General features: G+C 55.5%; 1 protein-coding gene across 1 annotated transcript; it reads left to right on the top strand.

Annotated features, from left to right (window-relative positions):
- The first annotated feature begins 61,023 nt into the window (after positions 1 to 61,023).
- On the top strand, positions 61,024 to 70,239 carry SHH (sonic hedgehog signaling molecule). The gene is made up of 3 exons (XM_033862739.2): positions 61,024 to 61,323; positions 66,487 to 66,748; positions 69,425 to 70,239. The coding sequence occupies exons 1-3, from the start codon at positions 61,024 to 61,026 to the stop codon at positions 70,237 to 70,239; spliced, it is 1,377 nt and encodes a 458-aa protein (XP_033718630.2).
- Positions 70,240 to 70,586: the final 347 nt, after the last annotated feature.

The following is a 70,586-nucleotide window of genomic DNA, read 5'->3' as shown; positions in this document are numbered from 1 at the left end:
ATGCCGCTGGCAAACTATCTGGATGAGAATAAGTGTTAATTTTTTTCAAACTTCTGGCTGAGCAAAAAAACCAACAGGGGAAAATGTGCTCTCAGAAAACTTGCTCCACTGCAAGGTCAAAGCCCGAATGGTCATTAAAGAAAGTATTAATCTTGCTGTCGCTGCTTGGCATCTTGTGGCCCATCAGGAACGTCTGAAGCGCGATAATTGTGCAATCCAGCACTGCAAGGACAGGACGAGAAGAAGCCTCTGTGCCTGATGCCCCACGCCGATGCCGGGTGCTTTTATAGCTGACCGAATCCTGGGCGGAGGGGCTGTGCCCTCCCTCCCCGGACAGACTCTCTAGGACGGGGCCCCTGTCCACAGAGTAGGGCGCACGCACATCGGGATGCCCCCTCGAGGCTCAGACGGGGAGAGGACTGGGCCCCCAAGACCCTGGCTGCAAGGGACCGAGGTGGCCGGCGGCTGGAGCCGAAGAGCCTGGACTCCACCGACAGGTGGACCCGCCTCTCTCCCCAGCCTAGCAGTCATTGCTTGTGTGACTTGGTCATTCCTGCTGCCCTGAGGCTCTGTCACCCCGTCTGCAGGGCTGACATAAGCAAGCCCACTCCCGGCATCAGGGGAGCCGCGGTGGGCGGGCGGTGCTGAGCCGCGTTCTGCTGCGCTGAGGGTCCGGCGGGTTCGAGTTCTTACTGCCAGGTCATTGTCACCGCCCGTCGAGTCCAGGCGGGAGGAGGGCTGGCCCCATGAGCCCCACGTCGCCGAGGGCCCAGCCACACAGGTGCCCTCCCTCCAACAGCACCCCACCACTGTGTGACCCACCAATCCATCATGAGCAGCAAGGTGGTTTTGGGGGCCTCTGGTCCGTGGCCCGGCTGCCTGCCTGAGTGATGGCGCGCTCGTGGCCCCCTCCACTCAGAGCCGCGGAGGCTCCTTCACGGCCCCTGCCCCCCGCCAGCCCCGGGGGTGCCCTGGGATTCTGGCTGCTTTGGCGACGCCTACCCCACTCCCCCGTCCCACGTCCTGCCGCCTGCTTGCTTTTCCTCCACAGCAGGCATCACCATGAATAGGCCACGCGTTCTCATTTACATGGGAAAGGATTTTTATCTACTCTGTTCACTTCCTGCACCTCCGTTACCTCCCGCCATGCCTGGCACACAGATGCCCATAAATATTTCAGGCATGAATGAACGAGCCAATCGACCAATCAAAGACCCTTCACAGCCCCTTCCGCCTCACTCTGTTTGGAGCACGAGGCTTTTGGAGCGACCCCGGGGGCCCGGCTGAAGCAGTCACCTTCCTTCCTCACCTGCTACCTGCCGGCTCACCCCGGCCCAGCCAGACTCTGGTCTGCTCTGAAGAGGGTGCAGCCAGTTATGGGTCTCCCAGCTGGTCCTGTCCCCAGCCACTGCCGGTCGGTCACGAGCATCAGTCTGGCCACATCAGCCTTCAGGTGCCCCCCAGCCTGCCCGGTGCCCACCTCCCAGAGCGCTCAGTGCTTCCTCCAGGGCCTGTGAGCAGGCGCCCTCAGCACAGAGCCCCCCACAGGAGCCCTGGACTGAGCCTTGGGGCCGCTGGGGCTTCGCCCAGCCCTGCCACTAACGAGCTGTCTAGAAGGTTCCATCCTCTGGGTTCCCCTCTGGGTGGCCAGCAGGGCGATGCTGAGGGAGCAGGCGAGGTCACCGCCACTCCAGTTGGCTGACCTGTCCTACCAGCACCTCATTGCCACAGAGCGGCCACCGAGGCAACTTATGAGTGAAGCCCGCCCTTCCTGGGCTCGCTCAGGAGGCAGCGGGAGATGCAGCTGGGAAGATACCTGGGAAGGAGAGACAGCCATTCTTTCTTCTGGAGGGAAGAGAGCCCTTGCTGTCGCCCTGCTCCCCACGCCCCGGCCGCCGCCGTCCTCTAGGAGGCCAGCTGCTCCGCCTCGGCCCCACAAGGCCCCGTCTGTGTGTGTCTGGGAGCCGGGACCTGCCGCATTCTTCTCCACCGCGTGACATTCCAGCTGTCCCTCTGCGTGTCATGTCACATGGGGGTGAGACTTTACGCACTGCCTTGCCGTTTATCCACTGCAGCCAGGAGAGGTCAGACAGGCCAGATCTAAGACCCACTGGGGCTTCCAGAAACTGGGGGGAGAGCCACTGGGGGAGGGGCCTTGCTGTCCTCCACACTCTCCGACGCGTCCAGGGGGAGCCGGAGGGCGGCCCTACAGGGTCAGCAGAGCCGGAGCTCGGCCTCCAGCCCAGGCCCCACCGTGAGCCGTGGTTTGAAGGCCTGCTTGTTGCGATGCCGTCTATTTCAGACGCCTACAGGTTTTGAATGGGACAGATGGCAAAGCCGGGAACTGAGAATAGCTGGCATTCGGGGTTCCATTGTCCCGGGAGAAAGTGGGCTCCCGTGCCTGGACTTCCAAGTGGTCCTCTCCTGAAGGTCACCGACAACGTGACCACGCCGGGCAGCCATGGGGTGAGCAATTCTCGGCAAAATGAAAATCCTTTTGTTGTCCGGCCTGGAAGGTCACATGTTGCCCTTTGAGATCGCCTCAGCAGCAGGAAGTCCTCCCCCGTAAAGGTGACAGCCTCGGGGGGCAGGAGTCAGCATCGCCACGCGGCGCAAAGGCCCATTATCCCATCACAAGCAAATGCCACCGTGGCCTGGGAACGGTGGCAATAAAGAGGTGCTTGTTTGAAAGGCCACCGACTTGGCTGGGCCTGGGAGGAGAGGTGGCCGCAGGCGGGTGCCAGGCGAGGGGCTTCAGGGGAGCCCGCAAGGCCACCTGGCACCTGCACGGGGCACAACCTAGCCAGCTCTCTTATCGTGGCAGCTGTGTCCTAGACAGTCACCACAAACACTGAATTGTCGGGAACTGGACCATGGCTCCCGAGGAAACACAGGGCTGGGCTCCTGAGAGCCTCAGGCTACACGTTTTCGTCAACTGATCAGCACGTGCCCTTGTTCCGTGTGCTTCTGTTTCAGACACCACGCTGAGTACATACTGTTGGTTCATGCACAGTGAGCTCCAGCCAACAGCCCTGTAACTCGCGCCTGCGTGAACTTGACTCAGCAAGGTGCCCTCCCCGTGGTCAGTGCTGCGTCCTGCGCCCGGGAGCTCTGACCCGCACTTCACTAGGTCTAGCAGCCGTTGCAAACAAGGAAACACCAGCAAAACATGCAAAGACGTGGAGAAAGGGCACTGGACAGACCACGAGAAGGACACGTGTTTGCAGAACAGGCAGAAACAAGGGAAGCACCAACCAACGTCACCCCAGCCGTGAACGCGCATGTCAGGCACCCTGACAGGACGGTGGAAGCTCAGGAATGCTGACTTGCAGTGACGCAGAAATGTTGCGAGTAGGCGAGCTGCAAACACCAGACATGGATGGCAAGCGTCGATCATGTAAAAACCTTTGCTCAACCTGAACCTCGGTTCTCAGGGCCAGTCACCCCAACTCGCCACCGCTCAGCAAGAAGGCAAAGCTTACAGGCAGCCTCTCCTGCCCTAACATGTCTTGGGACGGTCCTGTCCGCCGACAGCCACCGCCTGAGAGCAGGCTGCCCTGCTGCCCGTCCCCGGCTCTGCTTGGGGCTGCAGCGCTGGCACCCCAGTGGCGACCGGACCAGAGCAAGCCCAGGAAGACAGCTCCCTGGAGTCTCAAACAGGGGGGCCTCACTGGCGAAACAGTATTGTTTTTCTTGTAAATGTTTCAAGGTGCATATCCTTGGTGGTGTCATCCTCTTTCTGTGACCTATTGACGTCTCAGCGTGACCTCTGCGATCCACCTCCTGCCAACTGCCAGGACCCTGTCACCTGGTTCCACAAGAAAGTCTCAACTCTGGCCTCATCCCTTTCCTTCTATCCTTATATTCCTTTTCTCCCTAATTCTCATTATATATATATTCATTGTAGCCTCCTACTTTTGGGGGACGAAGTGGAGGAGAGAGAGGCCAAAAGTTAGAGCAGCCGGTGGGTTCTCAGACACACCGGCTCCCCCTCTAGCTCTCAGAAGGTGGAGACCTGGTCAGTGCCCTACACCGGGGCGGGGAGTTGGGGGAGATCTTCCACCGGCTGCCTAAAGAAGGAAAACGCTGGAAGCCAAGTGCGTTACCTGCTACTTTATCTTCACGGTCCGTTAACACCTTTGCAGGCAACAGCGAAAACGAGACAAGGGCAAGACCCCAGGAGGCAAGGGACTCGGCAGTGGTGCTGGGTGTCGGGAAGGAGACTGGGTTCAGCAGGGAAGAAAGAAATTGGCCAAAGGCATGTTTTACGAGCTGCACACGGTTCTTAGGACAGACCAAGGTGCCCAGCATTTCAGCAGAGTTTTGTGCACCGTGGGCGGTCAACATCACCTGGAGAGTCCACTCAGAGAGGCGTCGGAAGTCACAAAACCCTAGACCCGTCCCATATGGGCAATATCTGTGCTGTTTGCCAATGAGTTTGAGGTTGATTCTCTCTGCCAACCCCAAGTATGGTTGAACTTCCTTCCTTTCTGGAGGGAAATGTGGTAGCTGTCCCAACGGAAACTCAACTCAACTGCCACCCGCCGAGAATCACGACCGTCCCTGGGTGGCAGGAACCTGCTCTTCCTCTCAGGTCTGGTAGAAGCAAAATCTCTACAAGCGCTGTTAGGGAGAAAAGGAGAAACGCAGCTGTCATCACTGACCCTGCGTGCTTTCTGGCATCTTGAGAAAATGCCGGTGCCCAAACTGAGATCCTCTCAGGAACTGAGATTTTCGACTGTTCCCGGCATGGAGGGCAGAGGGCGCTGCTAAACACATCTGTTCTGGGGGCCTCTCGGGAGAAAGCTGCAGGGCTGGGGGAGGATAAACAACCCCTAACGTTCCCCTTGGCGGCACAGGTGGCCTCTTTGCCTGTAGATGCCTCCTCAGGGAAGGGTCTGGGTCAGCTCTTTTGAAGGAACCTTCTAGAAGAACCCAGTGATGTGCCTGGCCACGCGACGCCACTCAGGCCTTGTGGGCCCTGGGCAACTCTATCCCAAGAAGCTGGTATCAGAACACACCAAAAAGCCCTATCTGGAGAGCCACCCTTTTCCAGGGGCGCTCGGGGGACCATCGGCTCCTGTACCAGCCTCTGAGCTCCCTCAGATTCTTGTACTTGTGCTCTGTGTTTGCGTCTCCTCGAGGCCTCTCTCCCTCCCCCGTCAGCTTTGTCTTAAGGGTCCTTATGAGGTCAACTTCCCACCAGCCTGCCTGCTCCCTCCGCCCCTCCCGCGGTTGTCACAGAAAACAGGCGGAAGGTAAAAGGGAAACGTCCGTTTACAGAGACGCAAATGTTGGTAAAGCAGCACTTCCACATTAAACAGCTCCCGGAGCAAATAACGCGAGGGTTTCTCCACCCAAACGCAGCTAGATGAGCAGACTCTCGGGTAGAGATGCCCTGAGGAGGGACCTCATGAGAAGGGGGGTCGAGGTGACTGAGGTCCCAACTGGGATGCCCGTGTTTCCTGCTGCGCAGGTCCCTCTGTCTCAGGGGCTCCACACGGCCACGTTATTGCGGGGCAGTGCTGTAGGAAAGCTGGGAAAATGCTCCTCGGCCCCCAAAATCAGCCAGTAGTGAGCGGCCAGGCTGCAGAAATTTTTTAGGGCATAGATTTATTTCTCTCTTTTGTCCAAAGAGGGAGGGGAGGGCGCGGGTGTGTGCAGGCAGACAGGCGCTGTGCCCCTCAGGCCTGCAGGACGCAAACCAAGAGCAGAGAACGTTAGGCCAGGAAGCGTCTGTCTACCCTCTGCTGGTTCAGCTGCCCGACGCTGAGCGATAGGTGCTGATACCGTGTGGCCAAGGGGGATGCTGCGGTCCCTCCCGTCCCCCGAGGGAGAGGCCGGCCTTATGCCCCCAGGGTCCAGATGAGTGTTGGAATTCGTGAAGGCATCGGGTCCATTCAGACCCGCTCCTGGGAAAGGGGCTAACCAGGCCGAGTGACACGGGATGTCTGGTGAAGGTGGCGGGCACTTTCCTTCCACCCTCCTCCCCGTCACCCTTGCTGGGCTCAGGGCAAGAGTGAGTCTCTGGGTGCTATCACCTGCCTCTGCCCTCACACGGGGAGCACAGGGCACGCACACACGGTGTGGCCAGGACTCGCTAGCATGCATTTAAGGCGGGCTCAGGGTCCCACCTGGACTTAGTCAGACCATTGATTCTGCACCTGGAGTCCTCTTCTGTTAAATGGAAAGGGCACTGCCTACCTCTCGTAGGATGAAAAACGTGATGACAGTTTACAAAAAGCGGTCAGCACAGAGCGGCCTCAAGGACAGAGGCTGTGTCATGAATAGGCTTCAAGCTCAGGAATTCAAGTTCAAGCCCCAACCTGTCCTTTAATGGTCTGTGTCTGGTCATCCCTGGATGGAAGGGTTTCCCTAGATACAGGACTTTCAGTGCTAAAACTGGGAACATTGGGTAAACTGGGACTAGTTTGTCACCCCAATTAACTTCCCAGCGTCCATTTCATCCCTGTAGCGTGGAGGTGATGCCACGTGGCTCAGAGCATCGAGCCTCTTTCTTGTCCACCAAGAGCTTCCCTGATGAAGAGGCTTGTTGCCCTTCTCCTGTGTGGTAAATGGGGCCTCCAGAGATGAGGCCCGCTGGCTGCCAGGGCCTTCCGCTATGAGGCCCTGGGGCAAGCAGGGCCCCACCATCACTTTTATGTGAACTTCATTCCTCCATGATCTGCTAGGAAAAGTCACCCCCATGCTGGCACTGTGGGGGCCCCAAATAGAAGAGTGACAGGATATGAGCTTGTGGGTGGTAACAAATAAGAACCAATCACCAAAAATGCAACATTGCTTATACGACGTACATGGAAACACAGTTTCACATATTTTAAAAGTTGTCCTCCAGGAGAAGCAAAATGAGCGAGCTTTATGACGAACTCCGGCAAAAGGAGAGTTCTTACACCGCCAGCTTCACTCAGTTAAGTGAATAGCAGAGCTGACTTTAAAGCAAAACTCCGCACTCCTAAGGTTGGGACACAGATCTGACCGATGGGGCCCAACCGAGGTGAGCAAGACCCGAAGTGGGGTGCACGGCCACCGGTCTGCACCCCGAACACCGTCAGGGTGTGGGAGACACGCCCAGGGCTGACATCTCCTGGGCATGGGTCACAAACTCCAGTGCATCTCCAGGACTCACAGGCAGACCCAGACTCAGGGCCCTGCGGAGAAGGCAGACGCCCACCTTCCCCCAGGTGCTTGCATCTAACAGGCGAGACAGGTCCACCTGGGCGCTGTGCCTGTCGCACCTGCCTCCCCTCCTGGCTTTCCCAGGCCAGTGCCTGGCTCAGCCCCGCCACCTCTCAGCTGTAGCCCCCCTGACCCCCGCTACCACGGGGCCCCTCAGTCTTCTTCTACACCCTTCCTTCTCGCTGCTGCTGGATCCATCAGTCATCAGACTCTGCCCCATCCCCCCGCTAAACCCCTCAGTGGCCGGCAGAGTCCAGAAACCTTCGTGGTGAGAGGGTCTTCTCTGAGCTGAACCCGCCTGGGTGTGATGAGCCCAGCCTGGCCTCACGTGTGGTCACAGCGCCTAGACATGCTATTTACTAGCTACGGGACCTTAAGAAGGTCACTCAATCTGCCCAGAGTCTGCAGACCCTCAGCCCAGTCTCCTATCCCGGCCCCCTCTGCCCTTCCAGCTCCTCGTGACAGCCCTGAACAGTGGGAACTGGTGGTTTTCATGCTGCACAAACATTCGACAACTGTATTATTATTAGACTTGCAGGCAAAGGGCGACACACATTAGGCACAGTGAGCGCTATTCATCGTCAGCAGAGGGAGACCAGACCCCCATCACTCGGTGTATCAGTGATGCACACGGATTTCTGGGGACGAGGAGGGGCACAGGCTCATGACAGCTGAGGAAGGCTGCACAGAGGTGGTGGCCCATGAGCTAGAACTTGGGGACACAGAGGGACAGAAGAGAGTGAGCTGACAGTGCTGGCAGAGAAAGAGAGCCCACCTTCCTTCAGGTGGAAGTGGGAGAATGAAAGAAAATATTCACCAACCACATATCTAATAAGGGTCTAGTAGCCAGAATTTATATAGAATTCCTGACTCCTTCCTTCCTTCCTTCAAGAATTCGATGTCTGGTATTGATATATATACACTAATATGTATAAAATAGATAACTAATAAGAACATGCTATATAAATAATAATTTAATTTAATTTTTTAAAAAAAAGAATGTGATGTGACTCCATGCACGCTACTATGTATAAACTAGATCATCATCAAGGACCTACTGTACAGCACAGGGAACCAGAACTCTACTCAACATTCTGTGATAATTATATGAGAAAAGAATCTAAAAGAAGAATGAATATATGTGTCTGTATAACTGAATCGCTGTGCTATACACCTGAAACTAACACAACATTGTAAGTCAACTGTACTCCAATAAAATAAAATAAAATAAAAGAGAATTCGATGTTACTCCTCCTCAGAGAGTCTTCGCTGCGAAACAAGATTCTTGGCACCTAAGCAGGGGAAGGAAGTTTAGCGGCCCCTCAATCTAGCCTCCTCCCCATGATCGAAAGCCCCTCACCAGTCATCCAGTTCCCACCCTAACCAGTGGCGCACCCACCCCACTTCCTCTTGGGGCCCTGCCCAGCAGGGAGCAGGGTCTGGTCGCTGACCTGAGCACCCATCTTCCTAGTTTCCACCTCTCCCACCCTGTGTGCCCTCGCCGGCCCCACTTTTTCTCTTTGGGCTCAGGGTACTTTTTCAGGGGTGTTCATAAGACAAGTCTCCCTCCTCACCTGCTTAGTCACCTCCCCCAACACCAAAGAGAAGGAAAAGTGGGGAAGAGAAAAAAAGAAGGGGGAATAGGGGAGGGGAGGGGAGGAGAGGGGAGGGGAGGGGAGGGGGGGAAGTCAAAAGGGAAACTCACAACCCAGAGTCCCCGAAGACGGACCCAGGGCGAGGCGGGGGGAATGAGCTCAGAGCTTCCGGAAGGGGAGGGCAGGGCCGTGCGGTCAGCAGTGACTCAGGCCTCTTTGTCCCCCGTCCACAGTGGTGGGACAGAGAATGGGCTCCATGCAGAACAAAGAGATTCTGTGGAGCAGTACCAAACAGAGGGCAGAGCTGGGGAGGGAACACTCAGGAAAGAAAGAAAACCCACGAAGCGTGGGCCGGCACCACCCGGAAGTGCAGACTCATCTAAGGTCTCCCAAAAGGCAAGTGCGAGACGCAGCAGACGGGGCGCAAATGAGGAGGACAGCCCTGCACCGGGGAGGGCGGGCGCTGAGCGGTGGGCCAGGTGGGAGAGGACCCGACGCCAGGCTCCCCCTCAATCCTGTGGTCAAGACTCCAGCGGAGCCTGGGCTCCGCGTCCATCCCGGCTCCCCTTTCTCTCCCAGAGCCTCGGGCGCTGCCCCCAGAACTGCCGGGCATCTCGCTAGGTTGGTGCCCCCTGTCTCTGGGATCTCTCAGGACTCGTAGAGGGGTGCAGCCTCTGACAGCTGCTCCCCCACAAGCTCAGGGAGGGCAGATGCCCATCCTGCCTCCCGGATGGTGGGTGGGCACTGGTGCCAGCCCTGCATCTACGCCACCGCAGGACACTGCAACGTCCAGCCAGGCTCCTGCACCATGACGTTTGCCCCCCCAAGAGCCAGGGTCTGACCCAGCTTCTTAAGCCCAGGTAGTTAGTGCAGGACTGAATCCATCCCAAGAGAATTCTGCCTGCTGCCAGGACCGCACCCCAGGGCCCTCTGAGCGGCCCGCTGCCCTCCCACCCGCGGCCGCCACTCAGCCCGGCGGCCTCAGCTCACTCCAGCCGTGAGCGCTCGGCACCATGAAGTGTCACTACGTCAGGACGTCTCTGTGTGAGGGTCGATTCTCTAAGTGGAAGGTTCTTTAAGGTCACTTAGAGCCCTCTCCGAACAAGCGGCATGTTTGCTACACCGTGTTGCTCCACCATAAGAAGAGGGGAGAGACTTTAAACCCAGTTTTCCTGGGACAATTTTGTTACGAATTAGGAAACTTGGGACCCAAGAGCGCTGAGCGTCTTCACCTGGAGCCCTGGAGCAGGTGAGGGCTGCACTGGGGCTCCTCTGCCCTCCATGGGGCCCAAAGGCTGCCCGTTTTGAACGTGATACCAGCGGGATGCCAGCGTTGGCTCTTCCGAATGTTGTTTCATTTGCTCAACGGAATGTTTTCAAGAATAATCTGTGTTGTTGTATGTAGTTCTAGTGTGTTCATTCTCGCTGCCAGAATGTTCTGTGGCAATAAGAAGGTGTACACTGTTGAAGGTGCCGAGCCAGGTGAGCAGGAAGGAAGGGAGCCTCTGGGGAGATAGCTGTGCTCTGCTTCTTGTGTTTACTGGGGATCATACTATTATTTACAATTATTTGCTACCCTGTCCGTTAATGACTGTGCACCTCTGCCTGTCTCACATTTCACAGTAAAAGGTTTTCATGAAAGGGGAGGCACTGTGGATAATGCGTTTGGGACCATTATACGCAAAGTGAGGTCACCGTGGGCCACGTGGAGGGCCGAGGAGCCCCAGCGCAGCCCTCACCTGCTCCAGGGCTCCACGTGAAGACGCTCAGCGCTCTTGGGTCCCAAGTTTCCTAATCGGTTACAAAATCGTCCCAGAAACACTGGGTTCTCAAGTCTCTCCTTCTTCCCGTGGTGGGTCTGATTCCTGTAAAGAGCCTTTCATGGGAGACCATCCCTGCGTGGATTTCCCACCCACCCTGTCCCCCCGGGGAGAGGTCGGGTGCCTCCTCTCCCTCCCCCACCTCCCCCACCTGCCCCACCTTGGGGAGCCATGGCTGGCCTGAAGAGCTCTGGTTTCTCATGAGCAGGCTGTCCCGGGCCGAGAAGGAAGCCACTGCCTCTGGCCTGGAGAGGGGTCCTAACGACGGTCTCCTCCAATGCCTTAACCTCACCAATGACAAATGACTCCCATTTAGTTCATGTTTCCGGAATTGCATATTACTTTGTTTACCATAACAACCACCAGGTGAGATGGGGACGGCCACGACCTTGGTCTTACAGGTGGACAGAGGGAGGCCCTGGCAGGTCAGCAAGCACACGAGGTCACGTGGCTTGGCAGCCGTAAATCCAGGACTCACACTCAGCTCCCAGAAAAGGGGGGCATAGGCCCACAGAGGTGCGGTGACCCAGCCAGGTGAAAGGTAGTGCTGACACCAGGATGTAGGTGTCGGGAACTTCTGGCATTTTCCCCCAGAAGAGCACCTTAAACTAGTTTGTATCCCCGCCTCCAGGAACCCCTGTTTGACCCCAGCCTCCCACAGTGAGTCCCCGACTCTGCCCTGAGGCCTCACTTGGTCCTAATCACCTGCAGTCCCGGTTGTCACGCCCTCACTAGTCTCCCAACCAGACCTGGAAGGAGGCGCCATAGAGACCAGGACAGCTGCTCAGAAAGGACTGCGGTGGCTCAGCCCACCTTCCAAGGCCAATCCCTGACTCCTGCTCTCTCTGATGGGTGGCCAGCACCCATGACGCAACTGGAAATGGTATCCGTCCCTTCTCCAGGATTCTGGGAGGAAAACCTTGTGATAATGACAATGCTGATTTCTTAATGTAATTGGATCTGACTTCGTATGAATCTGTAGTTCCATAAGGATGCTTTCTCGAAAGGGGAGGAGCAAGTTGTCTGCCAAGAAGAGGATTTGCAGATGCCAGCACACAGCATGCAGGGGTGTGTGGGTTTGGGGGCCCCCATAGCTGCCTTGCTGCCCCTGTAGACTTGAGCGGCACGTGGGATATTTTAGGAGAGGTCTGTCTCTTAAAATGCTCCCTGTTCTGCAGCTGAGGAGACAATGGCTCAGGTGGCCTGGAAGAGACCCACTGTCTTCCACATGTTCTGGCGGTGGGAGGTGCTCAGCCCACAGCCCAGGGGAGCCGCACTCCCGTCTAAGTGCTTGGTCGCGAAGACCTGGTGCAAAGCGTGGGTTGAGCTGAGAATTCTCCTAGTGACCCGATCGTACCCAGAGTCCACAGAAGACATTCCTTCCCACCTGGACTCCCTTCCCAGACACTGTCTCCAAGGGGCAGAAGTCAACACGCCTTCCAATGAGAGAGCAGACACACCCCCTGACGTGCGTGCGATTGTCGCTCATTCCCTGGGTGTCACTGATACCATCGCCCCCAGCTGGATGTGACCCAGGCAGGATCACCGTCCAGATCGGGGAGCTCTGAGATGCTGTAGGCAAGTGGGGGCCTAGGAAGAACCGTGTGAAGTCGCATTCTAAGGAGACCCGGCTCCTACAAAAGCCAAAGCTTAGCCCTTCAAACTGCTCTGATCTCAGACTAACCGAGCTTCTGGGGTCAGGAAGACAGCGCGGGGCTCGTGGACACCAGCGTTTAACTGAGCACTTAAATGCATGTGAGTCTTCCCTACAAAATTATGGGGATGGTTTTGGGTGGCTTTAGAACCCACCTTGTTGTTTCGCAGTCATGCTACAGGCATACGATTATAGGACGTGCAACTTTCAGGTAAAGTGTGCAGGTCAATTGTGGGAAGATCCAGGCTCTCTGCGAAGCAGCCCAGGCTTACTTAGAGGTTGACTGTTGTCTTTACAACCCAACGGATGTCTGTGGCGAGCTTGCAGAGGATGGAAAGCACCCACAGAATAGTGAGCAAATTGCTGTAGCCACAGAAACTCCCAGAGTGGTGAGTAGACGCCCTTGAGAAGCCCATAAGCAGACCTTGGTCCGGGAGGAAGCGCCCTTGGTCCAGGTAGCTGCAGCCACAAACTCACTCCCCAGGTTATATTACACCCTTTCTTCATCCTACTGTTATCAGAAGCTGAGAAATCTCACTGAAACGAGTCGGTATGGTGGATTGCTTTCAATAGCACAATTTCCAGGGTATCCACAGATGCGGCCGCCTCTCGCGATATTCCAGGAGAGCAGATCGGGCTGAGCAGCGGCGAGGGGCCCGTTTCCCGAGGAGGGAGACTCCGCGGCTCCCAGCTCCCCACCTCAGAGATGGGCTCCTGCACATCTTATGCACAGAGACATGTCAACCTGCTCAGAAAATCTGAGACTGTTACAAACCTTAAGATGCAGCCAATATTCAAATGACCGGACCAAACATTTTTTTAAAGAGTCTAGATATACAGACTTATATAACTTATATAAACTAAGATGGAATTTATCCAGCATGAATACAAAATCCTAAACTCAAGGTAAGCACGTGGTGTAAGCTGGGGAAGACATAACTTAGTACGTGTGAAAAAGACCCAGTGGATGTTAGAGCCAATGTGACAGGTCTGAAAAATACAATAAAATAGAAATAACACACGTTTGGACTGCCTCGGTAAGATTTAATATTCACACTCTAGGTGGAACCAAATCCAGCCCATTGAGTCCAGACCTGGACACTTTGGAGACCAACCCTGAAGCAAGCTAGACTATGTCCCGAGGAGAGTGCATGGAACAGACCAGAGAAGGTAGGCTTTGTGGGCCACTCCCGAATCTACCATTTGTTAGCTGTGTTACTTTGGACTGCTGTGTAACCTCTCTGAACCTCTGTTTGCTCATACGAGAAATAAGAATAATTAGACACTTTCTCTAACTGAGATAATCATGTCAATCATAATGCCCATCTCAAAGTAAGCACTCAGCAAATTCGTTAAATGATTGTTACTATCATCATTGTGCTGAAAAAGATATTCCGGCAAAATGAACATGATAGCTCCCTTCAGATACGTATCGTATGAGAGATGGGATAGGACCACTGAGCTATAGGCAGAGCTGAGGCTGGTGGTGGGAGATGAAGGGAAGGGGGCCGGGCATAAGGATGGGCACCGCTAAAGGAGAGACACCCCCGCCTCCAGTTTGATTCTGATGCAGAATTTCTGGATCCCATATTGAGAAACACTGCTTTAAAAGTGTGAAACTTCTGTTCAAAGCATACAACTGTGGAGCAAAACATTCAAGGTGTTACAGAGCAAATACCTGCACTGAAGGGAATTCAGCTCCAACCTCTCCCGACTCCAAGGTCTCTGCGGATCTATCTCACGCTTTCTGCAGCTAAATGACATAATAGGATCCCACGCCTTCCCGATACCCAAATATCCTCTAGGAAGCCTCTTGCCCTCTGGGGGAGCTAGCTAGCTCACCTGAGCCCAAGACCAGTCCACAACTAAGGCTGGGGACATGAGGAGGGGAAGGGAGGCCCCTCCCAAACCCCACACACCCCAGAAGCCCCTCTCCCACCAGGGGGGCCAGCGTTCAGTATCCCCAACACGCGACGTGAGTCAGCAGAACAGAACCTCCCCTCTCCAAGGACTCCCAACGGTGATGCCGAGAACACACCTGCAAACTGCTTCTCCCGTCAGGATGTGCTATAGGCCCAAATAACTGAACTCGTGTCAGGTACCAGGTGCCCTCTCATAGAATGTCCTTCCTCCCCTTCAGTCTGCAGAGCCCTTCTTTCAGCCTCATGATACTCCATTTTTTCCTCTGATTATAAAAGTAATACATGCTCATTGTACAAAATATGGAAGATACAGAAAGGTAGCTTTGCATCTCCCTTAATTCCACCAACTAGAGCCAAGCAATGACTATTTTAAGTACTTAATATATACAAAACATTTATTTTACAATATTGGACTTACAGGATTTCTTACAAGTAGCATCCTTTCTGTCACTTTTTATTATATGATGCAGATTTTCCAACTCATTAGGTGTTCTTCAGATTTATGTCCATAGTATCGCACTACACAGATAGGGCTTGCCGTATTGGACAACTCCCCATTTTAGCCATTTATGTTGTCTCCAATCTTTTGGTATAATTTACAACATTGAAATAAAAATTATCGTATGCAGCTTTTAAACATTTTTTTTAGGATAAATTCCTAGGAGGGGTTTATTGCTGGGTCCAATGGTTTAAGCATTAAGAATCTTGAAAAAAAGTAGTAAAAGTACCTCCAGAAAATCATACCCATTTACTCGTACGTGGATATGAGAGTTTTTGTATCACTCAGCCTTTTGCCCGTCCTGGGGTGGTGGTTAGCTCGATATTTTATCTCTGCCAATTTGATCATTAAAAGCTACTAATTCAATTGCACTATGAATTGTTTGATTCCTAGTGGGGCTGAACACTTTTCTTGCCCTCATCGGCCATTCGTCTTGCTTCGCTGAATTGTCTGTTGATGCCATTTGCTCATTTTTCTCCTTGGATGTTCAACTTCTCCTTACAGATCCTTAGAAGCATTTTTATAGTGAAGAATTTTACCTCTTTGTCTGTCATATGTGAATTTTTCCCAGTATATTTTGTTTGCATTTTAACTTGAAATACTATTTTTAATTTGCAAATATTTAAAATTTAATATCGTCAAAACATAGCAGTCTTTGCCTTTATAGGGTCCTCTCCTCTCTAAAATCAGATAAATGCTGCTCTGTTTTTTTCCCCTGATTCTCTTTTTCTCACATGGAATTATTTAATCCATGTGAGAAATTATTTGATGTCTGATGGGAAGTAGAACCCGAACTCTTCTCCAAATACCGACATAGTGTCCCAGCACCCTTCAGTGCATAACCCATGCTTTTCCCACTAATGTGAAATGTACCTTTTATTACATACTAGATTATTTTAAAGTATTACATCTGTTTCTGTTTTCTTTTTTTTTTTCTTGTTGACCTACTATTTTCCCATTGAGTTAATATTTCTTCACAATACCTTTAATCTAGGACAGCAAATATACCATTAATGTTCTTTTCTAATAATGTTTGTCTATTTCCACTTATTTGTTATTTCTTTAATTTAGAATCACTTGGTCAAGTTCCAAAAATATCCTTACATGATTTTGGTTGCGATTACGTTGTATTTTTTTATTGAAGTATGGTTGATTTATAGTATTGTGTTGTCTCAGGTGTACAGCGAAAAGTGATTCCGTTTTATACATACATATTTTTCAGATTATTTTCCATTATAGGTTATTATAAGATACTGAATATAGTTCCCTGTGCTCTACAGTAAATCTCTGTTGTTTATCTGTTCTACTCATAGTGGTTTGTTGATTCCATACTCCTAATTTATCCCTCCCCCCTTCCTTTCCTTTCTGGGAACCATAAGTCTGTTTTCTATGTCTGTGGGTCTATTTCTGTTGGAGTTACGTTATATTTTTAATTAGTTAATTATGGGAAAGCTATATCTTTATAATAATGAGTCTTTACGTTTGGGAACGTGGCGTATCTCTCCATTTTGTCAAATGAAAAAGTGTTGGCTTTTCGTTACCGGAGTTCTGCACATTTCTTAAATTTATTCCCAGTTGCCTTATATACTATAATGAATATAATCTTTTCTCCTTTAAAATTTTCCAACTAGTTGTTGCAAACAGGTAGAACACCTATTGGTTAATGTTTTTGCACTGTAACGAGCCAATTTAGTACAAACTATCTAACTAGTTCCAATAGCATTTTCAGTTTATTCTCTTGAGTTTTTTTAGGTGGACAATCAAATCATCTACAAATTGTAATCATTTTTTTCTTTATATTTTGGAGATGTATATTATTTCTCATGTTTTTCTCATCTTATCATAGTGTCTAAAGCTTGTAGATCAGCGTTAAAGTGGGAAATGAGCTCCCTTGCCTCGTTCTTAAGTTTAATAGAGATATATTAATTGTTTTACTCTGATATCTGATGTTAGGTTTTAGTTTAAAAGACAGAATACTTACCAAGTTAAGGAAGAATCATTCTATTCCTAATCTGCTAAAACTTTTTTAAAATCATGAATAGAGTCTCTTAGAAATTTATCAAGATAAACTTTTCTTTCTATCCTTAAGCCTATTGATGCCATAAATTATACCAACAGTATCCTGTATGAAGCCATCACCTCATTCCTGAAATCAAGGTGTATTATTCTTTCAACATTCTGCTGGATTTGATTAGGTAGTATTTTCTTTACAATTTAATGCATCTGTATGCATAAGTGAGACTGGTCTGTAATTTTTCACGCTATTTTGGTCAAGATTTATATAAGAATTATGATAACTTAGTAAAATTAATTGGGGAGGTTTTTATTTTGCATGTGGGTGAACAGACATGAAACAACATGAAAACTATCTATTCCAAAGCAATAGTGAGATACCACTTCACACTTACTAGAATGGCCAAAGTCCAGAACATGGACAACACAAATGCGGGCAAGGAGTGGATCAAAGGAAATTCTCATTCATTGCTGGTGGAAATGCAGGATGGTACAACCACTTTATTTGTTTGTTTGTTTCTTTTGCTGTGTCTTTAGTATTTATTTATTTTATTTTTGGCTGCATTGGGTCTTAGTTGCAGCACACAGGATTTTCACTGAGGCATGCGGGATCTTTCGTTGTGGCACGTGGGTTCTTCATTGTGGTCCGCAGGCTTCTCTCTAGTTGTGGCATGCGGGTTTTCTCTCTCTAGTTGTGGCGCAAGGGCTCCAGGGCACATGGGCTCTGTAGTTGTGGCGCGCAGGTTCCAGAGGGCGTGGGCTCTATAGTCTGCAGGCTCTAGTTGAGGTGCAGGAGCTCAGTAGTTGTGGCACGAGGGCTTAGTTGTCCTGCGGCACATGGGATCTTAGTTCCCTGCCCGGGGATCGAACCCGAGCCCCTGCATTGTAAGGAGGATTCTTTATCACTGGACTACCAGGGAAGTCCCCATACAACCATATTAGAAGACGATTTGGAAGTTGCTTACAAAACTAAACATACTCTTACCATACAATCCAGCAATCATGTTCCTTGTTATTTACCCAAAAGAGTTGAAAACATACGTCCACACAGAAACTTGCATGTGAATGTTTATAGCATCTTTATTCTCAATTGCCGAAACCTGGAGGCAGCCAAGAGGTCCTTCAGTAAGTGAGTGGATGAATAAACCGTGGTGCATCTAGGCAATGGACTGTTCCTCAGCATTAAAAAAAAATGAGCTACCAAGCCATAAAAAGACATGGAGGAACCTTAAATGTGTACGACTAAGTGACAGAAGCCGATCTGGAAAGGCTACACGCTGTATGATTCCACCTATACGACATTCTGGAAAAGGGAACACTATGGAGACAGCAAAGAGATCAGCGGTTACCAGGGGTTGGGGGGTGGAATAAATAGATGAGGCACAGAGGATTTTTAGGGCAGTGAAACTACTCCATGTGACACCATAATGTAGGCATGTCCAGACCCACGGAGTGTGCGACACCAAGAGTGAACCGTGACATAAACTGTAGACTTTGGGTGATAATGATGTGTCAGTGTAGATTCATCCTTGGTCAAAAAAAAAAAAAAAGAAAAAGAAGTATCATTCTCATTCTGCTGGGGAATGTTGATAATGGGGAAGGTTACACATGAGTGGGGCAGCGGGTATGTCGGAAAGCCCTGCATCGTCCCTTCAATTTTGCTGTGAGCTGAAACTGCTCTAAAAAATAAAGTCTATTAAAGAATTATCCCTTCCCTGAAAGTTTAAAAGAATGTGCCCTTAAAATTCCTGTGTCCTGGACTTATGTTTCTGGTTTTGAAGTAATTCTTTGGCAACGTGAACAATTTATTCCAAGGACATCAATCCATCCATGCTTTAAACATCTATTGAGCCTGTTCTGCCAATCTGTACTTTCCCAGAAAATAATCCGATGTAAGAACATCTACAAATTTACAGGCAGAGTGTTACCTTACCACCATATTCCTTCTTCTGTTTACTCCTAATAAATTCAGCTCCATGCTCAAATCTCCTTTTCCATTTCTAATATTATCGATTTGTATTTTCTCTTTTTTATTTGCCTTTTTAGATATCTTTATCATTTCTTCCCAAACAACCGGTTTATGGACTTACAACCCCTTTGGCTAGTCCTCTATTTGCTAAGGCGCTAATTCTTGCGTGTCATTTGTTTTCCCTGCTTTTCTCTCTTTGTATCTGTGCTTATGGTCTTTGCCCCTTTCTTAACTTCTTGAGTATCTAGCACATTTATTTACATTTTTCTCCTGTGTGGAATGAACTAAGCGCTGTACAGTTTCCTGACCACCGCCCTGGCTACCCCCATAGGCTTAATAAGCAGGGCCCCATCCATAGTAAGTGCCATTTTTATTGCCTCTTTACGGCGACTTATTTTATTAAGTGACTCTTAACTTTCAGAAGGTTTAGGGCTGGGGCTAGAACTTTTGGTCAAGTTAGAGGCAGCATTTCATCCCGACCTTAATGGATGAGGAAGGAGGGGAAGGCCGAGAGCACAGCACGAATGAAAAGACAGACATGAGCACGGTCAGGACAGACACACAGCCCAGGGAGCCTTAGTCTCGGCCCCCAAGGATGGAGGGCCCCATGGGGGGGTCTTGCCTCCCAGGCCAGTCCTTACCAGCATTCATGGAGAACTCTGATTAAAACCAGGTGGGTCTCCCTCTCTCTCTCTCTCTCTCTCTCTCTCTCATTCCCTCTCCCTCTCCCTGTCTCCCTCACTATATAGATCTATTGCTTCTGAAAAAAAGAAAAGTTTCTTTAAAAATGAAAAAAGCACGGTTTTAAAAATCTTCAAGCAAAGCTCTCGAATCATGGAGATTCCAAATAAGAATCTCATTGCCCTCTACACACACACGTACTTGAGGGTCTCAGAGTCGTTTTCTCCGCCCAGACAGAGACAGAGAGCACAGACTCGGTGATGGAGGGCCAGAGCTCATGGACGGCCAGGGCCTCCACGCTGCCAGCAGCTGTCCCCGCGTGTCTGCCACCACCCACGGCTGCCACGGCGGCACCGCGCACAAAAGTCATGCTAGGAAGTAAAGCCCCTTTGAAACAAAGTAAGTCTCGAAGTCTTTCTTTGGACTGCTTCTCATTCCAAATGAGCTTCCGCTGTTGACTGTGGCTTTGTGTGGCCCGGCTCTGACGTGGCAAACGCCTAGGCTCAAAGGGGAGGAAGAGGGGCATTAAAGGCATCGCCCACGAAGCAAGCACTTCCCGCATAGCTGAAGGGGAAGACGCCCCCGCACCCATGACCATGACCCACACCAGCTCTGCGGCTGGGCTCCGAGGCTGACACTTGGGTGTCCCATGACATTATGCACCCCACGTAACACCAGCCACCGATGTCCTACCCTGGGCGGTTTAATCATTTCTTGCAAACAATGCAAATGGAAAACAAAGTTATTTTGACCAGCTCAGCGGCTGAAAGGCCTTGGCTGCTTCGTGGCAGACAATAGAAGAAAGACTGCAAACAGAGGGGAAAGAAAACATGATTAAATCACAGAGGTGACATTAAATCAATAGAAGCGGTGTGAGATCGATACTCCTTCGCTCCAGGGAACAGCAGTGGGCTTGTGCATATTTTCAGATTTTTCCAAGATTGCTTCCTATTTGAACTGTACAAAGGGAGACTTTGGCGGGGTGGGGATGTGGGAGAAGATGGGGGAACTGCTCTCTTCCTAAATGTCTGATTAGGTTCTTCAAGTATGGTTCTACGTTTCTCACTTGATCCGGCAGTTCAGCCCATCAGTTCCAGCCCTGTGCACATATGAGACGCCAATACCAATAATAGCACGGGCAGCTGGGCAATTACCAGATAAAAGTTACTCTGGGTGAACCAATCGGAAAATGAAGGCGCTGCTATTCACCACTGTGATGACCAGGCTGACGGAAATCCAGGTCATGCAAACAGTTCCCTTTCGACACACGAGCTCCGCATCACTTAGCATCATGGGTGGACCAGGGTTCACAGAACAGACTCCAAAGTTGCAGAACGGCAGACTCAATGAATCCACATTTTAGCCTAGGAAGTATCAGCAAAGAGGAAATGTCAGACTGAGGAGAGGGTCCCTGGGTTCTAGCACTGATTCTGCGGCTAACTGGCCGAGGACCTTAAGCCTCTAAGCTCTCTGGGCCTTCCTTCCTTTCATCTCCAAGATGAGCTGCAGAAAAAGATCTTAACGTCTTTTTTAACCTCAAAATTCTCGTTCTCTAAAAACTGAACTAAAATTCCCGTGAGTCATTTGTGGTTGGTGATAACCAAACCAGGGGGAGGAAAAGCTACCGGGACACTTTTCAAGCGCTCTGGACAAATCATACCTGAGCCATATTAAACTCACCTGAACGAAATGTTTTATCGGTAAAGAAAAACACACACAGCAGAAGCTACACGCTGCCATCGATCTGAGCACGGAACGGCGGCAGGATATGGCCGTGGGTTTGCATTTGTTATTAATAGGAAGGCTGAATTTTCAGGACAAAAATAACATTATCCTCGGAACTAAGGAAATGCGAAGCTGTAAATAAAACATAGGCAGTTGCCCGCTGAGAGGAGAGTGCACCTGGTACTCTGCTCTTCAAAAGGTTTCGCTCCTCGGGACTCGGGGACGGTTCTGGTCAAAAAGACTCCTGGATTCCAGTCTGGGGGTGGGGAGTTATAATTCAGCAATAGGAAACCTGGGCTGATCGTCCAGAAATTCTGAAAACAGGTTCATGAAAACGGAATGCCTGTCTGTGAGGAGTGGAGGGAAAGAGCACAGGTCCCACCCGTGAGCCGCCCCTGGTAGCCCAGGAGAGGCAGCGGCCAGCAGCCAGCGCTGAGGGCGACGCGGTCTGGCCCCCCGCCTGGGTCATCCGTGCCATGAGGAAGGTCCGGATTCCACATCCAACCGTACAGGAGGTGGAGGTGGGAGGAAAGACAGGAGAGCCAGTTGCCCAGGCCCACAGCCAGAGTCCCATCATCCAAGACCTGAGGCAAGAGCTGCAGCCTCTGAGCCCATCTCCTCCCAGGTAACAGGTGTGCTCACCTGCCTCCCAGGTAACAGGTGTGCTTACCTGCTTCCCTGATTACTGGAGGCCAGAGACCCCAGAAGGGTGCTGGGAGGTCGACTCACCTCAGACAGATTTGCTTCAGGTCATTCTTGCACCCATTCTTGTCTTTTTTTTTTTTTTTAACGTTTTTGCATTTTAAGCATTCTAGACCGTGCTTGTCCATGGCACACGAGGCTCATTTTTACACTTTTAATAATTCTCCAAAATGCAGCGTTTTGTGAATGACGCGATGCTTAGCCTCCACCTGAGTGATTCTTTTAACTTATGGGCTTTAAGGATGTTTCTGCAAATAACAGCTCCAATTGCATTTTTCTTTTCAGAATTTGTTATGGGTTGAATTGTGTCCCCCTCAAATTCACACGTTGGAGTCCTAATCTCCAGGACCTCAGAAGGTGACTGCATTTGGAGATGGGGGCCTTTAAAGAGGTGATGAAGGTAAATGAGGGCATGGATGGGCCCTGATCCAGTGTGACCAGTGCCCTTGTAAGAAGAGATCAGGACACAGACAGGCACAGAGTGACGGCCGCGTGAGGACACGGGGAGAAGACATGATCTACACGGCAAGGAGAGAGGCCTCAGAGGAAGCAGCCCTGCCGACACCTTGATCTTGGACTTCCAGCCTCCAGGGACCTAACACAGAGTGAGTGAATAAACCCAAACATCCCGGGAAGAGGAAGAGCCATGAGTGACAGGACCGACAGGTGAGGTGATTGTAGGTCACCCAGCGCGTCGGAGCTAGACCTCCATGCCAGGCGGCCTCGACTGCCCGGGAAGCAAGCCCCCCAGATGCTCACTGTGCAGCCCAGCTGGGGGTGTGCTTGGCCACCCAGAAGCTCCAGGGAGAGGACCCCAGGAGGAAACAGCATTCCAGGCCGAGGGACACGTTTGCCGTGTTCAGTGGCAAACGGGAGGCGCGTTTGGGCAGAGGGCGCGCCTGGATCAGCCGTGGGGAAGGGAAGATGGTGTGAGGAAGGGGGTCAGAGGTACCACTGGAAAGCTGGGGTCTGGGCACCTCTTCGCACGAAGTGATGCTGCCTGTGCGTGAAGATTGATTAGTTCCCCTTCACCCGCGTCTGAGAAGACACGGCTGACGAATGCACATTTCTTATTAATTTTTAAAAAAATTTATGGATCCTCAAAGTTCTTTCAAGGGAAAGGAGAGTGACTGAGGCCATGCCCAGTCGGGGGAGGCTGGCATTCAGGAAGATAACCTCCGCCTCCAGACGACCTCTGGCCCATGAGCGGAGGTGAGACGGGACGGGACTGGCTGGACAACAAGACACTTGAAAGCCCACCTGCCTCCAGGACTGGCCCCCCTCCAGGTCGTAGGAGGACAGCCTGCAGCAGCTGGATGCCTGCATCCCCACCCTGCATCCTGCCCGGCCTGCCCTGTGAGCTCGCCAAACCCCAGTAAGATCACAGCCCTTGGGCTGTGCCTTCCCGCGAACTTTCCCTGCAAAGTCAGTTCATTAATTCGAAGCCAAGGGACCGAGACCGACAGTGGCCCCAGCCGTGCGTGAACAACTCCACAGAATATTTATAAACCAAGTCAGACCTGTGCTTTGAAGAGGGCTGAGGCCCTGGGGACCTCAGGGCCTCAGCCTGGTCCATTTCATGAGCTCAGGGGCCCCACGGTAGGTGAGACCCAGCCTGGGACCCATGAGGCTGCCCCGCCCAGCAAAATCTGGGCCTCTGAGAGCCTCAGAGGAAAACGGGACACACTCCACCCCCAGGGGTAATGCCCCTCTTTGGAAAAACTGAATTCAAAGTGAATTCGTGCTACTGATGCCCTGGGGACCACTTACTTTGACAACAGCAGGCAGTGGGGAATTGCAGAAAGAGCTCCGTTCTGAGTCAGAGGGGGCTTGAATGGCTAGTTCATACTTGCTGTTCCTGAGGGCAGGAAACACATCTTTCTTATCTTTGTGTCAACAAGAGCTCCAGGGTGTGTATCCTCCCATGAAGTACGTGCTCATTAAACATTGCTGGATGAATGAGTGAATGAATGAATGAACAAATCCCCGTGATGGGGACGACCGAGCAGATGCTCACCCCTAGAGAGCACGTAGGCAAACGTGTCCTGTGAAGGGCAGATGGCAAGTACTTGTCGCCAGGTATCTGTCGGGGGACTGATTCCAGGACCCCCGTGGATACCAAGATCCAAGGATGCTGCAGTCCCTTACATAAAATGGCATGGTATTTGCGTATAACCTACACACATCCTCCCATACACTTTAAATCACCTCTAGATTATTTTTAACACCTGTACAGTGTAAATGTTGTGTAAACACTTGCCAGCCTGCGGGAAATTCAAGTTTCGCTTTTTAGAACTTTCTGAAATCTTTTTCCAATAAAATTTGCGTTATGGACTGAAATTTGAATTTCATATAATTTTCATGTGTCATGGAATATTTTTCACCTTTTGATTTTTATTTTTTCAACCATTTAAAAATGGAAAAATGACTCAGCTCAACAGTCCCATGAAAACAAGTTGCCAGCCAGGTTTGCGGACCTCTGATCCGGGACGTGGTTGAACGAGATACCGCACGATCCAAGGAAACCTGCAGAGGCCAGGTCACACTTTTCAGCCACAGAGCTCATCTCAGGAACACAGATCCTAAACCCAGGTGAAAGTTGCCCCTGAAGCCAAAGCCACGGCCAGGGCTGCCCCTCCATCTGCTACCACCCCCTGCAATGAACACGAGCCGAAAATAACTTTCATTTAAAGTTACATGCCTGACATTTTTGACCCTGTTTGTTATACAGCATAACCTTGTCTGTCCTGATTGATACAGCCTCTACACTGTCAAGGTTTCCGCTTTGGAAACTATGTGTTTGTGGCACAGTAAGAAAAGTGAGGGTCGTCTCACTCACACTGCTTCTCACGACCCCCCCCAAACAATACGGTAGCTATGTTTTTAGTTTTAGTTCTCCTCTCGCTCACACTGATAAATTTAGATGATACACGTTATTTCTTCCACCAACTTTAAAGGTATTTCTTGATTTTCTACTCTACAAATCAGGGGGAAGCAAATAAAACTCGCCCCTCCCTCCCCTCCACTGTCTCTGCCACTTTTACCAATTACAATTGTATTTTTACACTGTCAGGAATACTAACATTGGCGTTCGCTCTTGAAGCCATAATTAAGTCTTCTGGGCTTTATTCCTAGCCTGATTACCAAAGAGAAGTAAAAGTTTTTAAACAGTTAAGTTCATTTATATGATGATGACTGTGTAAAGATTGTTCCCTGCAGAAAAGGGTTTTATTCTCTGTGTATCCAATGTCAGGGTCCTCTGCTGACCCAGGGAGGCTGTTCCTAGCATCGAGGTTACACGCCAGAGTGAAAGCGGCCATATTCTGAGTTTCTGTGGGAAGTCTCCCGGTGGATCGTAAAGGGCCCTGTTCTTAGAAGCCTGCTGCTGGGGCTCTGCTCTGGATGGGAGGGAGATGCACAGAGCACAGTATTAGGAGTCTTCCCAGGACAGACTGGGAAATAACTCACACATAGGGAACATCAGACACAGATGTTTCATGTCATCTTTCGGGTGACATAAAACACAGAGAGCACAGCCTGGCAGACTGTCTGGACTGGCGTGAGTTTCCGGATGTGACGACTCTCATGTGCGGGGCGTGTAGGACACCTTCGGCGGTGGGTGAGCTCCCCTGGCCGCCCGACTCCCTCCCTCCCCATGAGCTGGACGGCTCCACGCTCGGCTTGGCCCTCCTCAAGTTCCTGCTCGGCTTCTCCGGCTCTTCTGCCTGAAGATGAGGGGACATGACAGTCCCAGAGGTGGCCCCCTCCCGCCCGGGGAAGCCGGCTGTGGGCAAGTCCGCACCGAGGCCGAGGGGCAACTCCAGGGTCACTGTTGCCCCAGCAACCGCTGCTGTGAGGGCTCCTGGCCTCCCCGGACACGGGTGCCCCAGCCCTCACTCACGTCTCACTCCTGGGCCCACCTCCCAGGTGGGAACTTCCCCCACAACCTGACCCAGGCTCCGCTCTCCACGGCACTCACGCCAGCACGGGGAGTACCAGGCCCGCCCCCCGAGGGGCGGTTTTCTTTTCATGTTTATGGCAAGGCGCTGACATTTTCCGACGGTGGGGACGTGGATGTGGATGACCTCGCGAGCTGCGTCTGGGCGAACAGACGTGAGAGTGGAAGCGGTCGTGGGTCGCGGGGCCCCCAGGAGCGGCCCCAGCCGTGCGGGAGGGCAGAGAGCCGCGAACAGTGCAGAGGAGGCAGGGCGGTGGAGGGAGGGACGCGGCCTGCTCAGGGTCCTTGCCGGGATCGAGCCAGGCACCCATGTCCAAGCGCCGGAAACAAGGTCTGAGAGGGACGCCCACCATTCGGCCTCCTCTGAGCCCCGGGAGACAGGCGGGCGAGCCTGCTTCCCACCCAGAGGGAGGGCTGGGAGCCCAGCGGCGGCCACAAGAAGCTCCAGTAGCCGGCTTTCTTCCGGAAGACCAGACCAGATCCCATCACCAGAGTTCCCAGCCGCAGGAGAGAGCCAACAGCCTCCCGGTGTGTCCCCGTCCACAGGAGGCACGCTGGGAAAACCCTGGGAACAGGGCACGAGCAGGACAGATCAGAGGAGAGAGCCGAGGTGCCCGCTACCCCCTCTCTCTCCTTTTAACAGTAGGGTCTCCCCGCCTCTGGCCTCAGTGAGTCCGCATCCCCGCCTCCACTGGAGCTCGGTCTGACCATGCGGGGACCCTCACCAGCGTGACGCGCAGGGAAGGGACATTGCAGCCCTGCCACCACCTTCACAGCGATCACCTTGTCTCCTCGTCGCCTCCTGCCCCCTTCTCTGTGGCCAGGAGGCGATTGCAGACGAGCCCTGGACCAGACAGGGAAGCCACACGTCGGTCCTGGGGCCCCACGTGTCCTCACGGAGCAGAGCCTCTGGGTGGCCACGGGTGAGAGAAATAGCTTCCGTGCTTCTGTAAGCACCACATCTGGGGGTCTCTGCACCTTAGGCTGCACCCTTACAAATGGCTAAACCTGGTTATTCGGGGGTCGGGGAGCGGCGCTCACGTGGGCTTGGAAGGGAGGGAGGAGGTGAGGGCGGCCGGGCCGAGGCCCAGTGCTGAGAAGGACAGGCTGTTGCCTCGGTGTCGGGGCAAAGAGGCGACAGAGGGGGAAGGAAGATGCATTGAGGGGCCTACGGCTGCACGACCTAAAGGACCCCCCTTCCCCAAGGGGACCCCAAAGGGACACCTTGGGGGAGAGCAAGAAAGCACATGTCTAAACCCGTCGGCTTGCAGGGTCACTCTCCCATCCAGTCAGTGAGAAGTTTGCCTTTTCTGCTGGGAAAAGCACAGCCACGGGCGTGAGGGGGACAGGGGCTGGGACTGGGGTTGCAGAGGGTGGCCACTGCCCGCGCAACCAAGTTGGGAAAAGTCCAGGAGCTGACAGCACCAGAATCGCTCCTGTTTGAAGGAAGAAGTCCTGGGCGAGTGCCTGGGGTCAAAGGGCGCAGTCAGAGCCGCTATGCCGAGACCCCAGGTGGAGGGGCGAGGCCAGGAGGCCTCAGGCGGAGTCCCCGTGAGCCCTACGTGTCTACGAACCTCCAACCTCCTAAGGTCACCCCAGTGCATGGCCGTGCTGGGACGGCGGGTGCAGGACCTGGGCCATGTCTGGCGATGGCGGGCGACCTGAGGCCCCAGGAGCACAGGTGAAGGGGGACACAGAAGGCCACCCATCAAAACGTGCAGACATGTGGAAAGGGCTTCTGACGGTCACGGTCTGTGGCCAAGTTTAGGCAGCTTGCCAAGGCCGGGTGGGCCCACACCATCGTCCCACCGAGAAGCCATCACCCTGGTGCGCCTGTCTCTCCGATGAGCCCGGCCCCCGTGGTTTCAGGTAAAGATAAGGATCTGAGAAGCGGCTTTGCTATATTTCTGGTTGTGCACTCTAAAAGGCTTTTTTTTTTAATTCTATTTTTCGGCTGTGTTGGGTCTTCATCGCTGCACATGGGCTTTTCTCTCTATTTGCGGAGAGCGGGGGCTACTCTTCATTGAGGAGCGCAGGATCTAGGCACGCGGGCTTTAGTAGCCGCGGCTCGCGGGCTTAGTTGCTCCGCGGCACGTGGGATCTTCCCGGACCAGGGCACGAACCCGCGTCCCCTGCATCAGCAGGCAGACTCGCAACCACTGCGCCCCCAGGGAAGTCCCTAAAAGACTTTTAAAGGGTGTTTTCTCTCCTCAAAAAGCCCCAGGGTAAAAGAAAAGCACGTCAAAAACCCAAAGAAGGAGCTCAAAAACAGCCGTCACGTCAGAAGAAGAAGGCGCAGGTCAGGCTGAGGAGGCGGCGCGTGCGCGTAGGACAAGCCTGGAGCCGCAGCCCAGAGTCAGCGAGCCCGGGAGAGCCGGCGAGCCCGGGAGAGCCGGCCTCGGTGGTGGTCACACAAGGGCTTCCAGGAGGTTCCAGAACCCGTGTGACGGGGAGCAGTCAGCCACGAGAGCACCTGCTCGGTGTCAGCGACCATCCCCCACACGCACCTGCCAGTCTCACGGAAATGTCACGGAACCCCGAGAGGCAGGGGCTGGCGTCCTACCTCCCAGACGAGGACCCTGATGCACAGAGATCCTAGGTGTCCGGGAGGCATCCAGGGGGGTGGCCTGAGGCCGAGCTCATTTCCCTGCGGGTTTTCTTGCGTCTGCTAAGTCAAGGGCTTGTGCAGAGCCGCGGGGAGGATGGAAGGCCGTCGAATGAGGCGTCCCTACTGTCTGAGCCCTTGGGGGGACAGCCACCGGTCAGGGGTCAGGGTCAGCCCTGCGGAGCAGCAGCCCTCAGCCTTGGGCCAGCTTTGCGCCACCCGGCCCTCAGCCGGGAAGCCGCGCGTGCTGTGCCTTCCAGAAGGGCGGGGTGGCGACCTTTGCATTTTATCATCACGCTGAACTCCAGAGCCATCGGCTAGTGGAAGTTTGCATTTAACTTTTTTTTATTACAGACAGAGGTCTAAGGTCCAGGAGTCTGTAACCCTGCAAACCATCATCAGAACGATGGTGGGACAGGGACAAGGAGGGCCATCCGCGGGCACGTATCGAGTGAGAGGTGTGTGCAGGGCCGAGGCTGGCACAGCAGAGCAAATGTTTGCTCGCCCTCAGAATTGCCTTCTCATGTATAAAGCATGAGTAATCAAATCGATCCCGCTGGAACTGCGAGCTGTGGACGGCGGGCGCAGCACTTCTCCTTGGCCTCAGGACAGGGGACTAGATAAGAAAATTCCACAATCTTCTCGCTGAGTGAACAGCCCCCAGGGTTTCCACGTCCCTGGGATGGTCGTGGTGGGTGCTTTTCCTGTAGATTCTGAATGAAGGTGAGATGTACACTTGCAAATACGTGCACTTGGTGTTTCCTCATGAGCCAGTATCTTAACTATTCAACGTTCCATGAACACCTGTGGGCCAGTCGATAACTGTCTTTCCTGTAAGAACACCTGAACTTGGAAATGTAAGCTGAACGCCTGTGTGCAGCACCTATGTTGGGGTGAGGTCAGAAGCACGGAGGGAGGGGGCCCTGGACTGGGGAGGGGAGAGGAGCCCCTCAGTGAGCCTGAGAAGGTGGTTATTGGTGATGCCACCTGCAGGGCTGGACAGGCCTGGGACCCGTCTTCATCATGTGCACTGGGGACACGTGAGCAGAGAGCAGAGTGACATCGAACAACTCACTATGTGTGGGCCTGCGGGGGGCCGCTCTGCAGTGAGATGCACTTACAAAATTGGAGCAATCACTCAGAGCTCGGAGTCCCCGTAAATCCCCGGCAGGGCCACGTGTGGCCGTCATGGCGACATGGCCAGGCCGACCGACGTGGCAGCTTGCCTCTCTGCCTCGCCCTCCTGGCCGGAAGACCCAGAGCTCTGCTGTCCACATCTGGGGTGGCCCCTGGGTCTCCTGTCCCCCGCCCTGCCTGGCCTCCTCCAGGGGGTCCGTGCCAGGGCATACCTGCTCAGAGGGCATGACCACGATCCCAGCTTCTCTACAAGGAAAGCCTGGCAGTGACTCCCCCAAGGGTCCCTTCCACGGTCAGAGAAGACCCGCTCTTGCTGTTTCTCCAGGCTTTTTGGAGAGCGGCACCAGGTGCCCCCAGAGACCCGGGCCAGGAGGGGCCCCAGCCCCCATCAGAATCATGGCAGGGGGCACTTGCTGGGAGCCAGGGCCTCGCTGCCCCCTCGGTGGGCACTTGAGAAACGTTCTCAGGGACGGAAGCCTGCCTTGGCAATCCCGCGACGGGGCTGCCGGCCAAATGCTCTCCCAGCAGCGGGGACTGTTTTGCAGGAAAGAGGAAAAATGATTGCACATATGAGCTGACGTCAGCTTTGCCTTTGGAGCTTGAGAGGTGGTAGCAGATGAGGTCATTCCACACTCTCTGTCCCCTCCTGGCTTCTTCCCTGCCCTGGGAGACGAGGAACCCTAAATCTCAGGGCCTCGGGTCCCGGGGCTCCCCGGGCACAGCTGGCTCCCAGGCTCTGGGGTCTCCGACGTAGAGGTGCTTCGGTGCCCCTGGAAGCACACTGACCAGTTAGACCTCACTCGGTGAGGCTGCCTGGAAGTCATGCCTTCGAATCCTCTGTGTGTTTCCTGGAGCCGCACCCTCCCCGTCCTGAGCGCCTGCGAGGAGGTGCCCGTGCGTCCAGGGTCTCCTTCGCCTTGGGCTCTGTCCTTTGTCACTGATGTCCCGTGACCATTCGGGGACCCGGGGACCAGCCCCTGCAATCACTCCCAGTTCACCCAGGAGGAAGCTGGCCAGCGAGAGAAAAGCGACCCACACAGAATCAGCAGCAAAGACGTCAAACCTCAAATCGGTGGTCCCAGGGGAGAACAAAGGGAGACCAGGTGTCAGGGAGGGAGAGGCCAGGAGCATGAGGCTGGGGCTGCTCAGATGCACAGAAAGAGGCGCTGGGCGGCAGAGCCCACAGAGGAGCCTGGAGACAAGACCGCTGAGTGTCAGGGACCCAAACTCAAATCCCCAGCTGTGTGACCTTGGGTAAATCACTTAACCTCTCTGTGCCTTGTTGTTCTCATCTATAAAATAAAGGTAACAACAACTACTTCAGAGCTGCTGTAAGGATCAAAGAATTGTAACTAATACCTGTTGAGGGCATATTAACATGTGAGGCCCTCAGCTCAGAGGTTTTTGGGGATCACTTTAACCCCTACAAGAACCCTGACACTGGTATTGGGGAAATGTAAGAAGAGGGCTGAAGTAACTGGCCCAAGGCCAAGATGGCTGCAGGATCAACACCCTTCCACCATCCCTGATGGCCTGGCACCATCCTGAAAGGGAGCGCTGACCCCTGCTGAACCTGGGCAGATGCCCACTGCCGTCGCTCGTCCTGCCCATCGGCCTGCCACTCCGCACACTCACACGCGTGTACACACGCGTTCTCACACCTGTGCACGCACACACACACGTCCACTTACAGGTGTGCGCACGCACACGCACACGCACACGCTCATGTGCGCACATGCACCGGCCCTGGCACTGCTTTCAGCCCCTCGTGCACCCCTTACCTGCCTCCTTATCAGTCCGTCCTGCCGACTTTCTCTCTCACGTGGGTTGATGCCAGCAACGAGCGTTCTGGCGCAGACCCAGCTTAGGGGCGGCTCGTGATGGTAGGAAACGTGCAGGGGAGAGAGCTCTGCTAGGGGTCCTTGTGCACACACCCCCAGGGAGCCGTGCGCCTGCAGACGCTGGCACAGAGGGGCCGGGTGGGGCCCAGGAGTCCGAATTCCAGGGCTCAGAGCACACTTTGAGGAGAGGGCGTGGGATATCCGGGGGCTGATCCCGACCTCAAGCCTGTGAACTGAAGAGCACACGGGCAGCAGAGCAGTGTGTGTAAGCTCTCAAGACCGGCGTGCTTTCCCTGCCGACGCGAGGGATCTCTGTCGAAATCCCCGGCAGAGCCAAGTGCAGACACTGTGGCCATAAGGGACCCAGGTGTGGCGCTCCTTAGCACGGGGGCCGGGCTGACAGGTGGGTCAGGTGGCCTCATCGTGCAGGTGGCCCAGTGGGAGACGCCGCCAGGGTTCGGCGAGTGACGGCGCCCTCCCACGAAAAGAGCCTGGTCTTCGTGCCCAGGGGGCCCAGGTTGGAACCCCAAGGAACTCACAGTGGGAGACGGTGGGCAGTCGTGGGGCAGGTACCCTGGGCGCAATTTCCTCAGTCGTAAAATAAATAGAAGAATGGCGACCAAACAGGAGTGCAGCGAAGAGAACACAGCACGTAGAGAGTCAGGCAGAAGGGTCCTTCCCTTTCCCTGGACCGGCTACTTTGGATGCCCTAAGTTTGCTCCAGGATTTGGGCAGGTGTCTAGACGTGGGGGAGGGGAAGCCCCGCAGCCCAGCCTGGCCTTGGCACTGAGTGTGTCTTTGCATCGGAAGGGGAGGCTTCGTCTAAGGTGAGGCTCCAGGAGCTCGCTCTGGGTACAGGCATGCCTCCACCCCGGACAGAAAGGGGCCTCCGAATTCAACTAGAGACGGTGCCGGTGCGGAGGCCCCAGACTGAACCTGGACCTTCCTGTCAAATGTTCAGTCAGCCCACGTCAGCCCAAGCGTGTGTTCTCGGGGCGCAGAGGCACAGAGGAGTAAAGAAAGGCCGGGACCCAGGCGAGCAGCGGCCGGGATGGAGCCCGAGCCCGTGCACAGGCAGAATCAAGCTGCCCAGCGGGGACACGCCTGGGGTCCAGGGCGGCCAGAGGGACTGTCCCCTGGAGAGACCATCACACGGGCGGAGTGCAGGGGCACTGGGCCCCGCCACCCAGAAGCTTTGGTGTGACGGCTGGGTGCCTCTGCCGGCCTGTGAATCTCAGAAACGCAATCAGGCTGCGGAGACTTAGTTACCCCACTTCCTTCAGAGGTTCTCAGACTTAAAAAGTGGAGAAACTGGAATCAGACCCAGCTCTGCGTCCTTCCGGGCACCGGCGCCTCCCTGACGCCCTCCTGGCTCCAGTTCAGGAGTGGGTGCGGGGACGCAGCCCAGGACCTGGGTGAGGGACACCCACAAACTCACGGTTAATCATTGACGGGGAGCCTGGGCTTAGGACGGGCGCGCCGAGGCCGCCCAGCGTGTTCAAGGAAGTAACAGGCGGAGGCCGCAGCCCAGGGGAGGGGGTGTCGCGGGAGCTCAAGAATATTTTTCATTCCTCCCCACATAGAGCAGCCGGGTGAGGGGCCAGCGTGCATTCCTCATCCTGGCCGCGCCGAGCTAGGGATGGACGGCGGCCAGGGACCAGAGTGGACAGCATGAAGGGGGAGGGACGTGGGGTGACCGCCCAGGGCCAGCCAAGTCTCCTGGGGAAACCCTCCAGCCCGCGCCCTCAAGAGTCACCCCGTGTCACCCCCAAAGTATGTCCAATGCCACTCAGGGGCGAACCCCACGCCATGAGTGCTGAGCCGCTTCTGACCTCTGATGTCCCCTGGGTTTTCTGAGTTGAGGAGAAAGTGCCCAGACGGGGCAGGTGATGGGCGGGCAGAGTGGCCGCGGGGAGGGAGAGGCCAGGAGCATGAGGCTGGGGCTACTCAGATGCTCAGAAAGAGGTGCTGGGCGGCAGAGCCCACAGAGGAGCCTGGAGACAAGACCGCTGGCGCATTACTCTTCCCACAGACCCCACAGGGCTGCCCTTGCACCGGACCTGACTCCTGCCTCCCCTTCTCCACGGCCCTGTGCCCTCCTGGTTCCCACTGCTGGGGAAATCAACAGCCGGGGCGGCTGCTGGCTGAGTGATGCCCTCTCGCACCACCCACCGTGGCAGGCACGGCACCCTCGAATCACAGGCACTGCTGAGCGCCGGCTGAGGACAGGAGTCTTGGGACAAAGCTGAGACGAAGTCAGCCTGGCCCTGCTCTGCCCTTGAGAACAGGACACGGCACAGACCTCTGACCCACGCGCGTGGAAGACCGCGCCTGCCTGCAGGGGCGAAAGAAGAGCTTACACGTGGTCCCCTGAACTGCCAGGACCCTGAGGTCCAAGCCAGCAGTGACCTGGAAGGGGGGACGTGCAGGCCCAGCCCCCCCGGGGGTCGCGGTGAGCACTCCGCCTGGATAAGCTCGAATGTTTTCACCTCCAAGGAAATCTCACACTGTCACCGTTCTCTCTGCTCGAGTGAGATTGCAAACAATGGCTCCAGAGCAGAGGGGGGCCTGGCCCTCCGTCTTCCCCACCCCCACAAGTCTGGGCGTTTGCTTGACTCCTTCGGCCCAGAAGGTGCCCGGCCAGGGCTCCTGCTTTCTCCTCTTCCAACTTCTGGCCTCTGCCTGGCTCGGTGTTGACCGTCCTTCCGGGGAAACTCCTTCCCGGCCCCCAGAGGCCCTCCTCTGACGGTATCGCCGCTTAGCATCCCTGCCCCCTCTGTTTCTGGAGAAGACTGGAAGCTTCGTGCTGCCCATACAAAGGGCCTACACCCCTGAGCACCCACTCTGCTTGCCTCCTCTGGGCAGACACGCGGTAGATACTCACTGATGGAGAAGATGGAGAAGACGGAAATGGCTGTGAAGGGTGACCCGCCAACTTCCGGACCTGCCACGTCATCTGGTGGAGAAGGGCCGTTCTTCCGAGCAGCTCGTACCCATAAAGGTAAGGGAGAAGGGAAAGGCCCACAGACCATAATTCCTCCCATTTTATGGCAGATAATTTAATATCAAAATGGAAAGTGGACGGAGGTGGAAATGACGGTAATAAATTGTTCCGGCTGCTTTTGTCATCACGCCGAGACGGGGCGTAACCGTGATGGGACGGGAGGAATCTGTGGATGGGGGATTAGAACTCAGTCTTGCATTTTCAAGGTGAAGTTCTTCAGGGAATAAAAACAAATGCTGTTTCTCCCAAGGGAAAGGACCGCAGAGGTAAAGATGCCCCTGAGGGTACATGCCTGCCAGGCTAACGCCTCCACAGTTCCGCAGGCAGGTTTTCCTCTGGCGCTGGTCCGTCACCCACCCTGAGGCCGCCAGTGAGCCAAGGGCAGTGCAAAGCCTTCGAGACAGAAGAGTGAAAACCAGTAGTTTCACTCCTTGTCCAAACAAACGGAACGCCGTTTTGAGGACACACTGGCCTCTGCAGTAGTCACAGCGCAGCCAGGCTGCAGGGAGACACCTGCCCACCTGGCCTGGGATGCAAGGCCTCCATCGCATCCCTGCTGGCAAAGCAGGGGAGACGGCACATCACGAACCTTGCAGGGCGGGATGGGGCCTGGTCCCCAAAGCCAGGGATTGTCCAAAATGAAGCAAGGCCAAGCAGGCAGAAATCTGAAGTTATTCCACCCAGAAGCCAGCATGTGCAGATCTAACTTAAAGACTGAAAGTGAGATAAGTTAACGCAGTACGTGGTCAAGAGGGGCAGAACATTTCACTGTGAGAGTAGCCCAGGGGAAGACCAAGAATGATTCTTGGGCCAAGTGATGGTGTGACTCAGTCCCATTCCTGACGTCCCCAACTCCTTGCATCAAATAGGGACAGCACCAGGTGGAGACAGGGGGATGACAAATAGGGGACCTTGGCCTTAAGACAGGACACATGGCCAGGGCTCCTAAAGGGGTGGGTCCCTGCCCCGCCCCACCACTGTCCCTGCCCCGCCCACCATGGTCCCTGCCCCGCCCACCACGGTCCCTGCCCCGCCCCCGTCGTGCATCCCCAACACGGTCTCTCAGAAGCTGGAGCACATTTCCCAGATGTCCTCAGAAGTGACCAGGGCTTGTCCTCTAAGAGCGAATTTCAGTTTTCACAACAACCAGAGATGATCGAAGGCAAATTCAGCCAGTGAGACGGCTGTCCATACGGTCAGGCGTCCTGAGGGGACAGCCCTGGGGGGGAAAGCATACACTGGGGTGTATGTAGGCACGTGTGTTAAATAAGAAAAGCGTGTGTTTTTCCTTGCTAGGGGTTTGCATTGTGCGTTCGTGCGTGCATGTGTGTGTGTGTGTACACGTGTGGGTGTGTCAAACCTTGTTCTGAGGCCCCGTTGAGTTAATAGACTCACAAGCAAGCGCCTGGGGTCTCACCGTTTAAAGGTACCGTGTAGCCCGTCTTCTCCAAGAGGAAATAAACTTGCAAACAGATATGTTTTATAAATGTGGATTATTTATCTCAGCTCTGCTTAAACTACAACCTACCCGAACTTGGCTGCAAGGCACATGCGTGTAAAATATGCTTAAAGAGTCTGTGACGTCAGGAATAAAGACGCAGCCGTAGAGAATGGACTTGAGGACACGGGGACGGGGAAGGGTAAGCTGGGATGAATGAGAGAGTGGCATGGACATAGATATACTACCAAACGTAAGGCAGATAGCTAGGGGGAAGCAGCCACATAGCACAGGGAGACCAGCTCGGTGCTTTGTGACCACCTAGAGGGCTGGGATATGGAGGGTGTTAGGGAGGGAGACTCAAGAGGGAAGGGATATGGGGATATATGTATACGTATAGCTGATTCACTTTGTTATACAGCAGAAACTAACACACCATTGTAAAGCAATTATGCTCCAATAAAGATGTTCAAAAAAAAAAAAGAGTCTGTGACCTCAAAGGGGAAATCTGGTCACAAATTCCAATAAACGCCCAGTTCTACAAGCCCAGCGGGGCAACTGGCACCAGATTTACAAGGACGGAGGGTGGGTGGTGGCCCTGCTCCAGGAGATGACGTCCCCGGAAGCCTTCTCCATCAGACGGCTGACCCTCCACGCCAGAGCAGCTGGGCCAGGGAACGTGCGACTAACTGAGAGCAGAGTGTCCACTGTGCGTATGAGAGCATTGCAGGGATTGGAAGTCAGCCTGCCTCTTTGAATAGCTGCTCATGAACTTTATCTGAGTTCAGGGAAAAGCAGCCTTCAGGTAAACAGGCACATTTGCCAAGTGGAAATCCCAGCCCTTGTATATTTAGTAAATGAGTGAAGATAAGATTACCTCTTGACAGCAGGACGGATACAGTCATGGAAACACTCCTGCTGTGCTCACAGCAGGTACCTGCAGAGCAGGACCCACGCCACAGCTCGCACCTGATGGGCTCCGCCCTTCCGAGACTTCCCGGCCGAAAGTCAGGAATGTTCCCCAGAATCAGTGGTTTTGAGACTGCCGGAGCCCCACAGGGTGTTGAAATTAATGACCCGGTTTAGCATATTTGCATAGCTTCGTCCAGGTTGCTGTCATCTGGATACAGTAAGCAAAGAACTGCTGACTTCAGAGAGGTCTGAGTCACACTGTTGGTTTCCCGTGCCTTTGCTGTAATTTTAAAATAAACCATCCACACTGTGTCTTAGACTGGGCTCCCGGTGCTCCAGTGAAACAAATTCATGCGTCTGACCTGAAATCCTTATGCACAGACTTAATCAGACAGCTGCTCTGCTTCCCAGTGACACTGAGATTCAAGGCCAAGTCTTTCACCTCCCTGCTGCCTGACCTCCCCAGCAAAGAGAGGTGTCTCGAGCCCTTTTCTGTGAAGACATGGCAGTTTTTTTAAGACTATCAAGAAGCATTTATCTTTCTAGTACAATCACAAGAATTAAAATGTTTTATTCATTGAAATTTGACTTTCTAAGTGTTTAGGTCTACAGTCACAACCGTAAGCGTCCATGTCCACAAAAAATAAGTCATTAAAGCAAACATAATTACTTTTGAAGGGATTTCCCTGGTGGCACAGTGGTTAAGAATCCGCCAGCCAGTGCAGGGGACACAGGTTCGAGCCCTGGTCTGGGAAGGTCCCACATGCTGTGGAGCAACTAAGCCCGCGTGCCACAACTACTGAGCCTGCGCTCTAGAGCCTGTGAGCCACAACTACTGAGCCCATGTGCCACAACTACTGAAACCCGTGTGCCTAGAACCCGTGCTCTGCAACAAGAGAAGCCACTGCGATGAGAAGCCCGCTCACCGCAACGAGAGTAGCCCCCGCTCACCGCAACTAGAGAAAGCCTGCGCTCAGCAACGAGACCCAACGCAGCCAAAAAAATAATAAATTAAAAACATTTTTTTTGAAGTTTTAAACTTAATACTTCTCTTTTGTGTGTTCACCTACTTTTGCCATCAAAGTGGGGGCACCCCTAAGGGGGGATGCCAGAGGTTTAAGAAAATGTCACGGGACATCAGTTTAACATTGAAGGAATCATATTCATTAATTTATATTGTTTTCTAATTCAGTTCATTGAATGTTAAACCTTTATTACAGCTAACACTTCAGCAAGCAACCAAAGCTCCTCTAGTTTCCTCAGTTCAATTCATAGAACCACAGTGCTGTTACAGAAGCATCGTTGAGGCTTCCTGGACTACAATTTGCTGTCTCACCTGCTAGCAATTGGAAGCCCTTGTCGCTGACCTTGAAATAAAAGCCACTCTATCACGGACAACACAAGATGGATAGGGGAATTCTGGTTGTATTTGTGTGTGTGCCAAGACGGCACCCGTCAGAAACAAAAAGCTGGTCACGGGACAATCAGGGAGATCGGCTTCAGTTCCGTCTAGTTCCCTTTTCTGACCAAATCTCATGATTATTTCCTCACTTACACCCATCCCCCATGCATGACCTGCTCCATGTTCACACCCATGCGATAGTAGAGGCACATCTTCCCTCTTTACCGTTAAGAAAACCTGGCTCAGAGGAGTGACTTTCCCAGTCCCAGCTCAAGAAGAGCTGGAACAGACCCCTTTCCAAAGCAGAGGAATGGGAGGGGTGTCCCCAGTGCCCTGGTGACAGCCCTGTCACTAGGGCTGGAGAAGTTCTGGCCTCTGCCACTCTTGATGGAAAGCAAAATCGAGGAGAGCCGTTATATTGATGATCAGCTAACCAATATTCCTGCAAAAACCTGGCTCTGTAACTGGGTTTTTCTTGGTTAAAAGGGCCACTGTCACGTACATGCAGTGACTCAAAGCCCTTGGCCAGGCGAGGCCCAGGTAGCCAGCGTGAAGAGGGAAACGCGTTCTCCAGTGTAATGGGTCCATGCAGCCGGGGTCATGGCCATTCTGGCTAAGAGCCTATCCCAGTACAGATTAATAACTTCAATTGCTTTCCATTGATGTCTTAATCCAGGAAGATTTGAGAACATCACTTAAAATTCTTCAAGCACTTTACAAGTGTTTATTAAATACCTTTTGTCTGCCTAGAACGGTGCTAGGAGCTGGGGTTGGGGGGATAAAGGGGTGGGATACAGAAGACATAGGCAGAGGTGTTAAAGCTTATGACCCTCCAAGGTCAAGTTCCTAAGAGACCTTGCGCATTCCAGGAAGGCTGTATACCCGGCGGGACTGTAGAGTCTCTTCCCTGGACAGGAAGGGTACAGCCCGCACAGGACATGGACGACACCCTCCTACCACTATAGGAAGCCCAGAGGTCAGCCTCCAGGTACCAGTGGCCAGAGCCCTTGCCAGTCCTCCAGACAGGAGCCCAGCCTCTGATTGGACAACCAAGTCCAAGGACTTCAGATTTCAGAGGAGGAAACGGAGGCCCTTAGAGAGTAGGGTAGTTCCTGCACGCACCTCTCTTCCGCCAATGAGGTCAGCTACAACCACAGATGCTAGAGTTGGGGACCTCAGTGGCATCTCGGCTAGTGCACCCCTGACGTTTTCAGGACCAGAAACCAAGACCCAGAGATGGAAGGGCCCCATTGACACATCCTGAGCACAGGACCAAGCTGGGCTCTTCATTTCCCCATGTGTAGGGTCTGTGTTCTCACAGGTCTGTGTGCCCCCAGAATTATAGGAAATCGTATATAGGAGTAATTTCCTACATATGATTTCTACACATATAATTTCATATGCAATTTACCATATATAAGAATTATAAGGAGGGACTTCCCTGGTGGTCCAGTGGCTAAGACTCCAAGCTCCAAACGCAGGGGACCCGGGTTCGATCCCTGGTGAGGGAACTAGTCCTACATGCCGCAACGAAAGATCCCGCGTGCAGCAACAGAGACCTGGTGCAGCCAAAATAAATATTTGAAAAAAAATAGAGTTGTTTTTTAAAAAAAAAAAAAAAAAAGCATTATAAGGATTATAGGAAAGAACTCAGACACCTTCCTGGGGTCACAGCCTCAGACATTCACTGTCTTCAGAGGAGAATATACCTGAGGGTAAGCTCTTGCAAGGGTAACCCTGAGCATGACCACAGGCCTGGGCCACAGTAGGGAGCTGGCCCCTCCCAGCCCCTGAGCAAGTCCTCCCCCCTGATCCCCCTGCTCTGTCTCCTGATCAGGCTCTGGTGGAGCCTCTCCTGGGCACACACGACCACACAGAGTCCACAAGTGGTCACAATAGTCAAAAGAAGGAAACTCCAGGGGCTTCCCTCGTGGCACAGTGGTTGAGAGTCTGCCTGCCGATGCAGGGGACACGGGTTCGTGTCCCAGTCCGGGAAGATCCCACATGCCGCGGAGCGGCTGGGCCCGTGAGCCATGGCTGCTGGGCCTGCGCGTCTGGAGCCTGTGCTCCGCAACGGGAGAGGCCACAACAGTGAGAGGCCCGCGTACCGCAAAAAAAAAAAAAGAAGGAAACTCTCAACCAAGCAGGCATAGAGAGAACACACCTCAACATAAGAAAAGCCACATATGACGAGCCCACAGCTAACATGATACTCAACAGTAAAAAGCTTCCCGCTAAGCTTTCCCTCTAAGATCAGGAACAAGACAGGATGAGGGGGAGAAAGGGTGGGGGGAAGGGATAGTTAGGGAGTTTGGGACCGACATGTACACACGGCTATATTTAAAATGGGTAACCAACAAGGACCTACTGTAAAGCACAGGGAGCTCTGCTGAATGTTACGTGGCAGCCTGGATGGGAGGGGAGTCTGGGGGAGAATGGATACATGTATATGCATAGCTGAGTTGCTTTGCTGTGCACCTGAAACTATCACAACATTGTTAATTGGCTATACTCCAATATAAAATTACAAGTTAAAAAAAAAAGGAACATGACAGGATGCCCACTCTCTCCACTTTTATTCAACATAGCACTGGAAGTTTTAGCCACAGCAATTGGGCAAGAAAAAGAAATAAAGACCTCCAAATCAAAAAGGAAGAAGTAAAATTTTCTCTGTTTGTAGATGACATGGCATTATACATAGAAAATCCTAAAGACTCCGCCAAAAAAAGTTGCAGGATACGAAATCAATGTATAAAAATCAATTGTATTTCTATACACTAACAATGTATTATCAGAAAGAGAAATTAAGAGAATAATCCTATTTACTATTTCATCAAAAAGAATAAAATATCTAGAAATAAATTTAACCAAGGAGGTGAAAAACCTATACACTGAAAACTGTAGGACGTTGATGAAAGAAATTGAAGATAACACAAATAAATGGAAAGATAGCCTATGCTCATGGACTGGAGGAATTAATATTGTTAAATTGTCTGTACTACCCAAAGCCATCTACAGATTCAATGCAATCGCTTATCAAAATTCCAATGGCATTTTTCACAGAAGTAGAAAAAATAATTCTAAAATTTGTAGGAAACCATAGAAGATCCCAAATAGCCAAAGCAATACTGAGAAAGAAGAACAAAGTTGTTGGCATCACACTTCCTGATTTCAAACTGTACTACAAAGCTATAGTAATCAAAACAGCATAAAAATAGACACATCAACCAATAGAACATAATATAGAGCCCAGAAATAAATCCCTGCATATATGGTCAAGTAATATTTGACAAGAGAACCAAGAATAGTCAAAGGACAGTCTCTTCAATAAATGATGTTGGGAAAACTGGATACGCACATGCAAAAGAATGAAACTGAACCACTGTCTTACACCACTCACAAAAATCAACTCAAAATGGATTAAAGACTTAAATGTAAGACCTGAAACAATAAAACTCCTAGAAGAAAACACAGTGGGTAAACTCCTTGTCATTGGTCTTGGCGCTGATTTTTTTGGATTTGACACCAAAAGCAAAGGCAACAAAAGCAAAAATAAACAAGTGGGACTACATCAAACTAAAAATCTTCTACACTGCAAAGGAAACCATCAACAAAATGAAAAGGCAACCTACTGAAGAAGAAAAAAATTGCAAATAATATATCTCTGATAGGGATTTAATATCCAAAATATATGAAGAACCCATACAACTCAATATCAAATAAATAATATGATTAAAAAATGGACAGAGAAGCTGAATAGACACTTTTCTGAAAAAGACGTATAGGTGGCCAACGAGTACATGAAAAGATGCTCAACATCACTAATCATCAGGGAAATGCAAGTCAAACTCACAGTGAGATATGAACTCATGCCTGTTAGGATGGCCGTCAACAAAAAGACAAGAGATAGCAAGTGTTGGAGAGGGTGTGGAGAAAAGGGAGCCCTGGTACGCTGTTGGTGGGAAGGTAAATTGGTGCGGCCACTATAGAAAACACTATGGAGGTTCCTTGAAAAATTAAAATAGAACTGCCATTTGATCGAGCAATTCTATTTCTGGGTATTTATCTGAAGAAAAATCACTGTCTCGAAGAGATATGCGCATCCCCGTGTTCACTGGAACACTATGTATAGTAGCAAAGACATGGAAACAACCCGTGTCACTGACAGATGAATGGATAAAGAAATGTGGCATATATATATATATATATATATATATATACACACACATACATATATATATAATACTATATTACTTTATCATTATTATCATTATACTATTCAGCCATTAAAAAAAGGAAATCCTGCCACTTGCAACAACATGGATGGACCTTGAGAGCATTATGCTAAGTTAAATAAGTCAGACAGAGAAAGAGAAATACTGTACAATCTCATTTATATGTGCAGTCTCTACACACACACACACACACACACACACACACACACACACTCCAAACTCATAGATGCGGAGAACAGATTGATGGTTACCAGAGGTTAGGGGTGGGTGCAGGTGATCCAAAGGTACAAACCTCCACTGACAAAATAAGTGAGCCCTGGGGTGTAAGGTAGAACCTGGTGACCACAGTTAACAATACTATGTTGTATATTTGCGGGGCAAAGGCCGATGAAGGGGTGAACAAATGAGGTCTATTCACACAACGATACATTATTCTCCCGTAAAAAGGAATGAAGCTCTGACACAGACACAACAGGGATGAGCCTTAAAAACATCACGTACATGAAAAAGCCAGTCACAGAACGCCACGCGTTCTATGCTCCTTCCCCACGGATGTCCACAACAGCGAACTCAGTAGAAAAGAGAGGAGATTAGCCGCGCGCTGAGCTGGGGAGGGGTGGCGGCAGCGGGGACGACAGGGAAAGAAGAGACAGGAAAGTTACAGCTAAAGGTTACTTTTTAAGGTCGTGAAAATATTCTCAACTTGACTGTGGTGACGGCTGCACACATCCGCGGGTATTCTAGAAACCATTAAATCATACACTTTAAATGGGCGAAGTGTACGGTCTGTGAATTTTATCTCAACAAAGCTGTTTAGAAACAAGCCTCGTAGAGTGGCATGGACATATATACACTCCCAAATGTAAAATAGAGAGCTGGTGGGAAGCAGCCGCATAGCACAGAGAGATCAGCTCGGTGCTCTGCGATGACCTAGAGGGGTGGGATAGGGAGGGTGGGAGGGAGACGCAAGAGGGAAGAGATATGGGGATATATGTATATGTATAGCTGACTCACTTTGTTATAAAGCAGAAACTAACATACCATTGTAAAGCAATTATACTCCAATAAAGATGTTAAAAAAAAATAAAATAAATAAAATAAAAACAAGCCTCATGAAGTCAGAAAATCTCCAATCGATTCCTGCCGTGGGCTTGAGGACAACCCCCAGCTACCAGCCCGAGGGAGCGCTCTGTCCCCACCCCCAGCTGCCGGGTCCCTGCGGCCTCACGTGCAGTCATCCCCTCCAGTCACCGAGGATCATCCAGCAAATGGTACTTTTCTGAAAACCAAGCGCTCCTTAAAGACCCAGGTGCAGAAGAGCCTGCGGCATTCAGGACGCCAGCTACCAGGTGCCTCTGTCACCCCAGACTTCCCAACAGCGCCACAGGCCCATGAGTCCCCAGAGCTGCGGGGACAGGGTAGGGGCACCACCGACTTTCTGGACAGCAGCCCCCCGGGACCGTCGGGTCCTTCAGGGGAAAGGAGGTGTCCCGGAGCCCTTGACATCCCCGGGCAGCAAAGCTCCTGCCTGGCTCAGGTCGCCGCTGTCCCGGGAGCAGCTCTCCAGGATGGGAGGTCTATCCCCCAGCTGTCACCACCCGAGCCCTGGGGGTGGCCAAGCTCCCACGAGCTCCGCTGAGAAATTCTGACCGAGGGAGAGAGGCTCGGGCTCCCACAGCAGTTGTCAGCGGGACCGAGGTGGCTATGCCTACAAGAGGGTCAAGGACGTCAAAGGCCTCAAGACCTTGGAAGCCCTGAGTCTCACGCTGCAGCTGTCTCACCTGCAGCGAGGCCTGAGCCCGTCCTACTTCTTGTTGCCCCATACATAGGAGGAGTTTGCCCCTCAGGTCCACCCTCCCAGTGCAGGTCCTGGTGGGCGGGGTGGGGGGGACCTCCCGTCTGAAGCTCATCTGCCCACCTCAGGTTGAGAGGGTGCTCACCACTCAGCTGAGACACAAGTGCCCACCTTCCAGGGCGCCGGCCTTCCGGGGAACGCAGGGCTAATTTTCATGCCCAGGTCAAAACTGCTCTCTGCTCTTCATGGTGGACAGAAATGTTTCTGAAAAAGTGCCACACCCTCTCTCTGCTTTACCAGAGCTCACACTGGACTAAATCCACCTCCTCCACGAGCTAGAATCGTCAGTTTCCGCGGCGGCTGAACCCCACCCAGAGCTTCCGGCCGCCAGCTCCCCGAGCCCCTGAGCCTGGTCCAGGGCAGCCAGGGCCTGGTTTTCCCCCATGTCACTGACACCTGGCCCCTGGGGATGCCAACCTGTAAGAATCTCTCCCCCGTCTTTTGATGTTTTATTTCTAAAGCTGCTGGATGCTTGCAGCCAGACGACCAAGCGGGTGAGGGATTTGTCAAGAGCGCGTAGACTCCGGATGAGGTCAGGAAGCCCATTTTCTGTGTGGGGATGGGTGTGGGCCTAGGGCAACTGTTTGGGGAACCAGAGTCCTGTTCACCATTCTTCTGGTTACTGGGCGTGTTCTAAACAAATGAAACCGCAGTATAAGGAACTGGGTTCCTTACAGGTGTGTATTTGTGTAGATATCCCACAGTTAGTGTATTTGCAGAAGGCCTGTTGGGTTGTTTCCTGGCATCGCTGGTCACGATTATGAGAGCTACAAGGAGATCTTCTAATTCGTCGGAGGAAGAGTGAAGGTTCTATCTTCCTGACAGTGGGCGTATGTGAGGGTTCAAGCTGAGGGGTGGGACCCGTGAGGTCTCCCAGAGGCTCAGGCGTTGCAAGGCTAGGGACATCCCCCACGCCTGGCATCACAGAACAACACCTCCCAGACCAGGTGTACCATCTTCAAGGGCAGGAGGGCAGCAGAAGGGATGAGCTGCTGGACGCGACCTGCTTCCTCTCCCCCTCCCTCAGGCTCAGTTTGCTTCTCTGTGAAATGGGACTGCCAGTGCCTCCCCCATAAACTGCTGGTAGGCTCCACTAGAGGAAAGGAGGAGCCCTGAGAAGCCTGTGCCCTCCGGAGCACCGGGTGTCCGAACCTCTGCACACACAGCACTTGTCATCTGGGGTGCTGCTCTGGCCGCGACTCAGAGCAAAGCCGGCAGCCACACTGGCTCAGCGCAGAGCCTCCCAGGCCTGGCGGCCTGGGCCAAGCCTCCTCTCCTCCCCTCCTTCGGTGCCTGGAACCCAAGAGGCACTTGAGAAAGAAGTCGTTGAATCCAGCACATGTTAGACTGCCCTCCCCTCTGCTCCCTGCTCCGTGGGAGCCCCACACCCATTTCCCGTGCACCTGGACCCACAGGAGGCTCAGGCCACAGCCCCCAAGCGGGATCCAGGAGCAGCGGAGACCCTGGCCCCCCGGCTCAGAGGCCCCGGGGTCGCCAGCCTGGCCCCCGCCTCCAGTCCCCGGCTCCGTCGGGCCCTCCCCTCTCAGTTCCAGATCTAGGGCCGTGGAATTCGCAGCTTTGTGTGATGAACACGGCCCCGCTCTGAGGACCCCCTCGACTTATCTTCAGTAGAGGCGCGTTCACAGCAGCACGCGGGGAGCCGGCAGAGAAGCCTGGGCTACAGAACCATGGACAGCTACCCCGGAACCGGCGCCAGAGGCCACGCGAGGGCTTCCCATCCCCAGACACGGCCGGCCTCCCTCTCTGCGGGCCATCCCCTCCCCCTCGGGGGGAACAGGAGACCAGGGCTCTGTGCCAGCCGGGCGGCGAGGGCTGGGCCGGGCTGGGGGCGGGGCTGGGCTGAGCCCGAATCGCGCCCCGGCACCTCTCCCGGGCGGCGTTTCTGTCTGTCGTGCTGTGAGTCAGTCCGTCCACATGATGAGCGTCCAGGAGGGGAGCGCTGCTGCCGACCCCTCCTGAGGCCCCCGTACAGCCTCCACCTGCTGGATGCCCCACCAGGTCGTCGGGGGAGGGCGGAGGGCCGGGGGACTGGCTCTCGCACCTCCAGCACCGCTGGGAAAGAGGCCGCCTCGGCACTGCCAGGGCGACTGCGTCAGGGGGCGGGGGCATCAGAAGGCGGCACGCCAGACGGGGATCCAGCGCGGCTCCCTTCTCACCTGGAGGAGGGGTGGCACTCGGCAGCCGCGGTGAGCGCCTTCCAGTCACCTGGTACAGTGTGTGCTTCACGAGCCCAAGACCCCCAGGTGACGCCCTCCCTGGTGCGTCCACGCAGCCTCAGTAGTGAATAAACGAGGGAGACGCTGTCGCCCGTCCACGTCGCCGTCCCCTCCTCCAGCTATAAAGTCCCTCTTCTGCCTCGCACTCACCCAGTGGGGCTGTCGATCAAAGGGTTCCCTGGGATGAGCGTCCCACCCAGGCTGGGGATCAGAGAGCCTGCACCCTGCACACCCAAGTGGGGGGGGGGGGCGGTGAGCGAGGAAAGCTGGAGGCCGGCCCTTCTGGGGGTGGGGGGTTGCTAGGCGCTGCCCCCAAATGCACAGCGGCCTGGCAAGGAGCTCAGCGGGGTTGTGGCACCGCCGCGGATCGAGCAAAGCTGGGGCCACAGGACCTGCTGCGAACACACCAGGTACCGAGTCACATTTTTCGAAGGGCCGAAACATACCTGGAAAGGGAATAAAGAGAACGCCTCGGGCGACTCTAAAGAAAAATGTCAGATCCTTACTCTTGTGAAGTGATGTTGCAACAGGCCCAGGGGTGGCCAGACCCGCCGTGGACCCTGGGAGCTGGGTTTCAGCAGCCACAGTGATAGATAGGAGAGCCGGCCCTGGCGCTGACCCGTGGAAGGGCTTCTCTTGTCGTGAAGAAGCTGAAAGGCAGATGGGGAAGCGCTACCCATCCACTCCAAGAAGCAACAAAGAAACACGGCTCTACCCAGGATTCGGGGTCAGGAAACAAACCCTCCCTGGGAGAAACCGGAGATCCCAGCCAGGCCACAGGTGGACGTGGTCTCCAACTGTACACCACCTGCGTGGTGCGTGGTCCCCCAGTGGAGAAATTGATGCTATTAACCCCTGGGGCACAGAAGCAAGAGTGAAACTCCACGTCTTCCTCTCCCGGGGTTTCAACCCTTGTCCTTGGCGCTATGACGGAACCCATCGCCTTTAGAGATTTCTGCCATCACATCTCTTCCCCGATTGAACCCTGTGAGGCCGGGGGTTGGTTCTCGCGTTTGTACCAAAGGACATCCTAGCATGTCTTAGCCCATCATAGGAGTAAAGTGCATGTCTGTGGAATGAATAAGCAGATGTGTGGATACATGGTAGAAGGTCAACCAGTGAACAAGCCTTCCTCAGTGTCACCAGCACCACAATTTAAGGGCATGTGTGGTCTCGAACTCCAGGGCTGGCTCACAGACTGGACTCTGAATCTGTGGGACACGACGAACGTGAAAGCAGAGTTCTGAGTGGAGGGTGAGAGGCGTGTGCTCCAGTCCTGGCTTTGGAACTCTTCAGCCTTTGACGGGAACAAGGCGCTTGAGTCAGATACGCCTCAGTTGCCTCTAGACTTCAATGATGCTCTCTGGAGATGACATCACATGAGGGTTTTTTTTTCTTTTCCTTTTTTTTTGATGAGTCAGAAACTCAAAGGTTTCCTGGGATGTCTGTGGATTGAGCATGGCTCAGAGACAAGGATAATTTTCTAGACCACATTCCGTGCCTGCTTTTGTGGCGGCTGTCTGAGCACTCTGTGTTTTGATTTCTCATCTTTGCTCTCTGAAGGATGATTTATCTGGCTTTCAGAATAGAAGGCTGAAAGGCCTAACTGTGTGTGTGGCTTTGGGGGTTGTTTAGATTTATAAATATTTTAAAAGGATTTTTATTTCTTCATAACAAATATCTTAGAAACCTTTGTACCAGGAGCAAATTCGTGGGGGTTTTTTCCTACAAAGCCTAGCTTAAGAGAGAGAGAAAAAAGAAAATGGTCACGATTTTCAAAGTCCCTAAGGAGTATGTGGCAGTCACACCCGGTTTAAACACCCTCTGCTCTGACGGCATCAACTAGCCATTATTCCTTACGAGTTCCGCCCCGACCCACGACCTAAGAGGACAGTTGGAAACAGATAGGCCTCATTTTAATTTGACTTCTTAAGGAATGTATTCTTGAGTAAATAAGACATATTAGGTATTTAAACCTCTAGCTGGAGAAATTATAAAGCCAAGTTAGACAACAGAAAATCCCGTAGGTGAGTGATCTACCAGCCCAAACTTATTAGTAAGGCTTACCTAGACCAGGGAAGGGAGAGGGGCCCCGTTCTGGGAGCGTGTGGCGAAAGAGGAGGTGGGGCATATGGGGGGAACCGTGATCCTAAAGTCACAGCCACACCTGCTGGCACTGGCTTCCTTCCTTCCAGCATGACTCAGCCATGTGGCTACGGGTCCAGGTACCTCTTTGCAGAAGATTCTTGGTGTACCTCTGACCTAAAGCCAGCTCTTTTCACTCAATCCTTCCGCTTATGCTGATTCTAAGACCTTATAAATCCTTCCCCAGAAAAACCACTTCACTAATCCCAGGTTGTGTCTACCTGGCGCTAAATCTCTCTCTGAAAACTAAGAAAAGAAAGATGATCTATTCCTGAGACTCAGATGTTTGACATTCTGAAGAACGGGCTCCTACGCACATGTCTCTTCTGCACGGTGGGGCTAGAGGATAAAACGTGGAAACATGCACTGCATATTAACCTAACAGTTAAGCACAGGAATAAATACTGTCTGGCCTTGAACATGTATTATGGCCCTTAGAGCTACCCAGATGATGTTATGATGCTGTGAGCCAAACGATGACAGCAGAATTGAACTATTGCCCAAAAGCAATTACTGATGAGAATTGATTATTTCCACAAAGAAAGGTGACCGATGGATTCGTTGTCCTATCACAGCAGATTTGGGCAAAACTGCATCATTGTTAAAGGGACTGAGCTACCTGACAGTAAATGGGAACAGGGACCGTTAAGACATGAGGATTCCTCCAGATATGGGTCTGTAACCTGGAAATTCACAGAATGTTGAGGCCACCACTGGGCTTTCCAGGCTTGTCCTTGAAAGATCCCATACGTGCCCATCCCCTTCCGTCAGATGAAAGTACGCCATGCCTGTCGTAACACTCTTGAGATGTGAGTCAGTGGCGTTTCACAGCACATCACGCTCCTGTCGTGCCTTTTATTTTCACAGGGAATTGTAAAAAGACAGACCTCGCTGAAACGCACAGTAAACTGCTGGGAAATGATATGTGACTGAAGAGTTGAACGTAGTCGCCGCGCCTTATTGGGTCCGCCTAATTACACGTTTCACTGCCTCCCGTATAGAACTGTTGCCTAAGGTGTCTGTGGCCTTTACACCTCCTTCCTTGATAGCAGAAGCCAAATGCCACGCGATCACGTTGGCACGAAATCTTACAAGTGCCTCCAAGTGCATCAGGACCTGCGTCCTGCAGAGGGACGGCTCTCCCAGCCTTCGGGCGGCGACACTTGAAGAGTCCAAGGTGCACATTCTTGACCAATCCGACACAAAAGAGCCCCCGGCCGCCCCACTGCCTCCCACCCCCTCCGCCCTCCCCCAAACAAAGCACCACAAAATTAGGGCATAAATACATCAGGGTAAGAAAGAGCACACGTACACAACATCCGACGCCGTCCACCGATGGGAGGAAACAAGAGAATCAGGACAATCGGGCACATACTTGGCCTGCTCCCATGGCCCGGGGGGTTCAGCGGTTACCATGGCGGGACGGGGCCGCAGGGAGGACCCCAGAGGGCAGGCTTTGTCTAGGTGCCGCTCAAACAGAGAGCTGGGATTCAGTCTGCTGGTTTGTGTACTTTGGGGTGAGCCATCCTCACACTGAAAAGGCCGAGAGGAGCGGCGTTGGGTTTGACTTGATCTCATGCCTTTGGGTTTCTCTTGGCATCCCCCCCTCCCTCCCCACCCCATCACCTCCCCCGGGCCATCTCCGCCTTCCCCTCCGTGGAAACAAACAGCGTTGAGCGCTCTCAAGGGAAGACGCCAATCAGGGGTTTCCCTTCTCCGGGGATAAACTGCTGGTAGGAGCATCTCAGATCCCATGGGCAGGAGTCAATGCAGAAGCCAAAGGAAGGCTCTTTACGTGGAAAAGGAAATTGTTTAGAGTGCGGTGCAAGGCCCGGGCCCCGGACGCTCTGGCCGCGCAAGCTTTAAGGTTAGAAGAGTAGAGTCCGGAGCAACCAAGCACAAACTCACTCCACACCTGAGCTGAACACAGGGAAATGGAAGTGATGGGGCCAAGCCGGAGGCTGAGCGAGGGACTCTGGGCAACGGCACCCGCTCCCTAGACCTCAGCTGCCTCACCTATCAGAGGGAGGCCACGCCCTGGGCTCCGCCCCCGCCTCAGAGTGTCACTGCGGGGGCCACAGCCCCTTTGGAAACACACGCTTAGCCGGGACAGCCCTCTGAGACACCCCCACCGGCCCTCACAGAGTCGTAGCCCCAACCAGGGATAGAACCCGGGCCCCCTGCAGTGGAGGCGCGGAGTCCTAACCACTGGACCGCCAGGGAAGTCGCCCGGAGGTGTTTTTTAAGAGCGATGGAGGTGCACGGGGCGAGGAAAATGAGCTTCCACAGGAAGCAAGACTATTTAAGTTGACTCAGTTTGATCCAATGTCCTTCTCATCAAACTAAAGAAGTGCCCCGGGGCCGGCCCACTCTGTTGAAAACGGTTGAATCACTTGACACCCAACTGCGCGACGTCCGTCGGTCTAACCGCTTGTGTTCAGCTCGGAGCCCACGTCGGGCAGGCGCCAGCTGGGCAGCGCCACTTACTGAGCGAACCCTGCAACCCAAGCCTTCGCCCCATTTCACAGAGGGGGAAATACGCTCAGAGGCACAAATAGTGGACGTCAAAGAGCGTCCAGCCCCAGCTCGGTCCTACCGGCTGCAGAGACGTGGCCTGGACTCGGGCCACACTCCCCGGCCCTCTGGCTGCCCCTGTCAGAGCCCTGGGCTCAAAGGACAACGTGTTGGAATAGGAGAAGGACCTCCACCCCTCGGCCCCTCTGAGGCCAACTCCGAGATCACAGCCAACGAAGACCGACGTCCCCAGAGCCCTGTCCAGCAGGAAGGAAGTACCTGGAGCCTGAACTTGAGACCTGAGATCTCTGTTGCTATTGTTAGCTTGCTTTGTTTTGTTGAGTTTCTTTTCCATCAGAGTGCATTTCACAGCACGTCACCAGTTGAACTGGCTAATTAATAAGAAACATCTGTCAATTGACAAATATTTATTGAGCATCTTCTGAGCCGAAGCTGCGGGACTTACAGAGATGAATAAGACTCACACCCTGAAGGCTCTTCTGGAAATTAGCAAACGTGTTGAGGATACAAATAGCGACCCCAATGACGGAAGGCAAGTAACAACCCTCAAAGTTAACTATGCATGTGAGCAGTGACACAGAGGCCATCAGCTTGACTCTAAGGGCGTGACACACTGGCGTCCGGGGTCCACAGGCTGAGATGTGGGGAGACCGACGGACTCCATGGAGGGCGAGAGGCCACAGCTGGCCCCGAAGGTGGATGCCGAGCTAGAGGGCGAAAGTGATGGAGAAGTTCACTGGCTGGGCCACGGGCTGACCATGGGTCCTGCGGGGACGGTGTAGGTGACCCACACGCAGCAGACAGAAACGCAGGAGAGTAATAAGTCTGGAATCTGCCCCGTCTAAGTTAATCAAAAGAGACATGTATGATTAAAGACCCCAGAACCGTGGGCTGCAGCTCTGGTGGGGGCGGGGTGGGGGGAATGCCCAGATCAGATGCCAGCTCTTGGTAGGGAGTCCTGTGGCCTCTGTCGCCTCACCTGTGACAGGAGCACGATGCCCCCCGCCCTCAGATCGTAATCACCTCCTTTCAGCCCAGGAGGAAACAAGGTCCCAGGTCTTGTTCGTCCTGACCAAGAGTTTACCTGCAGGGGCTGGAGAGAACGCGGCCTCTTACTGAAGAGCTAACGTTTAATCCATCTGTGGTGGGTTCAGCTGGGGCCAAAAAACTTGTTCAAGACCAAGCCGGTACCTGCAAGCGTGGCCTCAGTGGGAACTAGGGTCTTTGCAGGTGGAATTAGTGAAGATGAGGCCACACTGGTGTCAGGTGGGCCCCAGCCCAGTGACTGGTGTCTTTCTAAGAGGAGGAGAGACCACAGGCACACAGGGAGGGGACGGCCAGGTAGGGGACCGTGGAGGCAGAGGCTGGAGTGACGCATCAGCAAACCGTAAGATGCCGAGGGCTGCGGCAACACCAGAGGCTAAGAGAGAGGCGAGGGAGACACCCTCCCCGGTGCCGTCAGGGAGACGTGGCCCTGCCCATCCCTGGAGCTCAGGCCTCTGGCCTCCAGCCTGTGAAACAGTGCATGTCTGTTGTCTTAAGCCCCGGCCTGTGGCGTTTCGTTCCAGCAGCCCCGGGGAATTAGTCCACATCAGGACAACCAGGACAGAGCACAGAATGGTGCTAAAGTAAACACACTCAGAGACCAAGAGGCAAAAGGCAGCCGGTGAGACTTCCAGATGCTCCATCCCACCCGAGATGCTGGGACCCTGCCCTGGCGGCTCTGAGGCCACGGGAGGCCCAGGCTGACTTAGCTGTGGGGAATCGTGTTGTCTGCCTGGATCTATGTAACACAATAATCTGTGAAAAATAAAACTGAAACCAGCAAGAGCTGCAAAAAGAGGAAGGAAAGGCGCAGCATCCTGCCACAGTGATGGGTCGTGTGTCGGACCACCTCTGCCCCCAACCCTGCAGACGGACAGCCCGGCAAGCTGGATGCCACTCCCTCCCCGACGGGGCTGATCAAAGGCCCTGGAGACCCACACGCTGTCACGTGGTGAACAGGATGCTGAGTAACAATAACAGAGGACCCGAAGGTGAGGCGGGCTTTGGAAGTCCTGTGTCTGAAAATCTCTGTCGTTCTGAAGCAGCAGTGGTCCCCTCCTGGTAAAGGTCCCAAATCCTAAAACAGAGACATCTCACGAGAGGCCCGCCCAGGAGGGCTGCTCTCGGTCAAAGGTTTCTCTCATGCTGCACTGTGTTCTTTTCCACAGTCATCTGAGAGATCAATAATTCAAGGAAAGACGCAGACATAGAGAATTGACTTGAGGACACGGGGAGGGGGAAGGGCAAGCTGGGACAAAGTGAGAGAGTGGCCTGGACTTATATACACGACCAAATGTAAAATAGATAGCTAGTGGGAAGCAGCCGCATAGCACAGGGAGATCAGCTCGGTGCTTTGTGACCACCTAGAGGGGTGGGACTGCGAGGGTGGGAGGGAGGGAGATGCAAGAGGGAAGAGATATGAGAACATATGTATATGTATAACTGATTCACTTTGTTATACAGCAGAAACTAACACACCATTGTAAAGCAATTATACTCCAATAAAAATGTTAAAAAATAAACAAATAATTCAAGGATTCATAGAAATGATGTCCCTGGGCATATGCCTAACCTGAAACCCACGCTTCTGCCCACAGCTCAGGGGCAGCCCCACCACCAGCCTGGAAACACAGCGTTGCTGAGTGTCTCTCCTGGGACTCAGGGGTGCAGAACCCGGAGCTTGAAGACAGAGGTCAGTCTGGTCCATGCTGCCCACTCACTGCTAAGGGGCTCTGGGCACAGTCACCTGCTGCTCATCTGTGCTGGCGTCAGCCCGGCAGAGACCTCGAGCCCACCTCTAGGGCAGGGCCACCCTCTGTCACATCTTCTGCAAGTGCCCGGACAGGAGATCTCACCTCTCTGTACCTTGTTTTCCTCACCTGTGCAATGGGTTGTGTGCATTGATTAACCGAATTTTATCTAAGCACAATGAAAACGTATAATAAACACTGAATAAGCAAATCCGATTACCCAAAGTCACAGGTGAGATTTCCCTTCTCACCGAGTGACACTCTGGCTGAGATGCTTGGCAAACACAAGAGGACACCCCCATCAGCCAGGCCCGTGCTGCACTCCTCCACCAGGTGAGGGGCCACGGGACCCCCGGGGACGGCGCCTCCTTCACCCACAGTGTCCTTCTCCTCCCAGCCCGGCCCCTAGAGGGCCGAGCCCTCTGGTGTGGCATCTGTCTCCCCGGGAAACTCCCCCCCCAGCCAGAGCCACCGGCCACCCTCCCAGGGGTTCTTGTTAGCACCCCCCAAATGTTGGGTCCGGGGTCTGTCGAACTGCTGAGGTCCCAGCGGCTTTCGCTAACGTTGTCAAGCCCAAATGTGTGTTCGCACCTCAGTTTCCCCTTCTGCGCCCTATCCCGCCTCCTGATACGCCTGACCCCGCTTCCCACCCCCTCCTCTGCCCCTGCCTGGCCCCCTCCACCCGATGCCTCTGTGTTTCCTGCTCTTGGTTGTGCATTTAAGAGGGATGTGGCATCGCCCTCTTTCACGACAGCAAAGAAGGGGGGTGGGGGAGGGGATGCACCTTCTGGAAGCTGCCTGGCCAAGTGGGACCCACAGGGCCTCCCCAACTCCACACGTGGCTGGTGCCCGACATAGCCAAAAGGCCCCGGGAAGCCACCCCAAACCAGAGGTGCATCCTCGGGGAGGGGCCGAGGCGTCCGAGGGACAAACCTAAGGGGCCAGGAGGGGTGCTCACAGCGGGGGAGTAGGGCCAGTTCTGGCTCTCTGTTTCCTGCCGTAGAGAGACTGCTGGACGAGGCAACCGTGGAACCACGGTATTGATGGCCAGCATGCAACAGGGCTCAGGAGCGGTCGGGTGACTGGCCAGGAGGGAGGGGGCGGAGGAGGGCAGACCTGGAGCCACAGGGTGCCCCGGCGGCCGGGGCCCGGGAGTCTTGATGCCGGGGATGCTCCCTGGACAGCGGAGGGCAAACACCGAGGCCGCCGCCTGGGGAGCCTCTGTGCTCTCTCTGCTCCTGTAGAGAAATGGCTTCTGTTTCTGCGTGTCAGCACTGCATCCCTTTTTTATTTAAAAGAAAACGTCTGCACAGAAGTTGCCCAGATGATGTAAGCGCTCTGCTTCCTGCCAAGAAGGGTCGCAGCTACCCTCCTTCAGAGAGGCGGGGACAGCCAGCCAGGGGCTCTACCAGCAGGCAGATGCAGCCCGGAGTCCTCACTCCCTGGACAGGTGCATCTCGTCCGCAGCGCCCACCCCCCAGAGGCAGGGCTGAGTCCGAGCCGGGCCGCTCCGAACCCAGCTCTGGCCCCTGGAGACACACACAGCCCCTCGGCCGTGCGGCAGCTTGGGCCCACCAGGCCCTTCCCAAGTAAGGGAGGGAATCGTAAGTCCTCAGGATAGAAGGGGCCTCGATGCCACCTGTGCTCCCGCTTCAAAGAGTGCCTGAGGCCTGGAAGACGCCCAGGTCCTACCCCTAGTCCTGCTGCAGCGTGCAGCAGCCTGCCCATCCCCTGGCGGGGCGGGGCCCTCTCTCCACTCTGCTCTGCTGAGAATGGCTGCCCTGCAAGCGCCAGCCCGCGAGGACGGCATCGCCCCACTGGCCCCTCGTGCCAGCACAGCCAGAGCCGCGGGCCTCCCACCAGTTCCTCCTGCCACTGCCACCGCCACTGCTGCAGCTCCACGGGGCCATGCATGCAGGCGGCAGCAGCTGCTGTGCACCCAGGTGAGGGCTCCGTCGTGAACAGCACGGCCTTCCCTGGACCCCTCCGGGAAGCCGGAGACTCATCCCCCAGGCCCAGGTCAGCAGGGAACATGGGGTTAGGAGAGCAGCGCTGAAGGACCCCATCCCTCCAAAATTCAGAGGGGCCCTGGCTGGCAATCTCTAGGAGAACCGTAACAACGGAGATTCAATTTGCCAGAACTGGAACAAAACCAGAAAGAAATTGAAACTGGATGACTGGATGGAAAGAGAATGAGTACAAGTATTATCAGGAAGAGGAGTCAAAGTGAGGGATACAGTGAGGAGGGGATGTAAGATTAGAGCCCAAACCCAGAGACTGGAGTCCGGGTGGGCCCTGGATGAGTGTGGCAGGCAGCGGCTTCGATGGGGAGGCCAGAGTGCCAGCTGTAGGGCCCAGCGGGTACCACACTGGGAAAAGGGAAATGGGGGATTGCAAAAACTAATGGGGGGATCAGGGGAGGATGACCAAGTTGTCTAGCCCCGCTTTCAGGGCCCTCCCAACCTGGTCTGCACATATTTTTCCCAAACCTGCAGACCCAGAGCCTGAAGGCAGAGTGAGGAGGCCATCTAGCGGTGGGGGCTGGTGGGAAGGCAGGGGCCGGGCCTGGGAGGCGCCTCCTGGGGGTGGGGGCAGAAGACAGGCAGCCACCTGTCCTCAACAGGGATGCTGGTGAAGGATGGAGGTGGGGAGGGATGGAGGGATGGAGGTGGGGAGGGATGGGGGATGGAGGTGGGGAGGGATGGAGGGATGGAGGTAGGGAGGGATGGAGGGATGGAGGTGGGGAGGGATGGAGGGATGGAGGTGGGGAGGGATGGAGGTGGGGAGGGATGGGGGATGGAGGTGGGGAGGGATGGAGGGATGGAGGTGGGGAGGGATGGAGGTGGGGAGGGATGGGGGATGGAGGTGGGGAGGGATGGAGGGATGGAGGTGGGGAGGGATGGAGGGATGGAGGTGGGGAGGGATGGAGGGATGGAGGTGGGGAGGGATGGAGGTGGGGAGGGATGGAGGGATGGAGGTGGGGAGGGATGGGGGATGGAGGTGGGGAGGGATGGGGGATGGAGGTGGGGAGGGATGGGGGATGGAGGTGGGGAGGGATGAGGGATGGAGGTGGGGAGGGATGGAGGTGGGGAGGGATGGAGGGATGGAGGTGGGAAGATGGAGGGATGGAGGTGGGGAGGGATGGGGGATGGAGGTGGGGAGGGATGGGGGATGGAGGTGGGGAGGGATGGGGGATGGAGGTGGGGAGGGATGGAGGGATGGAGGTGGGGAGGGATGGAGGGATGGAGGTGGGGAGGGATGGAGGTGGGGAGGGATGGAGGGATGGAGGTGGGGAGGGATGGGGGATGGAGGTGGGGAGGGATGGGGGATGGAGGTGGGGAGGGATGAGGGATGGAGGTGGGGAGGGATGGAGGTGGGGAGGGATGGAGGGATGGAGGTGGGAAGATGGAGGGATGGAGGTGGGGAGGGATGGGGGATGGAGGTGGGGAGGGATGGGGGATGGAGGTGGGGAGGGATGGGGGATGGAGGTGGGGAGGGATGGAGGTGGGGAGGGATGGAGGGATGGAGGTGGGGAGGGATGGAGGTGGGGAGGGATGGAGGGATGGAGGTGGGGAGGGATGGAGGGATGGAGGTGGGGAGGGATGGGGGATGGAGGTGGGGAGGGATGGGGGATGGAGGTGGGCAGGGATTGGGGGATGAAGGTGGGGAGGGATGGGGGATGGAGGTGGGGAGGGATGGGAGAATGGAGGTGGGGAGGGATGGGAAAATGGAGGTGGGGAGGGATGGGGGATGGAGGTGGGGAGGGATGGGGGATGGAGGTGGGGAGGGATGGGGGATGGAGGTGGGGAGGGATGGGAGGATGGGGGTGGGGAGGGATGGGAGGATGGAGGTGGGCAGGGATTGGAGGATGGAGGTGGGCAGGGATGGGAGGATGGAGGTGGGCAGGGATGGAGGGATGGAGGTGGGGAGGGATGGGAGGATGGAGATGGGCAGGGATTGGGGGATGGAGGTGGGCAGGGATGGGAGAATGGAGGTGGGCAGGGATGGGGGATGGAGGTGGGGAGGGATGGGAGAATGGAGGTGGGGAGGGATGGAGGGATGGAGGTGGGGAGGGATGGAGGGATGGAGGTGGGGAGGGATGGGAGGATGGAGATGGGCAGGGATTGGGGGATGGAGGTGGGCAGGGATTGGGGATGGAGGTGGGGAGGGATGGGGGATGGAGGTGGGGAGGGATGGGGGGATGGAGGTGGGGAGGGATGGAGGTGGGGAGGGATGGAGGGATGGAGGTGGGGAAGGATGGGGGATGGAGGTGGGCAGGGATGGGGGATGGAGGTGGGGAGGGGTATGGAGGGAGGAGGGCAGACGACCATGGAAAAGAAGGGCGGAGCCCAGACAAATTAGAAATGGCTCCTTAGGTTACCTGGGATGTCAGGCCAGGTCAGGAAGAGGCTGGGGTTTGGAACCTCTGACCCGCACGGGGAGGGGCCCAGATGGTCTGGAGGGGCAAAGGCAAAGAGAGGGAGCCATCTGGCGTCTGGAGGTGGAAGAGGACAGTGTCTGCCGTCTGGGAAGTGGGGAGGGGGCGGGATGAAAGGAAGGGAAGTGGGGGGAGGGCGAGACCTCAGGCTCAGGGTGGCTCGGCTGACGCCCGTGTTTCCAGGGCAGTAAACACACGAGCTACAGTTGATCCTCGTCCTGATTCCCCATCGCACCCCAGCCCCACCCGCCCCGGGGAGCAGCCCTCGGAATTCAGAGTGGTGGGTTCACGGTCCATCGTTATTTCATTCTTGAGGGTTGGCCAGCTCCCAGGCAGGCGGCCCTGGCGGGCTCTCGGGGTGTCCAGGGCTGGCCGAGACGGACAGGAGGTGGCTTTGCCCGAGCCTGGGCCCCCTGGGCTGAGGAGGCCTGACGGCCGGGACCTCCCACCTCCTGTCCTGCCTGCTCCCCACCTGGAGGGAGCCGAGCCCCCAAGTCTCGGAGCCACGCAGAGCTCTCTGCAGCTCAGGCTCCGGGTCTGGGGGGTCCCGGCACCTGCGAGATCTCGGGCGGGCATCCCTGCTCATGCGGTGGCCACACGGGCTCCCCGGTCTCCAGCCAGGGGGTTGAGACCCGGTGCTGCGGCCCCTTCGCCTTTGCCTGAGCCGGAAAAGAGGGGAGGAGGGAATCAGGAGGCTGGAGTGTCCCCAGCGCGCCCAGTGGCTTCTCAAGCCCCCGTGCCCAGCGGTGTCACAACACTGGCTGCGTGGCGACCACTTTGGGCAGGGCCACCCTCCTGGGTCCAGGACAGTGTGACCTTGCTGCGTCGGTTCCACTGGGAGGCCTTGAGGAAGTTGGGCTGATGCTTCACAAATCAGAGAATAGAAGAGGCGGGGTGGGGATGCGCTCCTGGCCAGCAGAGGCTTGGAGATGCTCAGTGTCTGCAAAGGCCCAACTACAGCCCCTTTCGATGTCCCCTTCCACGCTCCCCACACCCAGAGGAAAAGTCTGTCTGCACTGGAGCTTACCCAGACTGCGGCAAGTGTCCCATTGTTCTGAGGACCGACCCGGCCTCTCTCGCGCTGGGGTCAAGGGAGAGCGCCTAACTGCACAGAGTGACAGCCGGGTCTCGCTCCATCCACTCCACACGAAGAACCCTCACTCCCGCGTCCCACTCCAGAGCAGTTGCTGTGTCAGAGTGAGACCGGGAGGGCCCAGAAGGAGGAGGGCATATTCTGCAAAAAGGGGGAATCTCCGATTTTCTTTTCCTGGTCTAAATAAGACTTTTAAAGTTAGTTTGTTTCTCAAAGTGCAGGAATTGGGGGCTCCAGCATCGCCGGCTCTGAGCACCGGGCCCTCTTCTGCACGCCCCTCTTTGACCAGAACGCTGTGCCCCCAGGGCCCTGCCCCACTCGGGCTGCAGCCCCCAGGACCCTGAGGATGGGCCTGCCAAGCTCCAGGGGAAGCCAGCTCGGCGTGATGTGGAAGGAACCTGAATTTCACATCCAGCTCATCCCCTGGCCTGCACTTTGCTCCGATCGATTGAATCATGGGGTTGGTGCGTGTGCACAGCCTTGCCCACTCGCCGCTGCCCCCAGGCACAATGGGCCTCCGCCCACCACGCAGGCACCAGCACCAGCTCCCTCCTCTGAGCTGGGGTGCAGCCCCCAGACCCGCTTGGGCCCAGCCAGCCGGATCGTCCCCTCTGCACCAGCCCCTGAGCACGCCTCCATTCCACTTCCAGAGAGTTAAAAATAATGCATTAATTGAAACACAATAAAGGAGCAGCATTTTCAAGTTTTTCTAAGGTGCTTAAAGCACTTCAAATAGCACTAGTTACGTGCAGTCCCCGCCCGGCGTGGCAACTGGAATATTCGGGAGGGGGCACAGGCCCCTCTTTCTTTCAACTGCAGGGAGCCCTGGCCTGCATGATAAAGTCTCTGGGAAAATATTTAGATAAGACCTGGGCAGCTTTGCCCCTCAAACATTTGAGAGACTATTTGTTTGGTGATGGAAGCTTGGCCGGGGGTGGGGGGGGGTGGCGGTGGGTCTAGATTGTCCTTTAAAAACTTAAGTTGGTTTTAACTGAAGCATCTACCATTCTGGAGAAAGTGAAGGGGGAACGGGAGGTGTGCCCCGGGCAGGGGGTAGCTGACGTTATCCGGAGCAACGTGCCTCCTCTCTCCCGCTCACCTTTGTCTCGGTAAAGATGTTTTTCTCTTTTAACTAGAAGCCTTCAGGTAAAAATAAAGCAGCCACAGGAAAAAAAATTAGTCTTTTTTAGGGTTAAACATCAGAAGAGAAGCCTGTGCTGCTTCGGCCAATCAGATGCGCCCCTGCCAGCTATAATATAGTACTGAAGGCAGCCTCTCGCACAAGCTCTCAGGCTTGCGACCATTTAAAATCAGACTCTTTTTGTCTTTTGATTGCTGTCTTGAGCCCCAACTCCGATGTGTTCCGTTATCAGCGGCCAGCAGCCTGCCGTTCCAGCCCCCGTCTGGGTGGGGATCGGTGGCGAGTCCCCCGCAGCGGCGGCGGGCAAGGTTATATAGGAAGAGAAAGAGCGAGAGGCAGAGAGCGAGGGCGCCAGCAGCCAGCCGGAGCGAGCGAGGGAGGGAGAGCGCACGGGCACACACACTCGCACACCCGCACCCTCGCGCACTCAGACCTGCTCGGGCCAGCCTTGAGGTCCCCGGGCTCCATGGACGAGATGCTACTGCTGGCGAGATGTCTGCTGGTGGTGCTGGTCTCCTCACTGCTGATGTGCTCGGGGCTTGCGTGCGGACCCGGCCGGGGATTTGGGAAGAGGCGGAACCCAAAAAAACTGACCCCTTTAGCCTACAAGCAGTTCATCCCCAACGTGGCTGAGAAGACCCTAGGGGCCAGTGGAAGATATGAAGGGAAGATCACCAGAAACTCGGAGCGATTTAAGGAACTCACCCCCAATTACAACCCTGACATCATATTTAAGGATGAAGAAAACACTGGAGCGGACCGGCTGATGACTCAGGTAGAAACCCAGCACGGGGCGTGGAATGTGTTGCTTCCAAGGGGTTATGTGTAACCATGCCGTTCAGTCTGTTTGCTCTTCAGGCAGGTAGAAAGCCGATTTTGTCCTCTCCTTCCCCACCCACCTGCCGGCCTACCACCCCTTCCTCTTCCTGGAGGGGAATGGAGGCGAAGGGTCCAGCCGGAGAAGTTTAGGCTGGGGGGTGGGCATAAGGACGCTAGGAGATGTGGTCCTTGCATGGCCCTGATTTGATCTGTCCTGCTGGGATGGCCTTCCCATCCTGCCTCAGCTCTGGCTTGTAACTTGGGGAGACCTTCACTTTGGGGGCATCTGTCCTTTCCAAGTTGGGAGTGGGAATGGAGGGAGGGGGCAAGCATCCCCCCCATAAACATAGAGTGGCGTCCAGATCACTGTACAAGTGTAGCCTCGGCGCTTACACGTTTCCCTTCTCCTCTGTGTTTTTCTTTCCCACCACTGCTACCCCCCCCGCCGCCCCCCACCAAAGACCCTCAACTGGAAAAGCCAGGAGGCCGGGCTGACAAAAGGTCGGGGCTCCAGAGGCGGCTGGGCTAGTCCCTGACCGTATCACATAGCTCCACTGCGATTCCATCGCTGGCACTTGTGCCCATCAGAGTGTGAATGTATCGATATTTCTTTAAGGATGCCCTCTTATTCTCCCGAGCCCGCGGTACTTGAGGGGAGGGACTTAGAACTTACTGGCATTGCATCACGCTAGTTTTCAACCTGCTTGCATAGGAAATTAGGAGCGACTAGATATTAGCGGGAGGGGGGGCTGGAAAGAAGAACCAAAGCAAAGCACGCATTCCTCTCTCCCTCTCCGCCTCCGTTTGAGACTTCTGGCTGCCAATCTGCCCGTCAATGGCAGACTTTCTGCAACTCCAGGCACGTATAACTGAAGCTAGAAATGGCTTTCCTGGCAAATATAGGTCAACATCTTTTTTATTGCCCTATTAAAATATTCAAGTCCTACCTTTAGGGCCAGGAGCGCACCGCAGCTGACGGAGCGGCGCTGGCGGGGCGCAAGTGCAGGGGAGGCTGGGGGTGGGAGGGACCGAGGAGACACCTCCCGGCCGCTCCGCTCCCCAGCCCGATGCCCGGCCTTGCTGCGGAGCCGAGGAAGGCCAGGGGCATGCGGGGTAGCGGGCTCCAGCTGACGGACGGAGGCGGAGAGGGAGGGGAGGAGAGGGTCCTCGTCCCCGGCTCGCTCGCATCTGCTCCCGACCACCTTAAATCTGGACCGCGAGTGTGGACGCGCGCGCCTGTGCCCGAGAGCAGCGCGAGCCGCAATTAACTCTGCGCAGGCCGCGGGGTGCCCTGCGCGTGCGGCCGCTGCGGGCGCTTCTCCAGCTCGTCTGGGGCTCCGACCCCCTGGTCACCCTCGGTCCCGGCGGGAGGGCAGGGGCCTTCCCGGGATCCCTCGGCACCGGGGAAAGGGGCGCGAGGCCAGAGAAAGCGGCGGGGGCGGGGACGCCGCAGGTCCCCGAGCCGGAGGGCTCAGCGGCCGCCGCGGTCCGCGCCGGGCCGACGCGGGAGGGAGCGGGTCCCGGCCCGCGCCCTGCCCGGGGCCCCGGGCCTCGCCGCCCCGCCTACAAGTGCGAGCGCGCGGAGCCGCGCACCCGGGCAGACGCATCTCGGCTCCACTTACTCCCGGGTTATCGATCTCGCGGCTCGGGTTTCAGTGCGCGCGGGGCTGGGCTGCGGCCGCCCGCCGGCCCCTCCACGCGCCCGAGCGCGGGCTCGGCCAGGGCTCCCGGCGGCGCTCCGACGGCCCGGCTGCCGAGGCGGCGCGGGCGGGCCCGGAGGGCCCGGGCGGGAGGGAGAAGCCGGTTCCAGGGCGGAGGCGCCTCGCGGGCCTGGGCGCCCGGCCCGAGCCCCCCGCCGGGTCCCTCGCCCCGCCGCCCCCGGCCGCCCCGCCGGGACCTACAGCCGCGCGGCCCGGCGCCCGGCCGCTCTGGCCGCAGCGTGCGCTGGCAGCATTTGAACTTCTGACCTTCTGTCAACTTCCCTCAGACGAACGAAACGAAAACAAATACTTTTTTCCCTGGGCAGTGGCTATTCCCGTTCCCAGCACAAAAGGAGGGGGGAGGGGCAGCCGACGTCGGAGTGGGGTGGGGAGAGCCAAGCCAGGCGTGTACCACGGGCCCCAAAAACGTGCCCTAAAAACCTGGAGGCTGGGGAGGGGGGGTGGCCTGAAAGGCGGCCCCTGCTTTACCCCTTCCCCGTCCTTCCTGCGTCCCCGGTCCTAAGAGTTAAAGTGGGGAAGGCGGGGGACCTGGGAGGTGAGGGCAGGGCCGGGGGAAGGGGAAGCGGCAACGCCTCCCGGGCTCCTGGGGCACCTGCTCCCCCCCCCCGGCCCCCCACTTAAGATAACCACCTAGACTCTGCTCTCGGGTGCGTGTCCCTCCTCCCCCGTCTCTGCGTGTCTCTGTCTCCCTAATGTGACTGTCGCCCAAGTCCCTCAACCATGGCAAGATCGTCCCCAGTGGAACTTTCAGAGCAGTTCAGGAACGCATGAGCCCCTGGTTAATATTAACTCCGAGAGGGGGAAGCGCAGACAGACACGCTCTCCCCGCAGGCCGCGGTGCCGAGGGGCTCCGAGGGGGCAGGAGGCCGCGAGGGGCCGGCCTGCGGGCTGCGCGGGGGACCGGCCCGAGGCGCCACGTTGGGCAGATTTCCGGGTGCGTGGCGGCCCCGGGGAGCGGCGCTCAGGTGTGGGTTTGAAGGGAGGGGCCTGGTTTTCCGGAGGGGGGAGGAGGAGCGGCGAGAGGTGTGTGCGGGGACCCGAGGGGACCCTTCTGAAGTCGGGACACCCCCTCCCCCGCGCTGGGGAAGCCCGTGGGCGTCGGCGGCGACAGTCCCTGCTCGGCTCCCGGGCGCGGAGCGGCTGCGCAGACTGGGGAGGTGGCGCGGGAGCTCGGGCGTGGGGAACAACTTGGCCTCCGCCGACACAAAGCCGGGCCCGTCGGCCCCTCTGGGCTTCACGGTGGCTGCACAGAGGCGGGGTTGATTCGCGGCACACGACCCAGTGAATTGATAACCGGCCCGGGCTTCCCGGGTCTGCCCGCGACGATCCCGCCCGGCCGGGGCGCAGAGACTCTTGCAGCCGCGGGCCGAGGCCGCGTTGCGCCTGGCGGAGCCCGGGCCTGCCTCGGCCCTGGGTTCCTCGCCTGGGGTCTCCATCTCTTGTCCGAGTGGCGCAGCTCAGAACGCTGGGGGATGGTACACGTGCTCCCCTTCCTGCCCTCCCCCTCGCCAGCGGCCCCGGGGGAAGCCACTGAAAGCTTCATCTGCCCCCCGAAAGCAGGGAGCTGGGCTGCGATGGGGGCTCGGGAAGCGAGTGTCTGCGTGTGCGCGTCGGTGGTGTGCGCCTGCGCAGCCGGTTCCACATCCCGGCTCTAAACTGACCCTGGTTTACTGATTGATTTTCATGTAAAACGCATTCAATCCTCAAGATGACCTCACTCAAACTCTGTCCTTCTGACTTTTTTTTTTTTTAAGAAAACTGTTGGCGGGCCTAGAAACCTGCAAGCGCTGACCTGTTACCAGGACCGCCCCCTAGCCTTCTGCCCTCCCTCACTCCACCACGCGCGCGCGCGCGCGCACACACACACACACACACACACTTGCTGTATGTCTAACTCTACAACCATATACTGGTTTTTACTGCTGCCAACTACACAGGTCTTTTCCTGTCGCGCAATCGGTCGCATCCCCTGAAAACGCGGCAGCGGCCTTGCCCAGCCCTCCGCCTCCCCCGCGCTCTGTAAGAAAGAGTTCCCCCAGGCTATAATAGGGTCCTTGCTGGGGCCGGCTGGTCATCTCGGTAACCGGGGTCCCCGCCCGGATATCAGCCCTACCCTCTGCAGAAGTCAACTTGGAATTGTCCCCTATCCCTCCTGAGTCTGCCTCTCTGGGGGACGCCCCCATCATGACTTTGTCACCACCTCCCCTTTTTCCAACCCCGCACCAGCCGCAGTATGAACGCCCAGCGAGTCACTGTGAACACAAACACGCATGTGATTCGACTCTTTCCTGCATCCTTGTCTGAATGGGACCCGAGAATTATATGGGAACTCCCACAGCTTTACCCTGGCTTGAGTCCCGCCTATTCACCGCTTCTTTGCTCCTACTGGCAGCTTCCTTGTGGGAGGTGGGGGGAACCCCAAGGGCGGTTTCCAGAAGAAGCCTCCCTAAGGCAAGAGCTCAGAGGCCCCAGGCCTTTCTGGCTCCCCTCCCCCTCCCCTCCCCTCCCCTCCCCCCCTCCACCTCTTAAGTTGGCTCTTCAAACTTGCAGGACACCATTCTGCGCCGGCCAAGAAAACAAGAGGGGGGGAGGGGACAGGTTAAGGAAAACAAGGGACACAATCAGACCACAGAAAAGCCGGGAGAAAAGAGTTCCACGGGGAAAAGGAATGTGGCCGTCCAGATAAAGAATGTTTGTCATCCGGCCCTGGTCTTATTGAAAATTATAACTCACCTGGTTGCCTTTCACTTCTGGTTCCCCCACCCCTTCAGCTGCTATCAGGGTCCCACCACCCTCTCTACCTTTGGCTTAATTCTCACCTCAGATAGGCGCAGGGCAGAGATAAGGCAAGGCTTTTAACTCCGTAAGAAGTATACCGTGTATTTTTCTTTCTGCGGCTAAGTTGCACCCGGGGCCTCTCTCCCGCCTCCTGAGAGGGAGTTTGTCCCGGGAGTTGGGTGGAGCCTTGCACAGGTGCGGAGCGATGGGGCCACAGAAGAGGGCAGGGGCGTGGAGGGCATCGTGGAGGAGGACGCGGGCCATAGCCTAGGGTGCTCCTGGAGGCTGCTGCAGCCACTGTCCAAAACCACGCAGTTTACTTATTTCGAAGACAGACATTTCATCTGCCTCTCAGGCCGTGACGGGGGCTCTGCTATTTCAGGTGTGGAGAAAGGCGCTCAAGTCGCCTCCGAGAGGACGTGCCTCCTCCTACGATGCCACCCCCTCCTCCCTAGCCGAGCTCCCCCTCTCCGGAACAGGCCGGCCAGTTCCAGGCCTGGCCTTGTCTCCCTACCTCTGCGCACAGCCCGCATCCTGGGGGGCTGGGCAGAGCAGCCCAGGGGTAGGGTTGGGGCAGGCCCGGACGCTCACGGGCGCTGGGTGCCCCCTTCTCTCCACAGCGGTGCAAGGACAAGTTGAACGCCTTAGCCATCTCCGTGATGAACCAGTGGCCAGGAGTGAAGCTGCGGGTGACAGAGGGCTGGGATGAGGACGGCCACCACTCAGAGGAGTCGCTGCACTACGAGGGCCGTGCAGTGGACATCACCACCTCGGACCGCGACCGCAGCAAGTACGGCATGCTGGCACGCCTGGCTGTGGAGGCCGGCTTCGACTGGGTCTACTACGAGTCCAAAGCGCACATCCACTGCTCGGTGAAAGCAGGTGAGGGGGCGGGCCCACCCCACCCATGCCGACAGCACCCCCCAGCAGCTCCAGATCTGCGCCCCAAAGCCCGGCTCACGGGAAGGAGGAAAGTGGGGAGGAGGGGGGCAGACAGGGAGGGGACTGGGTGATGACTGGTGTTTCTGTGGCGGGAATAGACTCCGTGAGGCCTGTCCCGGTCCCCAGCCGGGAGCTGTCCCTACCTCTGAGGCCACAGAGGCCCACGTTCTCTGAGCCCAGATGCAGAGGGCATCTGGCTTCTTGAGCCTTCCCCCACCCCTGTTTCCGGAGTCCCCGCTGCAGGTGGCAGAGACAGGGAGGAAAGATGGTGGAGCGGGGGGGGGGGAGGGGGGGGGGACTGTCCTGGTGAGAGACTGCAGCCCTGCCCAGTCGGCCAGCTCTGGCCCAGAGCCTCTGTCTCAATAGCGCTTAAGAATGAACTACTCACCACTGGCCACCGGCCCGTACCCGGCACAGGAGGTTCTGCCCGGGGTGGAAGCCTGTGGATTCTGAACTAACTTAACTCACTCGGCCTTTGGGAAGAGGCCTGATGGGAGGTAATAAAGCCGGTAGTTACCACTTCCAACATCTGGAGGCCGCAAGCCCAGAAGCATCCGTCCTTACTAGGAAACAGCTGGGCTGCCCTGAGCCACAGGCAGGGCCAGGAAAGCCAAGCCTGCAGCTGGAGCCCCCGCCCTGCTCCGTGAGGCTGACTTCCCTGGGCCTGCAACGCCACACGCTGTTGCTGGCGAGGAACAGCTCCGGAAGGAAGGCGCGCGCGCGCACAGGCCCCAGCTCCACTGAAGCAGGTCTCTCCAACTCTCGGCAGAAGCCGGCGCGTTCAGCAAGACAGTTCACAGTGAATTTCGGAGGAACTGCGCCTCCCCCCGCCCCCAGTTTCGCCTGTTTGTCACCTAAACTGTATTTTAATAGCGTATGTTAGTAGAAAAACACTTTCAAGGTGTCGAGGCACACTTTGGAGGTAAGGAAAAGAGTGGCCTCCTGTAACAACAGAAAGAAAAGGTGTGGAAGCCTGGGGAGAAGGTCTGGGCTTAGAGCCCGGGAAAGGGTCTCAGACGCCAGCAGGGCGGGGAGGCGCGCCCCGACTTCGCGGGGCTCCTAAATGGCGGCGCGGCGCGGCGCGCCGCCGGCTCCGGGCCACCCCTGTCCGCGGGGTCCCCCTGGCGGGGGTCCCTCGAGGTCTCCTCGCAAAAGAGCAGCGGTCGTCCGGCCCGGGACCCCGCCGGGGGAGCCGGGCCCGGCGCGCAGAGCCGCTCATTGGCATTCCGCGCACACGGGCCGGGCGCGGGGCGGTGCGTGTCAAGCAGGGTCGTGCGACTCGACGCCTCGGGCTCGCCTGCGTCCCGGGCGCATTCCGGGCGGCTATGTCGGGCCTCCAAAGGCCGGCCCCGCACTTCATGCCGGAGAAAACGATGAGAAGATTAAAAGCCCTCAGTAATTCCAGCAGGAAGATTCTTTCTCGCGATCTCTATTTGCAAAAAGCAGGATCCCGGAGATTGGAATGCAAAGAAGACGGGGACGTCCCCGCCCCTCCTCCACGGCCCCCTGCGCGCCGCCCGACTCCGATTATTGTCCTCGGGACAGTGAGCCTCAGAGAGCGACAGAGGCCGGAGAAAGCGGGTAGTCAAGGGGCCTTGAGAACCCGGCGCTTCCAGAGCTCGGAGCAGGCCCCGCCATTTAAAATTCAAATACACATCTCGAGTGCTTGGAAGAGAGGCCTGGCTGTGCAAATAGTGCTTGTGAGGCCCGGGCTTCTGGAGAGCCCGCGTGTGAATCGCCGGGGGTGCGGCGGGGGGGTTGCACCTGAGCAAATAGGGAGGGGGCGGCCCAGAGCTGGAGAGAGAGGGAGCCGGGAAGGGGTGGGGGGATGGAAGGAGCCCCTCTTCCGAGAGCGCCTCCCATTTGTTGCAGAAATTACAATGACAATGGCGAGCCCTTTATTGGATTTTAATTAGAAGATCCGCACAAGCCCCGATTTTCACACCTCGGCCAATTCTCTGGAATGTTTGTCCAGTTGCTACAACTACTACAGCTATTTTTCAGCCCCGCCCTCGCCCCCAACCGGCCGACACCAACCAGCCGACACCAAGGCTCCCCGCTGGGCGCTGGGGGCGGGCGGGTGGGGCGCGGGGAGCGGCCGAGGGTCCCCGCCGTGCAGCCCGGGTGCGGAGCGCACGAGGGGGCGCCGCGCCCCGCGCCGGAGGCGGGAGCAAAGGAGGGTGCGCCCCGGCGCCCGGGTGAGCTCAAGGAGGCTTCCTGAGGAATCCAAGTGGAGAACAAATACCCTCTGAATTCGTGGCGAGGTTGGGTGTGTGCTGAGCCGGCGGGGGAGGGGGAGGGGCGGGGGAGGGGGGAGGCGAAAGGGAAGGAGTGTAACCGGCCTCCCGCCGGAGACGCCAATCGACCTTTGTCACCGCCAGTCCAATCCTAAGAGAGTCGTTAAGGAATGCGTCTGCGTCTGAATTTGGTCACCGAGGCGGCGGGGATGGGGAGAGGGAGGTCCGCGCGGGACCAGCCCGGCACCTCTCCCCGGAGCCACGCGCTTCCTCGGTCTGGGCGCGCGGGACACCAAGCGTGCGCCCCCCTTCCCAGTCGCGTCTTCCTCTCGGGACTCACCGCCCTGTCTCCTCTTCTCTCCCTTCTCTCCCCCCGCAGAGAACTCGGTGGCGGCCAAATCGGGCGGCTGCTTCCCGGGCTCGGCCACGGTGCACCTGGAGCAGGGCGGCACCAAGCTGGTGAAGGACCTGCGCCCCGGAGACCGCGTGCTGGCTGCCGACGACGAGGGCCGGCTGCTCTACAGCGACTTCCTCACCTTCCTGGACCGCGACCACGGCGCCAAGAAGGTCTTCTACGCGATCGAGACCCGGGAGCCTCGCGAGCGTCTGCTGCTCACCGCCGCGCACCTGCTCTTTGTCGCGCCGCACAACGGCTCGGCCGGCCGGGAGCCCGAGGCGCTGTCGGGCGCCGGGCGGCCGCCTGGGGGCGCGCCGGAGCGCCGGGCGCTCTTCGCCAGCAGCGTGCGCCCTGGCCAGCACGTGTACGTGGTGGCCGAGCGCGGCGGGGATCGGCGGCTCCTGCCGGCCGCCGTGCACAGCGTGACGCTGCGCGAGGAGAGCACGGGCGCGTACGCGCCGCTGACGGCGCAGGGCACCATCCTCATCAACCGGGTGCTGGCGTCGTGCTACGCGGTCATAGAGGAGCACAACTGGGCGCACCGGGCCTTCGCGCCCTACCGCCTGGCGCACGCGCTCCTGGCCGCGCTGGCGCCCTCGCGCACGGACCGCGGCGGGGGCGGGGGCGGCAGCCGCGTGCCCCCGGCCGCGCCAGGTGCGCCGGCTGTGCCAGGTGCGACCGACGCGCCAGGCGCCTCGGGCATCCACTGGTACTCGCAGCTGCTCTACCAAATAGGCACCTGGCTGTTGGACAGCGAGGCCTTGCACCCGCTCGGCATGGCGGTCAAGTCCAGCTGAAGGCCAGGGGGCCGGGGAGGGCACCGGGAGGGGGCGGGGCGGGGCGGGCGGGGGGAGGGGCGAGATCCCGCAAATGACACACGGAAAAAGCGCACGAAATGAGACTTTAATTATAATAATAATTAATAATAATAAAAAAGTAGGACAGTCCAAAGTAGACTATAAGGAATCAAAGACCCCGAGAAATTCTGTTGTTGTGTTTAGTTTATATATATATATTTTTGAATTTTTTGATTCCTGTTTAATTTTGGTTATTTTTTCACCTCTCCTGGCTATTTATTTGTTTGGTATGAATAGATGTTTTAAAATAATATGAACCGGACCTTCAAGAGCCTTAAATAGTTTGT

Source organism: Tursiops truncatus, chromosome 9 (genome assembly GCF_011762595.2).
Source record: "Tursiops truncatus isolate mTurTru1 chromosome 9, mTurTru1.mat.Y, whole genome shotgun sequence".
NCBI lineage: Eukaryota > Metazoa > Chordata > Mammalia > Artiodactyla > Delphinidae > Tursiops > Tursiops truncatus.
Note: the sequence above shows the minus strand (reverse complement) of the source record. Positions and strands in the feature narration are given on the sequence as shown.

Excerpts from the sequence above, each read along its gene's own strand:
- SHH (XM_033862739.2), top strand. The coding sequence starts at position 61,024 with ATGCTACTGCTGGCGAGATGTCTGCTGGTGGTGCTGGTCTCCTCACTG. Across the intron at positions 61,324-66,486 it reads CGGACCGGCTGATGACTCAG|CGGTGCAAGGACAAGTTGAA; the intron begins GTAGAAACCCAG and ends TTCTCTCCACAG. Across the intron at positions 66,749-69,424 it reads CCACTGCTCGGTGAAAGCAG|AGAACTCGGTGGCGGCCAAA; the intron begins GTGAGGGGGCGG and ends CTCCCCCCGCAG.